Here is a 72089-nt window from a genome sequence, read left to right on the forward strand (position 1 = left end):
ACCACTTATAAAAGAATCAAACCCCAATAAGCATTTAACTCAACCATCAATATGTTTGTCATCATTAAATATTGTTATTATTTATTCAACTTAAGGGTAGAAAAAGACGAGGCAACCTACAACTTGGCCTGTTATAAAATAAGCACAGGTTCAAACTATTATAAAAGTTTTATTATATTAATAGGCCAGGTCCAAGTTCACTAATTAGTCTTATTAGCTTGTCAGATCTACCTGTGTCTTTTAATACATAATTACATATATAAATAATTTTTTTATTATTGACAAAATTATGAAATATTTTAAATTTATTATATTTAATTATAAATAATTTTATATATTTTAAATACTTTAAAGTTTAAAAATTTTTATAAATATTAAATATGACATTTTACATATAAATATATTTATTAAAAAAATTTTTTTTAAATAATATTTTTATTTTTGTAAAAAAAAATTAGCAGGCCTTTTAACAGGCTTCAGGCCCAGGCCAGATTAAATAACATATCAGACTTAGTACTTTAAAAAAAAATTTATAGCAGACAATCAAGTTCAAGCCAATCAATTACATGACAAGCCAGATCTGTTAAGAGCAAAGCCTAACTTAACTTGACCTGTTTTCACCACTAAATTTAAACTCAACAAAATAGAAAGTGATCTTAATTTTTCTCAAAAATTTTCTAGTTGCAAGCTATGAACATAAATTGCAAAATATTAGCGCTATGAATTAAATCCTTGCAAAACTAGAGAATATTTATTTGTCTCTGATGATATCATTATTATTATAATATTAATCTCCAAAAGAGTAAGTCTCGAAATTTAGCCGTTTAGTAACAAAACTAGGGAATCTCGTACTTCCGTTTATGCCAAGTGTTATTTTTTGGATGAATAAATTATTCTAGGTGGGAAATGGGGCTACGAATAGAGCTCTTGATTAATGACCAGTGAGCTCTTCAATTCTTTGTCATTGAAGAATGAAGGATACATATATAGTTTTGAAAGAACAAAGAAATGTGATAGGAGGAGCTGAAAGCTGATGGAGATTTTGGTAGGATTTTATTGTATTTGTAATCTTATTTGTAATATAGATATTAGTCTGAGTAATATTGTAATTATTAAAAAATTTTATCAATTAATTATATTGGCAGTTGATTAATTTTTTAAAATATGGCTATTCACAAAATATAATTTAGATTTTTAATTCTAATAACCAATAACAGACACTCGTTTCATCCTAATTTAATGGTTTAAGAATTAGAAGTCTCAAATTTAAATTAAATATATATGACAATGGCTAAATGTATGTAAATTACTGATTTTATAAAATAACTAATATGTGGTATCAGAAAAATAATTGCTTCTGCCTAGCAATTAACGGAAGAAGTCTGAATAGTATTTAAATCCAAAAAAATTTTTAAGATTGTTATTAAATTTTAAAATTACTTAATATCATTCAAAAAATGTTCATACTTATTTTAGAATTATGAATATTTAATATTTCTAATACAAGAATAATTTTGAAATCTAATTAAGAGACTCAAATAAAAAGAAGAGAGAATAATGATAAATATCTCGAAAAGACTTTTTCAAACTACCATGACTTGAATGTCGCCTATTTGTTTCGGTGGTAATAGAATAAGAACTTGTGGTAGTTCTTGGCATGTTTATTTTTTCTTTTAGTTTTTCATTTCCTTTTTAGCATTTAAAAAAAGAAAATGAAGAAGAGAGAAACTTACGATCTACAAAGCGTACGAACATGCAAGAAGAAGAACGACGCAAGTGGTTTTGCGTTAGATTTTATTCAATTCATTTATTAGTAAATATTGTTATATATTCTAGACTATTATTTATTGTTTTTTTGACTAGATTTTATTCTTGGCTTTTGCGTTAGGTTTTATTAAATTCTTTCATCAGTAAATATTATTATATATTCTTGACAGACTTAATCCATCCCCAATAGTCCCGTCCCCTAACCTGTTTCCACTCCTGCTGCCATCTTCCAACGCTAGCAATGACAGAAAACTCCATGAATGCTGAGAAGATGAAGTTCTTCCTGGACTCGCCACTGCTGCGGAAGACTCTTCGAGTCTTGTCTCGTTGCCACCACTGGACCTTCTAAGTGTTGCTGAAATACTTATCTACTGGACTATTTTTAAATTTGTTACTTTGTAAGTCACTAGATTTATTTATTTGATGGTCATGATTATGTTTGTATACAATATAATTTTTTTCGCTGCATATCATATTGTGATTAATATATAATTTATTGAGGAGTAGCCAAAACATTCTTGATAATGATTGTATTTAAAAAAAATCACATAATGATTAATATGATATATTTGTAATTGTTATGAATAATATAATGAACTTACCCACATGGATTTACTATGTTATTCGCATAGAATTAGGTTGAAATAGAAAATATTTTACTTCCTAACTAGTCCATAGATATTAAGAAGTAGTATTTTATATATTTATAGTTTTAACATTTTTGTCAATATAGTGAATATTATGTGGTGTTAAAATCTTTGTCAACGGGTAGATTTTAATAACACTACGATTTATATTTATTTTGATATGACTTGCATTTGCATGTATTAACATATGCTATGAATTTTGATGTGCCTATTTAAAGTTAAGTAATGTTAGTATGATTTATTATTTGCAGCAGTAATGATATTTAAAATTGTATCTGAAGTTCATTTATTAAGTTGTGACAACTATAAAGAGTGGAAAGATAAGATTCTCTTTCACTTAGGGTGTGCAGACCTTAACTATACTCTTCGTAAGAAAGAGCCTTCATCACCTACTGATGCTAGTACTCGGATCGAGGTAGCATTATACAAACGGTGAGAGAAATCCAACCGTTTAAGTATGATGTTCATTAAGTCTCGTATCTTAACTAGTATCCATAGTTCAATTCCTGATTGCAATAATGCCAAGGATTACATGAAGACTATTGATGAACAGTTTAAGTCTTCTAGTAAGGCACTTGCAAGCTCCCTAATGGCATAATAGTCATCCATGAGGCTTACTGGCGTAAGAGGTATGCATGAGCACATTATGAGGTTAAGAGACATAGCATCACAACTGAAGGCTTTAAAGGTTGAGATATCTGACTTATTTCTAGTGCATCTTATTTTGAATTCTCTTCTTGCTCAATACGGATCATTTAAGATTTCTTATAATACACATAAGAAAAAAATGGTCTATTAATGAATTACTGGTGATTTGTGTTCAAGAAGAAGGAAGGCTAGTTCAGGAACTTGGTGAAAGTGCACTGTTGGTAGCAAATGAAGGTGGTAAGAAGCAAGCTCATAAGAAGAAAGAAAAGGATAGTGTATCCCACCCTATAAAGAAAGAAAGTGCACGATATTTCTTTTGGAAAAAGAAATGACACATGAAGAATGAATGTCCAAACTTTAAGGCTTGGCTTGAGAAGAAAGGTACTGAAATTTGTGATCTTATTCCTTGAGCGTGTTTTGAATATAATTTTATTCAAATATGTCACGACACTTGGTGGATTGATTCTGGTGCTGAAATTCATATTTCAAATACCATATAGGGCTTCATAAGGAAAAGAAAATCGATACAAAGTGAATTGAGCATCTATATGGGGAATCAAATGTGTTCATGTGTGGAAGTTATTGGAACATTTAGACTTGTATTAAGTACTAGTTGTATTTTAGATTTAGAAAGAATTTTTTATATTCCAGATTTTTCTAAGAATTTGATTTTTATATCTAAACTTGTAAAACAAGAATTATGTATAAATTTTTATGACGATACTATTGACATTATTAAAAATTCTAATATTATTGGACATTATTAAAAATTTTATGATTTATTTAAAGTTTATCTAATTAACAATGTTTCATTTGGTTTAATAGTTGTTCATGGCAATGTTATGAATGAAAAATTCTTCGTGTTATAGCATTGTAGGTTGGGACACATCTCCATTGGGAGAATGAAAAAATTAGTAAGTAATGGAGTTCTTGAACCTCTAGACTTTATTGATTTTGATACTTGTATGGACTACATTAAGGACAAGCAAACTAAAAGGTCTAAAAAAGGTACAAAGAGTAGTTCTAACATATTAGAAATAATTCACACTGATATATGTTGTCCTGATATGTCCTCAAGTGGTTAGAAATACTTTATTTCTTTTATTGATGATTATTCACAATATATGTATCTCTATATGCTTCATAATAAATATGAGAAATTAAACACTTTTAAAGTTCATAAAGGTGAAGTAGAAAAATAATACGGAAAGCAAATTAAGATTGTGAGATCAGATAGAAGTGGAGAATTCTATGAGAGATATACTAAAAATGGACAATCACTTGGTCTATTTGTAAAGTATCTTCAAGAGCATGGTATTGTGGAACAATACACCATGCCTGACACACCAGATTAAAATGGTGTAGCTGAAAGAAGAAATAAGATTTTGCTGAATATGGTGAGGAGTATGCTTAGCAACTCCAATATTCCTTTATCCTTCTGGAGTGAAGTCCTTAAGACAGCCACATATATATTAAATAGAGTTCCAACCAAAGCAGATGCTAAAACACCATTTGAACTATGAAAAGGTAGGAAACCTAGTTTGAATCATATACACATTTGGGGTTGTCATACTAAAGTTCGGGTTTATAATCCACAAAAAAGAAAGTTGGATCCAAAGATGATAAGTGCCTATTTTATAGGTTATGCATAAAAGTCTAAGGGTTACATACATGTTTTATTGTCTCTTTCACTCAAGTAAAATAGTTAAATCTAGAAATGCAAGATTTTTAGAGCATGATGTAAAAAATGGGAGAAATCGTTCTCTTAAGGTTATTGAGAATGATAGTATTTGTAAAACTTTTCCATGTACAAGAGTTCTTTTGTTCAATACAATGTCCATACAGATAGGGTCAATGTAAAAAAATCTATTAATGATGTTCCATATTATGAAGATAATATTCTAGTAGATCATATGATAGAAGATCAAACTCTTTATAATAAAAATATTATTCAAGAACACATTGTTCAAGAGCAATCTCAAGAAGAGGGAGAACCTGTTATAGTGTTATGCTATTACATTTACAAGAGGTCAATGACACAATATTAAGATCAACTAGAATAAGAAAAACTGCAATGTCTAGTGACTATGTAGTGTATCTTGCTTAATCTGACTATGATGTTTGTGACAAAAAAGATACAACGACCTTTTCACAAGCAATGAAAATAAAGTTGTAATTCCAATTTATGGCTAGATGCTATGAAAGATGAAATGAAACTTATGGCGGATAACCAAGTTTGGGATGTTGTAGAATTGTCTGATGAAAAAAAAGTCATTGGTTATAAATGGGTCTTTGAGACCAAGAAGGATTCATCAGATAATATTGAGCGCTACAAGGTTTGACTTGTTGCCAAAAGGTTTACTCAAAGGGAAGGAGTTGACTACATGAAAATCTTTTCTTTTGTTTCAAAGAAAGACTATTTCCATATCATTATAGCATTGGTAGTGCACTTTGACATGAAATTACATTAAATGGATATGAAAACAGTCATCCTTAATGGAGATTTAGAAGAAGAGGTCTATATGGGACAATTCGAAGGGTTCATCTCAATTGCTGGTAAGGAGTTAGTTTGCAAGCTTAAGAGAGTAATGTATGGTCTTAAACAGACTTTTTGACAATGGTATTTAAAGTTTCACAATATGATTTTTTCATTTGGATTCATTGAGAATATTTCTTATCAATGTATATACCACAAGGTTAGTGGGAGTAAGATCATATTTCTCATCTTATACGTAGATGACGTTTTGCTGCAACAAATGACTTGGGATTGTTACATGAGGTGAAACAATTTCTCTTTAAACATTTTGATATAAAAGATATGGCGACGCATCTTATATCATTGGCATAAAGATTCATAGAGATAAACATAAAAGAATTTTAGATTTATCTTAGAAAACCTATATTAATAAATTTTTTGAGAGGTTTAAAATGCAAAATTGTTCACTAAGTGTTGCACCTATTGTGAAAGGTGACAAATTCTGCTTATTAGATCAATGTCCTAAAATTGAACTTGAAAAAGAACAGATGCAAAATATTTCTTATGTTTCAACCGTTGAAAGCCTAATGTATGCTCAAGTCTATACAAGACCTGACATTATTATTTTTTTTTGCATGTTAGGAAGATATCAAAGTAATCTAGTAATTATCCATTGGAGGGTTGCAAAAAAGATTTTAAGATATCTTCAAGGGACCAATGACTTCATACTTACATATAGAAGAACCGACAATTTAAAAATTATTGGATACTCAGATTCAAACTTAGTGGAATTTATTGATTCTAGAAAATCAACTTCAGGATACATCTTTATGCTTGCGATGGAGCAGTATATTGGAAGAGTGCAAAACAATCACTAGTAGTCACTTCTACCATAGAAGCCGAGTTTATTGCTTGTTTTGAGGCTACATCACATGGTGTTTGGTAAAGAATTTCATCTTTGGGCTTAAGATTATAGATTGTATCTTTAGGCCATTGAGAATATATTGTGACAATTCAGTTGCTGTATTTATGGCTAAGAATAATAAAAAGAGGAGTGCTAGGGGGCCAGCAAGTTTTGTATTTTATAACCATCAATTGGCCATCAATAGTGTTTTTAATGGTGTGAGATTACATCCAATGATGAGAGATCACTCACTTTTCTTTTGATGGTTAAGTGCTGGCCCCCTAGACTTTTCCTAATAGAAATAGTAGTCGAAGTAAGCACATCGACATTAAGTACTTAGCCATTAAAGGCCGAGTCAGGTCTAATGAGGTGCATATAGAGCATATTAGTACTAATAAATAGATGATAGTTGATCCTTTGACAAAAAACATGCCACTAGAATTGTTTAAAGATCATGTTAGTGGTATGGATTTATATTTTGTAACGTCACTTATATGATTTATGCTGTACTATATGACATATTTGGATATGAAATTCTTATTATTATTTGCTTCTCATTTCTTTAGTATATATGCGTATACATGATTGAGAATGACAAATAAAATTTAGTGAAGGACGTAGAATAAGCATTGACCTTATTTATACAGAAATACCACATAAAGAATTTATTCAATTGGGAGATGTTACATTATAATACATGGAAAGTAATACTCAATTAATGAGGATCTACTATTATGATTCGTGTAATATGTCTTAATTGTTTGAGTATAGTATATAACTATAGACTAGACGTAACAAATGTTGGACCAAGTGGGAGAATGTTAGAATTTTATTCTATGTATGGTCCAATTTATTAATATAAATATTAGTTTAAATGGTATTGTAATTATTAAAAAAATTTATCAGTTAATTGTATTGGTAATTGATTTGCTCTCTGATGGAAAGAACATGACTGTTCATAAAATATAATTTGGGTCCGGTTCCATCCCAATTTAATGGTTCGAGAATTAGAAGTCTCAAGTTTGGATTAAAAATATATGACAATAGCTGAAGGTACGTAAATTACTAGTTTTATGAAGTAAGTAATAGATTTATCATAAACAAATTAAGGTTATGTGACATGCATTAAAACTTATTATCTTAAACTTTGGCCATTCGGATAATGTGGATTCATTAACTATCATTTTTGTTCCCTCAGAACAACAAAATGCTTCATTGTCTTTGTTTAACACTTTGTCAACTCCAAGTTACTATCTTCTTATAGTAACACACACAAAGCACTCCACTCATTCCCAAAATGAGTAGTGATTGAGCCACACAATGAAGAAGAAGAACGTTGTGGTTGTGATGGTGTGTTTTATCGTCGCCATCCTCAGCATCTTATCTGTTGCTTTAGCTTTAGCTGCTAAGGTTACCAGGTTCAAGGTCTCTGCTTAATCATTCCCTGAGATTCTTCTGCTATATATATGCCATGGATTTCATTATTAACAAATGTATCCTATTTGTGTTGTAAAAATGCATACATAAAAATGCATCAATATAATTATAGTCATGTCAATTACCCCGAATGTGTTTTGAATAGGTTCACATTGGTTGCTGCAATACTCCTTTTGGTGATTGGTGCTATCTTTAATGTACGACATAAGAAGAGCATATACATGTGCAGTGTTGTTAAACTTGGAGTATTTGCGACGGGTGGAATCTTAACTCTGGCAACTGTTTCAAATGGAATCGCCTAGCTATTATTTTATCTTGGCACAACAAAAAAGAGTGCCGGCAGCCCTTCGGGTGGCATAGCGACGGTACAACCACAGTTCACATGATTGATCCAATACCTTTCATTTTTTGCCAAGATAATAAACTTGGCATGCTGACTTAGTCCTTATGTTCTAGATAGTACTGGTTTTTAGTTGTCACAACGGTTTTTAAATTAAAATTATTTGTTAAGAAAGGTAAAACAAAAGAGAAAGTATAGGAAAACAATGCTTAGGTTTATTCATGTTTAGTGGGCCTGGAATATAGCTCATTGTTCACAATTTTTATTGTCTACCTAGCGGAATGGAAAACAAAAATTTTGTATTGGAGTAATGTTAACACTGTTGTTTACAAATTTTTTGTGCAAACAAACCTGTTACCCGATAAGTTTTGTAAATTGATCACGTTCACATGTTTTAGCAGTATCTCTGTTACTTGGTCAAATTAATTTGCAACATTTTAACTTTTTTAGATAACTAACTAGGATACCAACCAACTTGAGCTAGCTTTCTAAATTTCAAAAAATGCGCACCACCGCGTCTTCCCCCGAAAAGAAACAGCCCAAAATCTAGGAAAGAAACATTCAGTAACCAACATAAAAAATTCATTCATTTACTCAGAAAAAAAATCTGAAACATTATAAAAGAAACATCCATTTAACAGAAAATAAACATCTAAAAAATAGTTAAAGAAAAAATAAAAAAAAGAACGCACCTTGACAAGAAACATCTCGAAACCTTAGAAAGAAATATCCAGTAACCTACATAAAAAACCATGGAAAGAAACATCCGAAATCTTGTAAAAGAAACATCCATTTAGAGAAACATCTATTTACTAGGAAAAAACATCCACAAAACAATGAAAGAAAAATTCAAAAAAAAAAAAAAACAGGAACGCACTACAAGAGGGCACTATGATGCTGCATTCGCAAGGGGTGGGCGCTACGGCAGTTGGCGGCACTACGAATCACAAGGGAGGGTGCTGTGATGGTCTTGGGCGTGATGAATCACGAGGGGAAGGGCGCTGCGGCAATCGGCGTCACTGCAAAGAGCAAGGGCAGGCACTACAGCAAAGGAGGGCATTGAGGTGGTCCTGGGTTTAGCGAATCGTGCATGGGGCAAGGCGCTGTGGTGATCTTGGGGTGGCGAATTGCGAGGGAGGACGTTGCAGTGGTCGATGGCGCTATGAATCGCAATGGAGGGGGTTATGGTGGGAGAGGAAGTCAACAGGGTGAACAACTTGAACGAGAGTGGGAGAGGAAGGAGGGAGTGTGCAGTTGTTTTTTCCAATTTTAGGGTTAGGTTTAGGGGTATTTTTTTGTATTATTAGGCCTTTTTGTTGCACTCCGCACTGTAGTTGGCTAGAGTTGGCTAGTACCCTAACTAGTTCCCTAAACTATGTGTTAAATTTGTAATCTGTATGTTAATCTCTAGAATTAGTGTAACTATGCAAGTGCTACTACAAAAGCAGTTCTATTTAGTGCAAAAAGTTAGCTTAGAGTATAAACACAAAAAACTTAAGAATATAAACAGAAATTAAGCAAACTTATCATGAAAATCACTCATCCCAAGAGTTTAAACTAATAGGAGAAGGTAACATTAATGGTTATATCTCTAACACCCCCCACTCCCCGAGCAAGAGCCTCTTTTGAGTTTACTTGATTTTTGCATAGGCTTTCTTTTCTTGTTTTATTTTGTCTTATGCTATTTTTTCACTTTTGGGATTCATCAAGGATCGAACTTTAGATCTTTCAGACATAAAACTCTGATACCATATCAAAAAATTACTCATCTCAAAAGTTTAAACTGATAGGAGAAGATAGCATTAATGGTTATATCTCTAACAAATTTTAATATTTCTCCCATAGAAGTTGCAAGGCATGAATATAAATTGCAAAAATAATAGCGGTGTAAATTAAATCTTTGCAAAATTAGAATATTTCTTTGTCTCTCATGATGTCACACTATTGTTATCCTAAATAGCAAGTCCTGAATTCTTGAGATTATTTTTACTAAGAGTGAAATATAAAATCTTATAATTTACATTGTGTACAGTATGTGTATGCATAAATCTATATATCATCAAAACACAGTTGAACTGTATATATGAAGTAGAGTAAATACTTTAAGAGTAACATTCTTTTTTGGTCTCTAACCATTTACTCGATGGACATTGCGTATCCTAACAATTATTAAAAACATAAATCGGTCTCCATCCACCTTCGTATATATTCAATCTAGTCTCTAACACCAGTTGGCAGCAGGTCACACGCTGACGTATTAGGTAACGTGTTTACATGGTTGTCTCTTTCGTAATAGGGACAAATCGCCTCCTGAACCCCTTAATTTCTCAACCGTTCAGTGTGATCTCTCTACTGCTTCTCCCGCTTCCTCTTTGCGGCCGCCTCTTCCCTCTCCTTCAAAAGATGATTTTGAGGATGATTCTGGGCAGGATGTGAGGTGGATTGAGGGTATTGGGGTTAGGATTTTGGAGCTGAGAAAGGCGGTGGCAAATAGGGAGGAGAGGAGGAGGGAGAGAGAGTTTTAGAGGGAGAGAGAGGAGGCAGCGGCGACAAAAAGGGAGCAAGAGAAGCGGAGGAGGGATCACTATGGACGATTGAAGGACTCAGGAGGAGATTTGTCCCTATTACGAAGAAGACAAAGTCATGTAGACGTGTGATGCGTGAGCATCTTTCCTATCTTTTCTTAGTGAATTTGCATCTAATTTGTTGAGTTTAATAAAGAAATAATTATCTTTTAGCCAATATGGATGCTACTTTGAGTCTTTTACAATTTTGTTTACTTTAGGTGGCATTCGGCTGGATTTGATGGAGTTTTTGCAGCACAAGAATCAAAGGAGATGGCAGCGAGGAGCGACGCATACATGTGACGGACGCGTGCCCGTGATTTGGAGCTTTCCATGGCGACGCGTGCACGTGACTGACGCGTACGCGTGATTTGAAGAATTTCACAGCGACGCGTGCACATGACCGACGCGTCCGCGTGACTTGCGAAGAAGACCAGCGACACGTACGCGTGACATGCGCCACGTGCAGAAAACGCAGAAAAACGCTGGGGGCAATTTCTGGGCTATTTTGACCCAGTTTTTAGCCTAGAAAACACATATTAGAAGCTATAGAATAGACAAAAACATGTGGTTCCCACCCATCAACTGAAGACCTACTGATTATTCTGATTTAAATTCAAATCTTATTTTTTAGGAAAAGATATTATTTTTAATTTTAGATAATTAGATTTTAAATTAATTAGGATTAGTTATAAAAAGGGGATTCTATTAGGGAATTGGAGAGGAATTTTACATGCCATCAGATTGGAACTCTGTACATTTTATCACAATCCTAGTTTTTCTCTGAACCATGAGCAACTAATCCTCCATTGTTAAGGTTAGGAGCTCTGTCTATTTGTATGGATTGATTTTATTAATTTTTCTATTTTAATTCATGTATGAATTTATAATTTAAGAATTGTTTTCGCTCTCTATCTTATGAATTAGGGTGGAACGGAAGTATGATCCTCTTTCTATTTGAGTTCTTGTAAAACTTGGAAAAGCTCTTTACTTGAACAACAGCTTGAAAAGAATTTCTCCTAAATTTTAATTATTTGGATTTAACAGGATACGTGACATATAATCCTCTTATTTTTGGGTAGTTAGAATTTTTGTGGCATATAAACTGGAATTTGAACTTCACCCTCTAATTAGAATTAATTGACCAAGGCATTGACAGTCGATAAATTTTAGAGGAGACTAGAAAGGTCTAAGGAATTAGGGTCTAGTCACATATAGTTTGCCGTAAATTAAATCCTACATGATTAAAATATTTAGTAAGAAAAGTTAATCCGAAAAAATAGATAACTCTGAAGCCTTACCTGTTTCTCCAATATTTTATTTTCAACTGATTTACCTGCGTGCCTGCCTTCTGATATTTTCAATCTAAACCTTTTGAATATCTCAAAACCCTTTTCTGCTTGCCTAACTAAGTAAATCATTTAACCATTGTTGCTTGATCCATCAATCCTCGTGGGATCGACCCTCATTCACCTGAGGTATTACTTGGTACGACTCGGTGTACTTGGCGGTTAGTTTGTGGTTGTTAAAATACCGCACCAAGTTTTTGGCGATGTTGCCAGGGATTGATTATGATTAACAATTATTAGTTGTTTGATTGCTTAGATTAGGCATTTTAGTTTATCTTAGAATTGTTAATTTGTATTTTTTTATTATTTTATTTTTATTTTTTCTTTTATTTTTATTTATTTTTTTTCCTTTATTTTTTTTCCTGCTTTTCGCTTACGCAGCTTTTCTTTTTTTTTTCCTTTTACGTTTCTTTCGTTTTTTTCTTTAGTACCCCTCCCCTGATTCGTTCTCTTTTTCTTTTCTTTTATTATTTAGTTTTTAAAATAAATAAATAAATAAATATTAAAAAAACTTATTTAATAGCACTAATATTTTTGGTAATTGCTGAAATTAAGTTTTGGTGTTTCCTAGTTCAGGTTACCTTACTGGGAATTCTCTGCACTCTGACGTAGAGAGTTCTAATTTTTTCTTATTTTCTGTTTGTTTATACGCAGGAACAGAGACAAAGAACATCTCTTAGACTTTGATCCTAAATCTGAAAGGACTTTCAGGCAATGTTTACAACATGCAAGACTTTACAAGGCTGTGGAATCCGCTATGGATCCTAATGATGCTGATAATGTCAATGTGGCTAATCCGAATGAGAATGAGCAACAAAGGAGAGTACTTGGCTCTTACTCTGCTTCTACTGCAAATCTTTTTGGAAAAAGCATTGTGGTGCCTCCATCCTATAGCTGCGAACAACTTTGAGTTGAAGCCACAACTGGTCACCCTGGTGCAACAGAATTGCCAGTATCATGGTCTTCCCCACGAAGACCCAAATCAGTTAATCTCTAGTTTTATGCAGATTTGTGATATTGTGAAGACAAATAGAGTGAACCCAGAAGTATACAAACTCATGCTCTTCCTATTTGCTCTGAGGGATGGAGCAAAGCTATGGCTAGATTCCCAACCCAAGGAGAGTTTGGATACGTGAAACAAGGTGGTTACCGAGTTTCTCACTAAATTTTTTCCACCAAAGAAGATGACTAAGCTTAGGGTGGAGGTTGAGACCTTCAGACAGAAGGATGGTGAAACTCTGTATGAAGCTTGGGAGAGATATAAGTTACTGACTAGGCAATGTCCTCCGGACATGTTCTCCAAGTGGACCCAACTAGATATCTTTTATGAAGGTTTGGGTGAAATATCCAAGATGTGCTTAGATAATTCTGCAGGTGGTTCATTGCACAAGAAGAAGACACCGGAGGAGACTATTGAGCTTATTGAATTGGTTGCTAGCAACAAATATTTATACTCATCTAACAAGAATCTTGTGAACTCTGAGGCTCCTCAGAAGAAGGGTGTCATAGAAGTAGACGCTCTTAATGCTATTCTTGCTCAAAACAAGCTTATGTCTCAGCAAATAAGTCTACTTATTCAACAGATGGATGGCATGCAAGTCTCAGCTATCAACACCCAAAATCCACCTCAAGAGGTCTCCTATGACATGGTAGGAAATTTAGTACAAAATGATAATTATGATTATGCTCAATCCTTTTCTGAACAGGTCAATTACATGAGGAGTGGTTCTAGAAATCCCAATAATGACCCCTATTCTCAGACATACAATCAAGGATGGAGAAATCACCCAAATTTTGGGTGGAGAGACCAACCTTAGAGACATCAAAATTTCAACAATAATTCTCAGGGCGGCTTCCAACAGAACAATTACAATAACTGCCAATCTCAGTCTCAGCAGCAACAACAGCCTCAGCAGGCTAACTCTAAATCCAAGAAAGATTCTAATTGGAAGATGATGAGGAGTTTTATGCAGGAAACCAGAGCCTCCATTAGAAACTTGGAAGTGTAAATGGGCCAGTTGAGCAAGCAAATACCTGAGAGATCTGCAAGTACATTTCCAGGTGATACAGTGGTGAACCCAAGAGAAGACTACAAGATTATTCAATTGAGAAGTGGTAAGATAGCTGGCTCTGAGACAAGGGCCAATGAAGAGCTAGTTGAAAAGAAAGCTCCAGAGGAGAAAAAGGAAGAAGTGGAGCACGCCCCTCCAAAGCGTGCAGACAACCCATTCTCTGACTCTCTAGACACGTATCCTACATTGCCAAAGGCTCCTAAATACAAGCCAAAAATGCCATATCCTCAGAGACTTCAAAAGGCTTCCAAAGAAAAGCAATTCTCTAAATTTTTAGATGTCTTCAAGAAGCTACAGATCAACATTCCCTTTGCAGAGACTCTTGAGCAAATGCCTCTCTATGCTAAATTTATTAAAGAACTGTTGACCCACAAGAGGAATTGGAAGGAACAAGAAACAGTGGTGTTAACCAAGGAATGCAGTGCCATTATTCAACACAACCTTTCTGAGAAGATGCCAGACCCAGGGAGCTTTGTAATTCCTTGCACCATTGGAGATGTCAACATTTAGAGAGCTTTATGTGACCTTGGAGCTAGCATCAATCTAATGCCACTTTCAGTAATGAAAAAGCTTCAAATTGAGGAGGTAAAACATACTCGTATTTCTCTTCAACTTGCTGATCTTTCTATTAAAGTACCTGTGGGTGTTGTTTAGGATTTACTTGTTAAAATAGGACCATCCATCTTTCCTGTTGATTTTTGTTATATTAGATATGGAAGAGGAGGAAAAATCCTCTATTATACTTGGTAGACCCTTTTTAGCTACAGGTAGAGCTCTGATTGATGTACAAAATGGTGAATTGACCCTGAGGGTCAATGAAAAATAGGTGGTCCTTCATGTTTTTGAAGCTCTCAAGCACCCTAATGATTCTAAAGGGTGTATGAAAATAGATGTTATTGAACCACTTGTTCAAGAGGTACTGAAAGCTGAGGTGCTTGATGACATTCTGGATCCTATCTCTGAGTGTGAATTAGTTGAAGTTGATAATTCACCACCCCAGAAGGCTATGGTTCACACGCCTAAAGCAGAGGAGGAAGCCCCTAAGCTTGAGCTCAAATCCTTACCTCCTTCTTTGAAATATGTGTTCTTGGGTGAGAATGACTCATATCCAGTGATTATTAGCTCTTTTTTGAAGCGTGAAGAGGAAGAGGCGCTTATTTCAGTGCTCAAGAACCATAAAACAGTTCTTGGGTGGACCATTAGTGACTTGAAGAGGATTAGTCCAACCAAGTGTATGCACAAGATCCTCCTTGAAGATGATGCTAAACCAGTTGTGCAACCACAAAGGAGACTCAATCCAACCATGAAAGAGGTAATGAAACTATGGGAAGCAGAAATTATTTATCCTATTTCTGACAGTCCTTGGGTAAGTCCTGTGCAGGTAGTTCCCAAGAAAGGAGGAATGATAGTGATAAAAAATAAAAAGAATGAGCTTATTCCCTCAAGAACAGTCACAGGATGGAGAATGTATATATACTACAGGAGGCTCAACACTGCTACAAGGAAGGATAATTTTTCCCTGCCTTTCATTGATCAAATGCTTGAGAGGTTAGCTGGTCATGCATTTTATTGCTTTCTAGATGGATACTCTGGATATAACCAAATTGTAGTGGACCATCAAGATTAAGAGAAGACAACATTCACATGCCCCTTTGGAGTATTTGCCTACAGAAGAATGACTTTTGGACTTTGCAATGCTTTAGCAACTTTTCAGAGGTGTATGTTTTCAATTTTTTCTGATATGGTTGAAAAGTTTATTGAGGTATTTTATGGATGACTTTTCTGTTTTTGGTAATTCTTTTGAATCCTGCCTTAAGCATTTATCTCTTGTCTTGAAATGGTGTCAAGAATCAAACTTTATTTTAAATTGGAAAAAATGTCATTTTATGGTTACAGAAGGTATTGTTCTTGGACACCGGATTTCAAGTAAGGGAATTGAGGTTGATAGAGCAAAGGTGGAGGTAATTGAAAAATTACCACCACCAACTAATGTTAAAGCAATTAGGAGTTTCTTGGGTCATGCAGGATTTTATAGAAGATTTATAAAGGATTTTTCTAAAATTGCTAAACCTCTAAGCAACATGTTGGTTGCTGATGTTCCTTTTGTCTTTGATTCTGGTTGTTTGCATGCTTTTGAAACTCTGAAAGCAAACCTTACCTCTGCTCCCATTATTGTTCCCCCTGACTGAAATCTATCATTTGAATTAATGTGTAATGCTAGTGACTTTGCTATAGGAGCTATTTTAGGACAGAGGCATGGTAAGCTTGTACATGTCATTTACTATGCCAGTCGTGTGTTAAATGATGCCCAAAAGAATTACACAACTATAGAAAAGGAATTATTAGTTGTTGTGTATGCTATTGATAAGTTTAGGTGCTATTTACTTGGTTCTAAGGTTATTATTTATACTGATCATGATGCTTTGAAGTACCTTCTAACCAAACAGGATTCTAAACCAAGATTAATCAGATGGGTGTTGCTCCTTTAGGAGTTTGATATTGAGATAAAAGACAGGAAATGGTCAGAGAATCAAGTAGCTGACCATCTTTTTAGAATTGAGCCTGAAGCAGGAGTACAACCACCCACAGCTGTGATTGAGACATTTCCGGATGAGCAATTATTCCTCATTCAGCAGGCTCAATGGTTTGCATACATTGCAAATTATAAGGCCATGAATTTTATCCCAAGGGAGTACAATATGCAACAAGTGAAGAAGCTATTGACTGATGCAAAGTACTACATTTGGGAGGAACCATACCTTTTTAAAAGGTGTTCAGATGGAATCATCCGGAGGTGTGTCCCAGATGAAGAAAAATAATAGATTCTTTGGCACTGTCATGGTTCTGAGTATGGAGGCCACTTTGGTGGTGAAAGGACAGCTACAAAGGTCCTTCAGAACGGGTTTTACTGGTCGACTCTCTTCAGGAACTCAAGTGCATTTGTAAAGCACTGTGACAGATGTGAAAAAGCCACGAATCTCCCTTCCAACCATGAAATGCCACAGCAGGAGATTCTTGAGGTTGAGTTGTTTGATGTGTGGGGTATTGATTTCATGGGACCTTTCCAACCCTCACATTCAAACAACTATATTCTAGTGGCAGTTGACTATATGTCTAAGTGGGTGAAAGCTGTGGCTTTGCCCACCAATAATGCCAAAGTGGTAATGAGCTTTCTTCAGAGATATATCTTTAGCCGGTTTGGTGTTCCAAGGACACTCATTAGTGATGGAGGAAGCCATTTCTGCAACAGACAGCTGGACTCTCTTCTGTAGAGATATGGAGTCTGTATAAAGTGGCAACCCCCTATCACCCTCAGACAAGTGGATAGGTTGAAGTTTCTAATAGGGAACTTAAGAGGATTCTAGAGAAGACCGTCAGTGTTTCAAGAAAGGACTGGTCTAGGAAGCTTGATTATGCTCTCTGGGCATACCGGACAGCGTACAAGACTTCCATTGGCATGTCCCCTTATCAGTTGGTCTATGGCAAAGCCTGTCACTTGCCAATTGAGCTAGAGCATAAAGCTTACTAGGTAATCCGATATCTGAACCTTGATTTAGAAGCTGCAGGAATTAAGCGAATGCTTCAGTTGAATGAGCTTGATGAATTCAGATATTCAGCCTATGAGAATGCCAAGCTCTATAAGGAGAGAACAAAGCTACTGCATGACAAGAAGATTGCCATCAGAGTCTTTGAGCCAGGACAAAGAGTGCTTCTGTATAATTCAAGGCTCAAATTCTTTCCCGGGAAGCTGAAATCCCGGTGGTCAGGACCATTTGTGGTTACCAGAGCTTCACCATATGATCATGTGGAAATACAGAAAGAGAATTCTGACAAAAAATTTACAGTGAATGGCCAGAGGTTGAAGCACTATCTTGGAGGCGAGATTGATCTCCAGAAGTCCACTCATCTGCTGAACTAGTAGAACTGACCGTCAAGCTAGTGACGTTAAAGAAGCACTTGTCGGGAGGCAACCCAATAATTTCATATCCTTAGTTATTTTTTGTAGTAGTAGTTTTCTTACTTATATTTTTTATTGAGTTCTTACTAATTTTCTGATCATGCAGCTATTTTAGAACAGGAACCGGGAAAAAAGAAGAAGAGAGAGAAGAGCACCCAACGCGCAAGCGTCGCTGACGCGTACGCGTCAGATGGGTGTGCATGAAAAATAAAAATGCACAGAGTGTTGCGCGGGAGTGGCGCAAGAATGATGCCTTTCGCACAAACAAGCCCACGCGTACGCATACCCCACGCGTGCGTGTCATTCGTGATTTTGGCATTCCACGCGTATGCGTCATCGACGCATATGCATGACCTTAAAAATCGACGTAAATAAGTGTTTTGGCTGAGAGTTGTGCTGGTTTGGGGCTGGAAGTGTGCTAGAGGCACAAATTTGATCACGCGTACGCGTCACTGAGGCGTGCGCGTCATTTGCACAAATGGCCATCCACGCGTGCGCGTGCATGACGCGCACGCGTCGTATGAAAATATTGGTTCCCAAGCCATGCGAACAGAGAGTTGTGCGTGCACACGGCTGGTTTCGCGCGAATCGCACAAAACCCAGGGCACACGTACGCGTGCCTGACGCTTACGCGTCATTAAGAAAATTTCGCGACCCACGTGTACGCGTGCTGCACGCGTACGCGTCACCTGCTCCGCACAACTACACTAGTTCGCTGCCCAGTTTTAATTTTCTTTCCCCCTCTCATAATCCTAATTCTCTCTTGTTCTTTTATCCTTTTCTTTTTCTTTCATCATAATATTTATCTCTTTCTATTTTAAGTTCTTCTTTACTTGAGGACAAGCAACCCTTTAAGTTTGGTGTTGACGCTTCGCTTAAGGGTTTTCTGTTTATTCTTATGGTACCAAAAGGGAGGCGAATCATCTTCACTGAGGAGCACAACCTGAAGAATAAAGTGACCACTAGGATAACTAAGGTGGTTGAGTTCCTTTCATATTTTTTTTATTCCTCCCCTCTTTTTCTATGTTATGTTTCGGTTTTCTGCTATTTTGCTTTATCTGTTGCATGATCCTTTATTAGTGAGAATCCTAGGTCTAGTTTAGTTTTTCCTTAAATGCTTTAAATTTGAAAAGATGTCTCATGTATTATCCACTGAGCTTGAATTCAAATAAAAAATACAAAAGTGATGTATTGCATGAGAAATTAAGTTAATTTTAAGAGTAGTCTTATTTACTTAAATGTGGTGGTATTTTCTGCGATTCTGAATGCATGACATAAACAAACAGTGCATATTTAAAATTGAACCAAAGAATGTCGATGTAGAAGGAACAGGAATTTAGAGAATTATTATGATTTCTCTGAAATTAATAAAAGTTTAATCCTTGAAGCAAAAGAAACAGCAAAAGAAAAATAAAAGCAAGGTCCAAGGCTCTGAATATCAATGACTAGGGAGGTCAGACATGATTAAAAGCTCAAAGAGTTGTTTTCCTAAGTCACATGCTTGTGGTATTCGTGTGTCAAGTAATCCTTGAGACAAAATATTTAGAGTCGAGATCAATTGCAGAGTACGCCAAAGGCTTTGAGCACCACTGTCTGGGAGTAACTAAAAAAATAAAAGAAAAAAATTTATAATAATGAAAATATTTAGAACTTAAAGAGAGTTCCCCAGTTAAGTGCTTGTGGTGCTTCTGTATCAAGTAAAGCTTGAGACAAAATATTTAAAGTCACGGCTAGGCTCAAAGTGCAAAGCACCAAAGAAAAATTGCTATGTTCAAAGATTAAATTGTGTTACAAAAGATCAGAGAATTTATAATATTATCCGGATTCTAATTCCAGATGACAGTAACATTCTTCTGATTCAAAGGAGAGTGAGATGCCAAAACTATTCAGGATTGCAGTTGTAAACCCCACTATAAGAAGAGACATGAGCTTAATCGAACTCTCATTCTCATGCAAATTCACATCCTAAGCTTATATTAGTTCTGGTTGTTTGAGGACAAGCAACAATTCAAGTTTGGTGTTGTGATGCGTGAGCATCTTTCCTATCTTTTCCTAGTGAATTTGCATCTAATTAGTTGAGTTTAATAAAGAATTAATTATCTTTTAGCCAATATGGATACTACTTTGAGTCTTTTGCAATTTTGTTTATTTTAGGTAGCATTCGGTTGGATTTGATGGAGTTTCTGCAGCACAAGAATCAAAGGAGATGGCAGTGAGGAGCGATGCGTACGCGTGACTGATGCTTGCGCGTAATTTGGAGCTTTTCATGGCGACGCGTGCACGTGACTGACGCGTACGCGTGATTTGAAGAATTTCACAGCGACGCGTGCGCGTGCGACGCGTCCGCGTGACTTGCGAAGAAGACCAACGACGCGTACGCGTGACATGCGCCACGTGCAGAAAACGCAAAAAAATGCTGGGGGCAATTTCTGGGCTGTTTTGACCCAATTTTTAGCCTAGAAAACACAGATTAGAAGCTGCAGAATGGACAAAACATGTGGTCCCCACCCATTAACTGAAGACCTGCTGATTATTCTGATTTAAATTCAAATCTTATTTTTTTAGGAAAATATATTATTTTTAATTTTAGATAATTAGATTTTAAATTAATTAGGATTCATTATAAAAAGGAGATTCCATTAGGGAATTGGAGAGGAATTTTATATGCCATCAGATTGAAACTCTGTATATTTTATCACAATCCTAGTTTTTCTCTGAACCATAAACAACTAATCCTCCATTGTTAAGGTTTGGAGCTCTGTCTATTTGTATGGATTGATTTTATTGCTTTTTCTATTTTAATTCATGTGTGGATTTATAATTTAAGAATTGTTTTCGCTCTTTATCTTATGAATTTGGGTGAAACAGAAGTATGACCCTCTTTCTATTTGAGTTCTTGTAAAACTTAGAAAAGCTCTTTACTTGAACAATAGCTTGAAAACATATTCTCCTAAATTTTAATTATTTGGATTTAACGGGATACGTGATATATAATCCTCTTATTTTTGGGTAGTTAGAATTTTTGTGGCATATAAACTGGAATTTGAACTTCACCCTCTAATTGGAATTAATTGACCAAGGCATTGGCAGTCGATGAATTTTAGAGGAGACTAGAAAGGTCTAAGGAATTAGGGTCTAGTCACATATAGTTTGTCATAAATTAAATCCTACATGATTAAAATAGTTTGTAAGAAAAGTTAATTCGGAAAAATAGATAACTCTGAAGTCTTAACTGTTTCTCCAATATTTTATTTTCAACTTATTTACCTGCGTGCCTGCCTTATGATATTTTCAATTTAAACATTTTAAATATCTCAAAACCATTTTCTGCTTGCCTAATTAAGTAAATCATTTAACTATTGTTGCTTGATCCATCAATCCTCGTAGGATCGACCCTCACTCACCTGAGATATTACTTGGTACGACCCGGTATACTTATCGGTTAATTTGTAGTTGTTAAAATACTGCACCAACATGTTACCTAATATGTCAGCATGTGTTACCTGCTGCTTATCGATTGTAGGGACTGGATTAAATAAATATGAAGATGAATGGAAACCGATTTATATTTTTATAATTTTTAGGGGGTACAATGTCTATCGAATAAATAGTTAAGGATAAAAAATGGCTTTTACTCATACTTTAAAAGCAATAAAAAGTGACAAGTGCAAAAGTTTCAGTAAAATTTGACTTACTTTTTTAGCTTAATAAATAAAAATAATTTTGATCAAATACTAAAATCAAATAGCATTTTTGTTCTACCACATTAGAAAATTTACTTTAAAATACACATACTCTAAATCTCTGACCATGTACCCAAAAAAAAAGATACTTCATTGAATGAGAGTTAAAATGGAAAATTGTTGAGGTTCTGTTTTGGGGTAGCTTTTGAGACTGCTAGAGCTATGTATTAAATACATCAAGTGTCTTATTTTTTAAATTTATTGAGAGAAATTTATTTTAATATGTACAGTAAGTGTAAAAAGATTATATATGTTTAATTACGTGAGGTTACGTTCTTAAAAAAACTTTTTTAATGTGAGTTTTGTCTTAATGAAAATATTCACAGCACAATATGATAATAACTATGAACAAGTAAAAAATATTAAGTAAAACAATAACAAAAATACATCAAAATATTAACATGAAAAATTTTTTCAATGTGAGAAGTAAAAATCACGAGTCGTCTAAATCAATAAAATAGTTTTACTATAATCAAATAAAGTACAAGAGGATCTCAAATAAAACATAAATCTTGCATATAACCCGCCAAAACTTACAAATGAAAAGCTAAAAGATGAAAAATACCCAAAAATTAGAGCTATTGTGCGAAGCTAATTTCTTCCACTATAGACCTCCAATCAACATCTTTATTGTCCAGAATAAAAAATAAGATGAGATAAATTTGCAGTCTGAATTTCAAACTGATTCAACAGGTAACAATTATTACTATAGACCTCCAATCAACATCTCTATTGTCCAGAACAAATGAAAAACTATTATCTAAAAATTATTACTCTGCATAAAGATAAAAATTCTGTTTTTTCCTCTTCTTTATTATTTTTGTAACCATTCTGTCTTCCTCAATTATCCTAAAATTCTTATTAGGTTAATAACACAAGAGTGTAAAGAGACACTTCTAAAAATTGAGTTTAAACTTTACATAGAAAAAAAATAAGTCCAACAATTAATCAATAAAAAAATAGATATATTATTGATCGATTTTATAAGTATATTAAAATTAAACTCTATTAAAATTTAATAATATTTTTATATAATAAAAATATTTTAATAATTAAATTCAACTAATTTGATCTAATAATTTATTAAATATAAAAAAATTAGTTAAAAAAAATACGTAACAAAAAAATATTTAATTAAATTTAATTATAAAAATAGCTTGTTTACCTTACATTTTTCAAGAACAAATACATTTAGATCTAGAGTGAAAAATTATCTAAAATCTGAGTGCATCGCGTCACCAACCACTGATGCTATGATGCACCATAAGCCATGAATAGAAGTCCCGATGTATGATGAGTGAGCGCATTTTTTTTGGGTTAAAAATCGGAGTCTAAACCCAAAAGAAAACTATAAAATAAAAACAAGTCGGATAAGGTTGTTTTTCTATAGTCATTATCTAGGATTAACCTAAGATTACAAAGAGGACTATCAATAAACTGACAACCTGATGATGATTTTAATTTTGAGGAGTGAGCTCTGATATGCCATGTTTGCCATGGAAGGGTACACAACTACATATATAATTTTGAGGAACGAAAAAATGCATGACGTGCATTAAAATATATATTTATCTATTTTTATTATATAAAATTTGATATCAATTTTTATATTAAATTTAAGAAATGTTTTTTTTATAATAGTGCCATGTCATCGGTAACTTAATTATTTGACAAAATTTAAAAATTAACATATATTTTTTAATAAAATATTTTTAAAAAATTTAAAAAAAGTTGTTCATTATTATTCAATTAAAATATAAATTACTAATTAAATACAATAAATACACTTTAAATGTATCATAATAATAATAATTATAAAAATTTTCAATTACAAATGTTACAATTTTATGACATATATATATTAAAATTTTGATTACTGTATCTTTAATTTACTTATACATGTTACATAAGATTTTTATTATTCTTTATTTCTTAATCCTTTATATTAATTGACTAAAATTTCTCTAAATAAATTTAAATTTAACATATTTTTTTACTAAATATATTTCAATATTTTTAATATTTTTTATTTTTATTTTTTTTAACCCAAGTAAATTTAAACTATATTTTAATTTGTATTACATTTTAATTGAATAATATATAAAATTATATATAAATTATCAAATAAATACTCTGTAATATATTTTTAATATAAAATCATTTAAATTTAACATTAATTCATATATTATCTAATTAATCTCTAAATAATATAATACTTATTAATTTAATTTTGATGCACTGTACTGTCAATATAAAATAGTTTTACATGTGCATTCAATTACGTAACGTCACATTAGCAAAAATAACTGTCTTTAACATTGATCGCATAAAAGATCATCCAAAAAACAAATATAATTAGTCTAGTAATACATCAAAATTAAATTCAATACTTATTAGAATACATTATATAGTATAATTAAACCCTTATTTTAAACATTGGCCGTCTGGTGCACGCGGATTTATTAACTCGCATTCTTGTTCCCTCAAAACAACAAAAAGCTTCTCTCGCATTGTTTAACATTTTGTCAAAATATAAGTCACTATCCTCTTTCGGTCCTTCTTCTTCTTCTTCTTCTCTTTATATACCTAACTTAACCTCAAACAATGGCATACACACAAAGCACTCAACTCATCCCAAGAAAAGTAGTGACTGATTCATAAAATGGAGAAGAAGAATGTTGTGGTTGTGGCGGTGTCCTCTGTCGTTGCCATCTTCGGCATCTTATCTGCTGCTTTAGCTTTCGGTGCTGAGGTTACCAGGGTCAAGGTCTCCACTTAATCATTCCGCAACATCTCTCTTTCTCTTTCTTCTTTGTGATTTCTGCTATGTCTTCATTAATAACAGTTACTGTGGAATTTTCGCTTTGCAGGCTTCTGAAGTTGTGATGATTAGTGCTGAATACTGCATATATCTCGGGGATCGAAGTAGTCCGGCTTCGGGTCTTGCTGTAGGTGCAGTGGTGGCTCTTGTGATAGCACAGATAATATTGAATGCTGCAAACGGGTGTTGGTGTTGTTGTTCCAGAAAACCTCCTCATGCCAAGCGGAGCTGTGTAGTTCTCTGCAGTATTTTGTCATGGTATGTTAATTTCATCACTTCATAGTTGTTTATTTGGCTCTGCTTCTGCCGTTTACTTCTTCTGTGGTCAATTATGCCTTATTTTTCGTATTCTCATTCTGGTTTTGATTTTCTAAAACATGTGATGGATTGCATGTGTAATGTGAAAGCATTCATACATTAAATTCCACTCTTAGCAAGTTAATCGAATGCATCAATCCAAATTTAACACCTGATTTATGTATAACTAACTACGCAGTTGGATCATATTCTAGATGTAATTGTTCTTTTCTTAAATATATTATGTTTCGGATACATACTACTCGATTTATGTATTTAATATTTTTTGGTCAACGTATTTAAGATGTTTAATAAATAGTTAAAATTATAATTTATTTACACATTACACATTTTAATAAATATTATATTTTATTGATTTAAATAAAAATAATCTAGGGTTTGACAAATGATATGTATTTGTTAATAAATTTATGAAAAAGATTAGATAATTAATTTTTTAGTCAAATATTAATTATTTTTTTAAAAATTATTTTTTTATCTTAAATTTAAAATTTAAATTCTAAATGATAAATTTTTAATTGTAAATTTTAAAATTATCTAATATTAATTAATTAAAAGTCAGTTTTTTACATTTTTTAATTTATTTGTGAAAGTATTATTCGATTTGAGTTTGTAATTTTTTTTTTTTTGAAAATATTAGAGACTAATATTTTTTGTACGAAAACCGAGTGACTCGACTATTGTTAGTTGAAATATAAGGCAAAAAGTAGAGACTAATAATCTTTTGCACAAAAAAAAAAGGAGAGTTGACTAATGTTAATTCAAATGTAAAACAAAAATTAAAAAAATAATAATGGTAAGAAGATAATAATTTAAAATTATTTTATTTAATTTAATAGATATAATTTTATATTTTTATATATATAATATCTAAAATTACATATTTGTTATATCTAATTACATTTTTTTTGTCTTTCAAATATTTTTAAAAAAAAAAAATATGGTGACCTGACATTTTTGGGTTGGTTGATTATACTCATGTTGGTCAGTTATTTAATGCGGTTAAAATGTGTTTGAACTTTGAACAGGGTTACATTTGTTGTTGCAATCCTCCTTTTGGTGATGGGTGCTGTCTTTAATAATGTACATAAGAAGAGCGGATACAGCGATAATTACTCGTGCCGTGTTGTTAAACCAGGAGTATTTGCGGCGGGTGCAATCTTATCCGTCGCAAGCATTGCAACTGGGATCACCTATTACCTTCTCTTAGCTACAGGAAAGAGTGCCGGCAGCCCTTCCGATAACTCGTCGTATCCTAACCAGGGAGCCATAGCCACCGCACAACCACAGTTCAAATGAACGGTCCAGTATAGTACTTGCTTTTAGTTGTCTGAAGAAGAGTTTTAAAATTAACAAACGTTTGTGTTGGAGTAATAATGTTACCACTGTTGTGTACAATTTTTCGTGCATCTTCTACTTTTTGGTATTAGAACTTAGAAGTGATCCATAGAAAGATGAACAAGAAAAAGTACACACAGTATTTGTGTGTTTTTCATTTCCTTTTTGTCTTTTACCGCACCTTTTCTACTTCAAAATTAAGCATCTTATTTTTAATTGTGTCATCTTTTAATATTTTTGAAAGAATCTTAACCGTATAAACTACTTAAAATTGATGGTGTTCATGATAATTGGTCAAGTTACTTAAAAATAAAAGTAAATTTGATCAAATGCTAAAATCAAATAGTACTTTTGTTCTACCACATTAGAGAAACTACTTCAAAATATACATACTCTAAGTCTCCAACCATGTGCCCCCCAAAAAAAAGGACACTTCATCGAATGCGAGTCACAATGGAAAATGATGAGGTCTGGCCTTTGGGTAGCTTTTGAGACTGATGGAGCCATGTATTAAATAAAATACTTCAAGCGTCTTATTTTTTAGATTTATTAAAAGAATTTTATTTTGGTATGCATTATAAGTGTAAAAGAATATATATATATATATATATATATATATATATATATATATATATATATAGGTGTTTGCTACGGTACGGGATAAATTTATACGTATCGGTATGATAAAAATGTGGACAAATAAAAACTTGACGCGTAATTTATATTATCCACATCAACATTTTAAATTTCTTTTTTTAAAATATATATCATATCATTAATTTTACTAAAATATCCTTATAATTTATATAAAATTGACAAAAACAACCTTTTATTTATTTCTAATAAAAAACTGAAACATCCTTATTTTTATTTCAGAAAAATACTATCCTTATAAACCTAACAAATATAAAAATTCAATAAACTTTAATTTTTAAATTTCAAAATTCAAATAATTTAAAACAAAAGGATCGAGAGAAACAAGATCTGAAAAATACAAAATTGCTCTTCAATCTTCATCTTCTTCCCCTTTCCAACCGTGAGACGCAATCCCGACGGCTGCAGCGGTGAGTGGCGGTGAGAAGACAACAAATGAAAGAGGACCACCACTTTTCAGATTTGCAGTTCATCACTTTTTTTTCTCTTTGGTTCAACATATGCATTTTGTTATCGTCAATTTATGCTTTAATGGTGTTTCGTACCGTTTTACAGCAAGGTTTTGATCATGTCAATTTTTTGTTGTTGTTCTCCTATTATTGAGTTGTTATGGAAAACAATCCTAATATCTAGGTATTGAACTTATTAATCCACCGAAAAACAAAATATCAATTTTTTTCCTTTGTTCTTGTTAGGTTTGCAATTCATCACTTTTTTTACTCTTTGATTCAACCTCTGTATTTTGTTCCTTTGTTCTTGTAAATTTGATTCCTCAATGCCTCTGTTATACTATTAAGAATAGCAATTAGCAAAATATTTGATGATGATCGAAAATCTTGTCAAAGTGCATGTTTCTTATTATTTATCCTAGCATATCTGCAACATCTTGTTTGTTACTAATTGTAACATCCTTTCTTTTTAGTCTTACACTAGTAATTGTTATTTACTTCAAAGTTAATGGGATAGATCAAATGATCCATATCTCAATTGGCCTCACTAGAAGCTTAGAAATTGAATCCTTCCAAGTATAGCCTTGACTAGCTATAAGGTTCAAGAACTCTATCTCTCTCTCTTTATATATACCAGTGAGCTAAGTTACTCTTTTCTTCTCTTTATTTCTCAAATCACTTATGTTTACCACCACTTCTTTTGTAGATATCTATTACATGTCATGAATGTGACAACTCCAAGCAAGGACTTCCTGGAGCTTGTGAGAGAGTTGCTTGAACTCTTAATAAAGGCCAGAAGTCATAGGAGTTTGACCAGGCAAGAAGTAAATGTTTATGCAAACTATGAAAGAAAAAAAATGTTTTACCTATCATTCTATACCAAACCATGAATTCCATTCTTCATCTATCAGTGTCTATCAATTTGTGCCTTCATGTTAACTTTGGGTTTTGATTTATGTAGATATGCTGAAAACAGCACCACCATCATTACTACTGTTTGTTGCAAAAAGCCTAGATGATGACGAATGGTATGTAAGAAAGATTGGAGAATAACGCAAAAAAAGTTATGTGAAGTTGAAGAATGTGAGAGTGAAAAGAGGTTGGAAGAGGTTGTAGTGTGTTATTATTTTGCTAAAGTTAAAGAAGAATGACCATTGTTTTATTGAATTCTTTTGATTTCTTGGTTTAATAGTTGTAGTGTTATTATTTGAATGTCACATCTGTTTTTTATTTTGTGAAGTGTTAACCACATGTTAAGTGATTATTTAAATTAAACATTACTCTTCTTTATAGTTATGTAGATATCATGAATGTTATTTGGTATTTGTATGAAAAACGGATCCATCTTTATTCATTTATATATTTTGTTGAATTATTATTATAATGAGAAAATTAGGATCAGTGATCGATTTAGTCACCACAACTTGATTCTAAAGTCCTACATTTTGATGCTATACAATGTTATTGGCTCAGCTATCAGAAATTACAATAAGTATAAACAAAAATATTCAAATACAAATTAAAAATTCGTAATTATCATATAATCATGTTTGATTTATGTTTAGAGTTGGTTAGTTTCATTTCTTTTACTTAAAAATTTCTTATGCATTATATTTTATATGGATCCTTTTGTTGACATTATATGAATGACTTTACAGAATTAAAGATTCGGAATTCTTATTTATATAGGCTACAATAGATATCCTTAAAAGTTCGGATCTTTATTTTACTAATTTTTTGTTTGGTCTTTCTATTATTTAAAAGTTTTTTTCTTAAAAAAAATTATAAACTTAAGACAATTGGTTGTAAAATTAAAGAACTTACCATCTTTGATTAATTTAATAATTTTAAGTTAATTATTATTTCACATTAATTGGTCTTTTCATTATATTTTAAATTTTTTAATTGGTTTTTCTATTATATTTTAAATTTTTTACAATTTTTTATAGCTTAGATCTTAAATCATGGACTTTTTTGTTTTAATTATGATGTTTTATCTTATCAAATACTTTATTTTTCTTTAATGATTTATCTTGTGAACAGCATACTATACTATTATATATATATATTTTACCATGCTTCAATACTTGAGTTTCTGAATTAGATTTAAAACAGTAAAACACTAATTCAGAGGACAAATACAAAGAAACTTTGATAGCTTATCTGATAAAAATATTCTAGATAGTTGATCTATCATAAGAGCAAGTCAAAGAAACTGATTCACATATACATTCACATCTTTTTTAGGCTTTATTACAACATTGACAAAACTAATTAACAGTACCTACTGTACATTCACATATATACACATTCACATGAAATATTGATATGTTCAGAGTCCCCAGCAGCAGATAACTGTGCTGCTTCTTCACCTTTGTACGAAAATTTTTTTGTTCTTTCCTTGCATCCTTGCAAATACCAGTTAGGCAACCTTTTTGTTATTAAACTTCTCCCACTTCTTCCCGTCAAATGCCTACATAAACTTTTATATTAGTTAGAATATTTGCAATTTACAAGAGTGCCAGTTTAAAAATCTTTAATATTATTATCAAAGACATTATTCATATACAAGAGAGTCATATATATGACACTTTCTTCTTTAATTTCTTCTTTTATATGCAATCGACCTATCTCTATTATATACTCTTCACAAAAAACTATAGTCCTATCAGACAGTGTTAAACCTCACAATATATGCATGAGTAAAAAGAAAGAAAGCACATGCACAAACAGAAAATGAGACTTCATTAATTAAATTTAAGTCGGTTAACATCAAATGAAAAGTTTCCAAACACAGGGACCCCTATTTGTTCAAAGGAATTAGATTAATATATTAAGCATTTTTTTTGTCTGCTCTATATAGCCAGAAATTATTTTTATTATTTTAAAAGCAAATTAATGTCAAACTCAGGCGCATTTACAATTTGTTTCCTGAATATCTTTTATACCTCTTCTCGAACAATCTACTATTTAGGTTTTCTTTATTTAGGTCTTTTCTTCTAATGTTGCTTCACTTGGAGTGGTCTCTTTAATCTAAAATAAAATCAGAATTTTTAAGACAAGTTAGGGTGGTCAAATAAGGCCCTAATTTTCTTTTCTGAACTGCACCTACTAAGCACCCCACTTAAGTACACTTAGCATTATTGATTCATTTAATTACTATAGTGCCTGGTTTAGGATGCAACCATGAAAAGAATAATTCAAACTAGTAAAACAAGCATTATTGAATGTGGCACATTTTTTACATAGTGAGTGACCAATCAACAATAGAAGTTAACTTGGTCATAAAGAATTTTTGTCTAGAGGATATGTAATTCTTCCCTAACTTACTTGCACATTTTCTCTCTGTGCAATTACAATAATTATTTTATATAATAGTTTGCATAAAAGTATATCTCAACTACGTATGCAATTTCAAGCAGTTCTAATGAATTACAGTAAATTGGATCAACTTAAATCATCTAAGTGCTTGTTCATTGTTGAAACTTGAGAGAATTTTTACGTAATATTTTGCATAAACATTTACCTCCTGCCAGGTCAAACTCCTCTGACTTCTAGCCTTTATTAAGGGATTCAAGCAACTCTTTCACAAGCTCCAGGTAGTCCTTGCTTGGAATTGCCACATTCATGACATATAATAGATATCCACAAAAGGATTGATGGTAAACACAAGTAATTGAGAAATAAAGAGAAGAAAAGAGTAACTTAGCTCACTAGTATATATAGAGAGAGAGATAGAGTTCTTGGACCTTATAGCTAGTCAAGGCTATACTTGGAAGGATTCAATTTCTAAACTCCTTGTGAGGCTAATTGAGATATGGATCATCTGATCTATCCCATTAACTTTGAAGTAAATAACAATTACTAGTGTAAGACTAAAAAGAAAGGACGTTACAACTAGTAACAAACAAGATGTTGCAGATATGCTAGGATAGATAATAAGAAACATGCACTTTGACAAGATTTTCGATCATTATCAAATATTTTGCTAATTGCTATTCTTAATAGTATAACAGAGGCATTGAGGAAATATAAGAACAAAGGAACAAAATGCAGACGTTGAACCAAAGAGTAAAAAAAGTGATGAATTGCAAACTTGACAAGAACAAAGGAACAAAATTGATATTCTGTTTTTCGGTGGATTAATAAGTTCAATACCTAGATATTAGGATTGTTTTTCATAACAACTCAATAATAGGAGAACAACAAAAAAAATTGACATGATCAAAACCTTGCTGTAGAACGGTACGAAACACCATTAAAGCATAAATTGACGATAACAAAATGCAGATGTTGAACCAAAGAGGAAAAAAAGTGATGAACTTCAAATCTAAAAAGTGGTGGTCCTCTTTCATTTGTTGTCTTCTCACCGCCGCTCACCGCCTTTAGCCGCCGCAGCCGTCGTGATTGCGTCTCACGGTTGGAAAGGGAAAGAAGATGAAGATTGAAGAGTAATTTTATATTTTCTAGATCTTGTTTCTCTCGATCCTTTTGTTTTAAATTATTTGAATTTTGAAATTTAAAAATTAAAGTTTATTGAATTTTTATATTTGTTAGGTTTAGAAGGCTAGTGTTTTTTGAAATAAAAATAAGGATATTTCAGTTTTTTATTAAAAATAAATAAAAGGTTGTTTTTGTCAATTTCATATAAATTATAAGGATATTTTAGTAAAATTAGTGATATGATATATATTTTAAAAAAAGAAATTTAAATACTGACGTGAATAATATAAGTTACGTGTTACGTGTCAAATTTTTATTTGTCCACATTTTTATTGTACCGATACGTATAAATTTATCATCGTACCATAGCAAACACCATATATATATATATATATATATATATATATATATACATAAAGTTATGTTATTAAAAAAAATTATATTAGTTGTGTCATTAATCATTTAAAAAAATAAATATAATTAGACGTTTATGTAAAGGTATTAAAATTAGACTCTTATCTCAATATTAACCATAATTTTATATAATAAATAATTTCTTTTAATAATTAAGTTTAACTATGTTGATTTAATTGGATACTAAAATAAATTAATTAAAGGAGAAGAAAAAGAAAGAAACACATAAAAAAAAGAAATATTTAGTTGAACTTAATTATAAAAAAAGAATAATGTTACGTTTACACTAAAATCAGTTATAAAAGTCAGTCACCGGTATAAAATACGTATTAGAATATAAATACACATTAAAAATAAACTAAATCATACATGTATTTATATATAAATACATTGATTATAGCTAATTTTAGTAGCTAATTTTGGTATACAAATAACATTTTTATAAAAATAATTTGTTGGCCTTGTATTTCTAAAAGAGAAAGTCTACGAGTCAATACTTTTATTAAAATCTAACAAAAAATAAAAAACAATTTCATATTATTAGATATAATCTTATACCATTAAAAATATTAATAATAACTAATTAATAATTATAAATCACAAAACTTGTTGTCTCTAACACTCATCTTTGTGAAAAACCAATAGATTAGAGAGAAGAATTATCCAAAATAAGAGTGTGTCGCCGGCAGCGGCTGATGCTAATGTGCACCACAAGCCATGAATAGAAGTTTTGATGTATGACGAGTGAGCTCTGATATGCCATGTTTGCTATAGAATGGTCCACAACTACATATATAGTTTTGAGGAACGAAGAATGCATGAGGTGCATTAAAACAAACATATTATATTAAACATTGGCCGTTTGGTGTATGCGGATTTATTAACTCGCATTCTTGTTCCCTCAAAACCACAGAAAGCTTCTCTCTCATTGTCTAACATTTTGTAAAAATATAAGTCACTATCCTCTTTCGGTCCTTCTTCTTCTTCTTCTTCTTGTTCTATATATAGCTAACTTAACCTCAAACAATGACATACACACAAAGCACTCAACTCATCCCAAGAAACGTAGTGACTGATTCATAAAATGGAGAAGAAGAACGTTGTGGTTGTGGCGGTCTCCTCTGTCGTCGTCATCTTCGGCATCTTATCTGCTGCTTTAGCTTTCGGTGCTGAGGTTACCAGGGTCAAGGTCTCCACTTAATCATTCCGCGACATCTCTCTCTCTCTTTCTTCTTTGTGATCTCTGCTATGTCTTCACTGAGCAAGACATGATAATGTGGGAAAAGGTTTGGTTAGTGTAATACTAATAACAGTTACTGTGGAATTTTGGCTTTGCAGGCTTCTGAAGTTCTGGTGATTAGTGCTGAATACTGCATATATCTCCGGGATCGAAGTAGTCCGGCTTCGGATCTTGCTTTAGATGCAGTGGTGGCGCTTGTGATAGCACAGATAATATTGAATGCTGCAAACGGGTGTTGTTGGTGTTGTTGTTGCAGAAAACCTCCTCAAGCCAAGCGGAGCTGTATTTTGTCATGGTATGCTAATTTCATCACTTCATAGTTGTTTATTTGACTCTGCTTCTGCCGTTTACCTCTTCTGTTGTCGATTATGCCTTATTTTTCGTATTGTCATTATGGTTTTGATTTTCTAAAACATGTGATGGATTGCTTGATGAGAAGGAATTCAAGACCTGCGGCTATGTATGTGAATTGAATTAGATGCCAATCCTAACTTGAGACAAATGCATCTTGTTTGCTCGTGTACTGTAAAAGCATGCATACATTAAATTCCACTCTTAGCAAGTTAATGGAATGCATCAATCCAGAATATAACATTTATCGAAATGCATATATTAGATGAATTACGATTATAAATATTATTATATATTCTGGGTACACAGATCAAAAAATTATTAATTACACAAATAGGATAGTGTGTATCCGAAATTATATGGCCATATTTCAGGTAGTTAACACCTGATTTATGTACAACTATGCAATTATATTATATTTTAGGTTTTTTTTTAAATATATTATGTTTCAGATACAATGAAAATACTAAATAACGTGAACAATGGTCATAAATATATCGAATGTTCAATTCACTAGATATGCGGATGATTATTCTAAGAGTCCTGTTAGGGAGACAATGGCTTATTTGTATAATGTGTACAATAGGCTATATAAGTTACAAAATTAACATCACCCATAATATTCAGAATAACCATCCACGTACTAGGGATAATAAACATCTCATGTCATAAAACCATTGTTCTGAAAATTGAACCAAATCGACCGGTTCAACCGGATGAACCGAGAACCGGTCATCTAATCAGTTCGGTTGTACTGTAAAATTGTTCAGCAAAAACGAGCTAAGAATCGGCCGAACCGGTAGTTAATCAGTGAACCGTCAGAACCGACTAGGTTTTTTTAGGGTTACCGGATTTTTTATAATATATATATATATAAACCCAACCCAACAGATACCCAACTGACCCCACCCCCACCCTTCCCCTTTCTCTCCCTCTCTGTCTCTGAGAAACTCTAAACCTAGCCGCCATCACTCTTCCACCGTCGCACTCTTCTCACCCCACCCCCACCCCTCCCCTCCCCTTTCTCTCCGTCTCTGAGAAACCCTAAACCCAGCCACCATCACTATCCCACCGTTGCACTCTTCTCATTGTTCTTCTCCTCGTTGTCGTCTCTTCGGATCGTTACTCTTCTTGTCACCGTCGACCGGTCGTCGTCTCTTCGGCGATCTCTCTCTGTCGCTCTCTTCAAGGTCAACAACACCTATTATCGTCACCTCCCCTCGACGTCGAGTCTGAGCTGTTGGCATCGCCACCGCGAAGGACTGCTCCGTCGTCGTCGCTGCTCGATTTGTTAGTGTCCGTCTCTCTCTTCGAGTTTTCTCTCTGTCTGAGGGTCGGAGCTCAACGTCTTTTCTCTCTGTCTCTCTCACGGCGACATCTCTCTCTGCCCGGCTGCGGAGTATTAGCCGTTTTGTCACCTTGCATCGGTTATTTTGTTAATTTTGTTTATTTTGATTTATGGGTTGCTGGTTGCTGATTTTTTCTGATTCAGTTGGGCAATGCTTCACTACATTATTTGTTGTTTATGCTGGAATTTTTCTGATTCTGAGTTATGCTGTGATTTTGATTTGTGATTCAGTTGTGGATGGTGTTATGGGCAGTGATGATTGGATTTTTGACGGTATAGAATTTCACAAATGAATTCTCGTTGCAAGTATAGTTTCCAAACCAATCAAAAATCCTTTCATACAAAAGATTGTTTGTCACAAGTAACAAACCCCTAATTTTATAAACCGAAGTATTCAAACCTCGGGTCGTTCTCCCTAGGAATTACAATAAAGTGTCTTGTTATTGGTTTGAGTTGTTTTGGGGTTTTGATAAGAGGCATAAAAGTAAATGGCAATGAAAATAAACTAACAACTATAAAAGGCTCTTGGCAAGGTATGAAAATTAGAAGTCCTATCCTAGTTATCCTTCTCAATTGTGATGAGAATTGTTCATTGCTACCACTTACTTAACCCTTACTAAATAAAGGAAAGTCAAGTGGATGAATCAATTTGATTCCTCAAGTCCTAATCAACTCCTAAAGGAAAGACTAGCTTTAGAGGCATTCAAATCAATTAGCAACTTCTAATTATCAATCAACAAAGGAATTAGATAACTCAAGAGTCACTAATTACTCTACCTAGGCCAAGAGGAACAAAACCTACACTAAAATCCAACCAAGCATTTCATCAAACACTTGGAAGGCATAAAAGGAAAACATAGTAAATCAACAACAAGAACAAAATCTAACAACAATTATTGAAAGGAATTAACAACACAAATCAAAAGGAACACAATTATTATGATTTACCTTGAATTGAATTGAAAGAGAAAGGAAGGAACAAAAGCGGATCTACAATCAAAGTATAAGAACAACATAAAGGAAGTTACAATAAAAGAATAGAGGAAGATGAATGTAACAACAAAGAATTGAAAGGTAGAAGTAGAAGAAAGCAAAGATTAAAACCTAGATCTAAGAACTAATCCTAATTCTAATCCTAATTCTAGAGAGAAGTGAGAGCTCCTCTCTCTAGAAACTACTTCTAAAACTAATCCTAATGAGTGTGTAATGAATGGAATCCCCTTTGCTCTTCAATCCTTGGCTTTAAATAGCATCTTTGGCGCCAAAGTTGGTTAGGATTGGGCCCCACAACCCTTCAGAATTCGTTGGCCACGTTTTCATTAAAAAATCATAAACCAACACCGACGCGTACGCGCACATCACGCGTACGCGTCCATGGGGTATTTCGCAGGTGCGCGCAAGCGCCAGGTGCGTGCTCGCGTCCATGGGCGAGTTCAACTTCTTTGACTTTTCATGATTTCTCCACTTTGCATGCTTTCCCTCTTCACTCCTTTGATCCATTCCTAGCCCTTTTCAATCTGAAATCACTAACAAACATATCAAGGCATCTAGTGGAATCAAAGGGAGATTAAAACCATCAAATTAAGGGTCTAAAAGTATGTTTTCACATCTAAGCACAAATAAGGAGACAATCACAAAACCATGCTATTTCATTGAATAAATGTGGGTAAAAGGTGATAAAATCTCTAAAAATCAATACAAGATAAACCGTCAAACCATGCTTTACTATATTGGTTATTGTTTATGCTAGAATTTTTTTTATTCTAAGTTATGCTATGATTTTTATTTTTCTTATTCAGTTGTTGATGGTGGAATTGTTGATTATGGGTTGCTGGATTTGAGAGAAAATATTGTTTATATTAGAATTGTATATATAATTAAACCGGTTGAACCTCTGAACCATTGAACCAATTACTTTATCGGTTCATTGACCAGTTCGGTTCTCGCAACCTTGCATAAAACCACTCATCCCAAAAAGCTTAAACTGATTTTGGAATTCACCAAGGATCAAACTCTTGACCTTTCAGATCTAAAACTCTAATATCATGTCATGATACCACTCATCCCAAAGGCTTACGCTGATGGAAAAGGGTAACACTAATGGTTATATCTCTAATACTCCCTAAACCTTCATTGTACCCATTGTACATATATTCCATTGGCTCCCCATACTTTCCCTTATCATAATATTAAGATTTAGGTGGGTAATCAACTTGGGTTGGTCGAGTGGTCAGCTCACTCGTCCGCTTAAGCAAGTGTCGGGGGTTTGAATCCCACCTTATACATGCAGCAACCCATTGGCCAACGGCAGACCCTTAAATGGAGTTCAGATCCGCGACGGATTCAAATCCCGCCTTGTGCATGCAGTAACCCATTGGCCAGCGGCAGACCTTTAAATGGAGCTCAGATCCGCGACGGATTAGTTCTTGACCTGTCAGATTGGGGGATACCATGGGCATAGTTGTCAGAACCGAACCGGTGATCGAACCGGTCAGACTACTGGGTCACTGAATTATTGGTTCAATCGGTGGATCACTGGTTGAACCGGTTAACCCGGTCCCACATAAGTAACAATATTCCCACACTAAGTAACAATATTCCCAATACCCTTCCTCCTATTCTCTAACTAATAATATTTCTACACTAATATTCTTCTGTCTCCACAGTATCAAATCTGCAACTACAATAAACAAAGCAATGACATTGATTCCATAACATAGATTCAAAGTCAATGATGTCAATTCACTTTCTTTTCTTTTGGCTTTCTCACTTGAAAAGCAAATGATATCACCACACCGCCATAGTCCCACTATCAAAGAGTACTCAATGAACATAAACAACACCAAATTGTGATATTGAATTAGTATTTACCACATTCAAAGTTCACAAGATCTGTCCACGAAATTCAAATTTCAACTCTCAATGACCAATCTCCTTTAGATAATTTCTGTCACAAAGATTTGCGTCACAAGCAAAATTAAAAGTTCAACAAAGGAAAGATCTAAACAAAACTAACCAATCTTAGATATAATGGGCTCAAAAACAAGCTTAGCTTTAGTAAGATACTCCACAAGCACATCAGTTTCTTTCTTCTCCTTGTTACCATCATCAAGCAGAGTTCTAGCCTTATCAATTGTAGAATTTACCAGCTCCTTATCCGCAGGATAAAGCTTAGAAGTTAGAACCGATTAAGGCTTTCTCCATATTATAAACATAATCTTCCAAAGCAAGTATTGAAAAAAATAAATCCACTAACTACTAAGAATAATGCACTAACTACTAAGAATAATATACAATAGCAACCAACATATATAACACTATAATAGATAATCAACAATTAACAATCTGACAACAATGGATAATCAACAAACTGAACAGAAATAAAAAATAAATAACAAACAAGAGAGATTAAACAGAAAAACATATGTGGAAGTATTCATGTTTTCATCTGCCACCATACAGAAATCAAACATAGGTGATTATGTGAACAATCAATAATCTCAAACATAAACCAATATACATAATCGATCTACAATAATCAATTAATTCTGACTATCAGTACTAAATTATTGAAAACTTAATATCCTGAATAACTTCAAAAAATTAAAAAAATTAAAATTACATACCTGGACCCTGGAGGGATGGAGGGACGAGCAGAGAAGAGGGAGACCGGAGGTGGCGACTGACGACTCACGACCAGGAGGCAGTAGGCAACGGGGAGGCGACTTGAATGTTGAATCTTCACTGGACCGTGGATGTGCTTCTTGGTGGTGGTGAGTGGCGCACTGCTGTGGTTGCGGTGGTGAGTGCCGCGCTATCTCTGCACTGCTGTGGCTGAAGCTGAACGGGTCTCCGCTGGCGATGAGGTGGCAGATTCTCAGCTCTCAGCTCTCATGGTGGTCTCTCATGGCCTTTGGGAAGGAAACAGGGGTTGGACGATGTCACAATGGAGTGAATGAACGGTTGGAGGCTAGGGTTCCTTTCATGTTTCAGGCTTTCAGCAACTTTTATTTTATTTTTTTATTTTTAATAAGAAACGACGTCGTTTCCAAAAAAAGAAAAAAAATTAGTTCGAACCGGTCCAGATTAAATGAAACTCGCTGGTTTGCCGGTTCTTATCAAACCCGGCCGGTTCAATCCGGGTCATTTCGATTCGACTCCTTGTTCGGTTAGAAACCTCACCCGGACCGATTATGGCACCGGTTCGCCGGTTTTTCGATCTGACCGGCCGGGTCGGTCCGATTCTGACAACACTGACCATGGGAAACCAAAAAAAGATTTAGGTGGGTAATTTGATGGTGTAGTGCGTTTTTACTTTATTGGGCCAATTTTAGAGCCCATTGTTCACATTATTCACAAAAGCCATTTTTTACTTAATAAAATCTCTACTAGATAACCAAGTTGGGTTGGTCTAGTGGTTAGCTCACTAGTCCGCTTAAGCAAGTGTCGGGGGTTCGAATCCCGCCTTGTGCATGCAACAACCCATTGGCCAACGGCAAACCCTTAAATGGAGCTCAGTACCGTGATGGATTAATCCTTGGCGTGTCGGGTTAGGACATACCGTGGAAACTAAAAAAAAGTCCCTACTGAATTTGTGTACTTAATATTTTTTGGTCAATGTATTTAAGATGTTTAATAAGTAGTTAAAATCGTAATTTATTTACACATTATATATTTCAATAAATATTATTTTATTAATTTAAATAAAAATAATCTAGAGTTTGACAAATGATATGTATTTGTTAATAAATTTATGAAAAATGTTAGATAACTAATTTTTTAGTCAAATATTAATTAATTTTTAAAAATTATTTTGTTTATATTAAATTTAAATTTTAAATTCTAAATGATAAAATTTTAATTGTAAATTTTAAAATTAATTAATTTTAAAAGTTAGTTTTTGACATCTTTTTAATTTATTTGTGAAAGTATTATTCGATTTGAGTTTGTAATTTTTTTTTCTTTTAAAAATATTAGAGACTAATATTTTTTTTTACCAAAAAAAGGAGAGATCGACTCGACTAGAAATATAAGGTAAAAAGTAGGGACTACTATCTTTTGCACAAAAAAAAGAGAGTTGACTAATGTTAATTCAAATGTAAGATAAAAAATAAAAATAAATAATAATTTAAAATTATTTTATTTAATTTAATAGATATAATTTTATGTGTATAATATCTAAAATGATATATTTATTATATCTAATTTTATGTATTTATTATATCTAATTACATATTTTTGTTTCTCAAATATTTTCAAAAAAAAAATATGGTGACCTGACATTTTTGGGTTGGTTAATTATACTCATGTTGGTCAGTTATTTAATGCAGTTAAAATGTGTTTGAACTTTGAACAGGGTCACATTCATTGTTGCAATCCTCCTTCTGGTGATGGGTGCTAGCTATAATCTAAATAAGAAGAGCGGATACAGCGATAATTACTCATGCCGTGTTGTTAAACCAGGAGTATTTGCGGCGGGTGCAATCTTATCCGTCGCAAGCATTGCAACTGGGATCACCTATTACCTTCTCTTAGCTGCAGAAAAGAGTGCCGGCAGCTCTTCCGATAACTCGTCGTATCCTAACCAGGTAGCCATTGCCATTTGCCACCGCACAATCACAGTTCACGGTCCAGTATAGTACTTGCTTTTAGTTGTCTGAAGAAGAGTTTTAAAATTAAAATGCTTTGTTAAGAAATTAGCAAACGTTTGTGTTGGAGTAATGTGACCACTGTTGTGTACAATTTTTCGTGCATCTTCTACTTTTTGGTATTAGAACTTAGAAGTGATCCATAGAAAGATGAACAAGAAAAAGTACACAGAGTATTTGTGTGGTTTTCATTTCCTTTTTGTCTTTTACCGCACCTTTTCTACTTCAAAATTAAGCATCTTATTTTTAATTGTGTCATCTTTTAATATTTTTGAAAGAATCTTAACCATATAAACTAAAAATTTATCGTGTTCATTATAATTGGTCAAGTTACTTAAAAATAAAAGTAAATTTGATCAAATGCTAAAATCAAATAGTATTTTTGTTCTACCACATTAGAGAAACTACTTCAAAATATACATACTCTGAGTCTCCAACCATGTGCCCCCCCAAAAAAAGGACACTTCATCGAATGCGAGTCACAATGGAAAATGACTGAGGTCTAGCCTTTGGGTAGCTTTTGAGACTGATGGAGCCATGTATTAAATACTTCAAGCGTCTTATTTTTTAGATTTATTAAAAGAATTTTATTTTGATATGCATTATAAGTGTAAGAGAATTATATATATATATATATATATATATATATATATATATATATATATATATATATATATATATAAGGAAAAACCACGACATCCATGTAAAAATTACATGGATGGTATCCAAGCAACTTTCACTCCACGCGCCACTCCCCTATTTGTTTTACACGCGCCTCTTATAACCTATATAACGAATCCTTATTTTGCGATATCAACATTTCTCAACGTAAACCTTTTCACAGAATGTAAACCTAATTAAATTTGTTGTTATCCTTTTTCGCGTTTTTTTTTCTGCATTATGGATTTGGATTGATTCAACGCAATTAGCTTCGTCGTTCATCTTCTTCTTCGTTTTCTTCTTCGATCTGCACTTTTGAATTGAAACAATGAATGAATCAACTTCAAATCAGTTGAATGAGTGCGATTTTTTATGATTCTTCTAAAATGCATCAATTTGATGATGTTTAGATTATTGAATTCTGAATCGAATTTAATGGAATGAAATTGCTAATTTTATTTGAAGTGAATTGAATGGATTGAGGTGATCCACATCTGAATTGAATTGAATTGAATTGATAATATGTAACTGTGAGTAACTGTGAGTATCAGTAACTATGAGTAACTCTCAATATATGTGAGTAACTTTTCGGTTTGGTAAGTACTAAATAGGTGGTTCATCACGTTCATGTTTTCGGTTCGGTCACAGAAAGGAGTCTAACAAAAATTAGACCAATATGTTCTGTTTTCTTCCCTAAGCACTATATAATTGATTCCACCGTAATTAAGATTTCGGTTCACCATAAAATTGTTTCACCATAATTAATATTTAATTTAAAAATATAAAATAAATAATTTTTAAATATTTAAAATTTATTATAAAAAATAAATTAGATTAAATTCAAATAGCAAGTAATAAGCATGTAAATTTTATCTAAGAATAAATAGTATTATGTCTATTCGGTTCACCATAATTAAGATTTCGGTGCACTCTAACTAAGATTTCGGTTCACCCTAACTAAGATTTCGGTTCACCATGAGTACTATGTTCGGTTCATCATGAGGGTTTATCATTCAGGGTTTAGAGTTCAGTGTTCAGGGTTCGGATTCAGGGTTCAGGGTTTAGGGTTTAGGGTTTAGCGTTCAGGGTTCAGAGTTCAGGGTTCGGGTTCAGGGTTTAGGGTTTAGGATTTAGGTTTTAGGGTGTAGAGTTTAGGATTTAGGTTTTAGGGATTTAGGGATTTAGAGTTTATGGGTTCAGGGTTCAGTGTTCAGGGTTCTGATTTTAGTGTTTAGAGTTTAGTATTTAGGGGTTCATTGCGTTTCTATATTTAAAATTTATTATAAAAAATAAATTAAATTAAATTCAAATAGCAAGTAATAAGCATTTAAATTTTATCTAAGAATAAATATTATTATGTCTATTCGGTTCACCATAATTAAGATTTTGGTTCACCATAACTAAGATTTCGGTTCACCATGAATACTATGTTCTGTTCACCATGAGGGTTTAGCATTCAGGGTTCAGAGTTCAGTGTTTAGGGTTCGGGTTCAGAGTTTAGGGTTTAGCGTTCAAGGTTCAGAGTTCAGAGTTCAGGGTTCGGGTTCGGGTTCAGGGTTTAGGGTTTAGGGTTTAAGTTTTAGGGTGTAGGGTTTATGGTTTAGGTTTTAGGGATTTAGGGTTTATGGGTTCAGTGTTCAGGGTTCTGGTTTTAGTGTTTAGGGTTTAGGGTTTAGGGATTCAATGTGTTTCTACCTTTCAGTTTGTCTAGTGTATTAATTTCGGTTTACTATGTTCTTTTGGAATTCGAATGTATTGGTAAATACAGTAATTGCAATCACTGAAAACCTGGAATAAAACAGCAGCCAAACAGTTCCAACATATATATAAATTAACATCTCATATGAGTAATCCATCTTGAATCAAATATAACTATTAACAATTTATACATACGTTGATATTAAGAATAGATATATACATTAACATTGACATATATACATTTGAAAGAAGTATTGTTTGGTTCACCATGAGTACTATACAATTGTATTTGAAAAAAGCATTGTTTGGTTCACCATCTTGATTTTATATAATGGATTATGTTTCGTTTACTCAATACTATACAATTGTATTGTGTTCGGTTCACCATGAGTACTGTATTCGATTCATCACGAGTACTGTGTTTGGTTCATTCTGCAGAAAGCTGTTTGAATTTGATTTTATATAATGGATTATGTTTCGTTCACTCAGTACTATACAATTGTATTGTGTTCGATTCACCATGAGTACTATGTTCGGTTCATCATGAGTACTGTGTTTGGTTCACCACGAGTACTGTGTTCGATTCATTCTATACTATTCAAAACTCTTCTTCCTTACCTTCTACTGCTTCTTCACCAGAGAGAGAAGGAGGAAAAGACAAAAAAATACAGCAGCAACAACAATAAAAGAATGACGATAAAGAGAAAATACGCGAAGAAGAAGGAACGCAAAAAATGAGGAAAAAGAGGAGAAGGAGGAACGCGAAGAAGAAGGCGAAGAAAAAGACACTCCGTGCGTAAACGAGCGTGAGAAGAAGAAGAAGAAGAAGAAGAAGAAGAAGAAGAAGCGTGATAGAGAAGAGAAGAAGCGTTTCGTGTGTGTTGGGCACGTGCATTTCACGTTTCATTTAATGGTATTGGATTTTTTCGGTGTTAGACCAACTTAATTACATGGTTACATGGATGTGTAACATCCCTGTTTACGTAAGGTTATGTTATTAAAATAAAAAAAATTATATTAGTTGTGTCATTAATCATTTAAAAAAATAAATATAATTATATATTTATGTAAATATATTAAAATTAGACTCTTATCTTAATATTAACGATAATTTTATATAATAAATAATTTATTTTAATAATAAGTTCAACTATGTTGATTTAATAGTTTATTGGATACTAAAAAAAATTCGTTGAAGAAGAAGGAAAAAAAACACATGAAAAGGAAAAAAAAAGAGTTGAATTTAGTTATAAAAGTAATTTAGTTATAGAAATATTTTATTAACTCGCATTCTTGTTCCCTCAAAACAACAAAAAGCTTCTCTCTCATTGTTTAACATTTTGTAAAGAATTTTGTTAGGGAATTAATAGAGTATTTATACAATATATACAATGAGCTATTTATTTGATCTAATATAAATTAAAAAATAAATATTTAAAGTAAAATATTATTAATTTTTCAAACATAATATACTCATATTATCAAAAATAACCATCCGGATAACAGGAATAATAAACATTAATATCCTACTAAATTGAACATATCTAAACCCCATTATACATATTGTACAGATACATATTGTACAGATACTCCATTGACTCCCTTTACTTCGTCTTTTGTAAAAATATAAGTCACTATCCTCTTTCGATCCTTCTTCTTTATATACCTAACTAGTAACTAAACCTCGCACAATAACACACACAAAGCACTCCACTCATCCCCAGAAATGGAGAAGAAAGACGTTGTGGTTGTGGTAGTTTGCTCCTTCGGATTACTGCATTTATTGGGATAGCACAGATAATATTGAATGCTGCAAACGGGTGTTGGTCTTGTTGTTACAGAAAATCTCCTCATGCCTAGCGGAGCTGTGTAGTTCTCTGCAGTATTTTGTCATGGTATTTCATCACTTCATAGTTGTTTATTTGGCTCTGCTTCTGCCATTTACTTCTTCTGTTGTCGATTATGCCTTATTTTTCATATTGTCATTATGGTTTTGATTTTCTAAAACATGTGATGGATTACATCATGAGAAGGAATTCAAGAGCTGTGCCATGTGTGTGAATGTAAATTAGAAGCCAGTCCTAACTTTATTATTAGAGGAGTGCTAGGGGCAGTAATTTTTGTGTTTTGTAACCATTAATTGGCTATCAATCATGTTTTTAATAGTGTGAGATTATATCAATTGGCCATCCAATGGTGAGAGATCACTCACCTTTCTTTTAATAGTTAAATGCTGGCCACAAAATACAAAAGTTGCTGACTCTCTAGACTTTCTCTTATTATTATTAACAAGTGCATCTTGTTTGCTTGTGTATTTGTAAAAGCATGCATACATAAAATTCCACTCTTAGCAACAATGAAGGTATTATTTGATTTTAGTTCGTAGTTTTTTTTTTCTTTCTGAAAAATACTAAGGACCGATATTTTTACTATGAAATATGGGAGACTCGATTAATGTTGGTTCAAATATAATGCAAAAAGTAAGAAAACAGTATTATCATCTAACATTTTTAGTTTCGTTAAATACTCATGTTAGTCAGTTATTTAATGTGGTTAAAATATGTGTTTGAACAGGGTGACACTCGTTGTTGCAATCCTCCTTTTGGTGATTGGTGCTATCTTAAATAATGTACATAAGAAGAGCACACACAATGATTATTACTCGTGCAATTTCTTCTGTTAGAGAAAGTCTAGGGAGCCAGCAGATTTTGTGGTTTTTAGTCATTAATTAGCCATCAATGATGTTTTTAATGGTGTGAGATTACATTTAATGATATAGAATCATTCAATTTTTTTTTGATAGTTAAGTGCGGGCCATAATTTAACAAAAGTGCTGGCCCTAGCACTCCTCGTACGTTCTCTTGTGGTACACTAACCAGGGTGCCATAGCCACGGCACAACCACACAGTTCAGTACCTTGGCATGCTGAATTAATGTCTGAAGAAGAGTTTTAAAATTAAATGCTTTTTGTTAAGAAATTAACAAACGTTTTCGCTTTTAGTTGTCTGAAGAAGAGTAGACCTTGGCATGCTGAATTAATTCTCCCTTTCATTTTTTGTGTTTTTTTCATTTTTGTTTTACCGAACCTTTTCTAATTCATGTTCATTATTGGCCAAATTACTTAATTTGCAACATTGTTAAAGTAGAACTTCGGAAGAAGGAAAAAAAAAAGAGAGAAAAATTTTGTGGCTAAAGGTCAAAATTTACCTACAGAATCACAATTTCCTTCTTTGCTAAGTTTTATTTATTGATATGGTTGTTGATATATTCGAGATATGAATGGGGGCTAGCTTCTCGTTTGGAATGAACATTCAAAAAAGAAAATGGACAAGAAAGGCGATATACGTGGTTCGTCACTAGTGTGCGTGACTACATCCACGGGCATAAAGTTGCGTTTTTATTTCACTGCCACTGAAATACAATATGTTACAAATTACAAATTTACATACATTGTATGTATGTATACATGGATGTATATATAATCCAAGTTGCTCATCGAATGCGAGTCACATTGGAAAATGGCTCAGGTCTGGTTTTAGGTGCAGGTTTTGTGACTTCTGGAGCTCCAAATACATTCCAAAATCTCAATGTCTCATCGGCTGCTGCTGATGCAACTGTGCAACCATCAGGGCTCTGAGCCATGAACAGAACTCTTGATGTATGTCCAGTCAGCTCTGCCATCTTTGCCATTGAAGGGTACTTCCAAAGTGTTAGCTGATTCTGTGAAAAACCATGACCACTTAGTAACTCCCTCTCATTCTTGCTCCACAAAAGGGAGCATACCTGAGACCCAGTGTCAACTGAGTTCAAGCATGCACCAGTGTGTGTATTCCAAAACTTAATGCTTCTGTCACCACTGCCTCCACCAGAAGCTAGCAAGTTCCCTTGGAAAGGGCACCAAGCAAGGGCTTTAACCGCCGATGTGTGATCGTTGAGCCGGTGAACCCACTGTGTCGCCGAATTCGAAGATGCCATGGCTCTGTCCCATATGTAAAGTAGATTATCATTGCCTCCACTTGCTAATTGTTGACCTGAAGCTGACCATTTTAACCCACAAACCTCTTGCTCATGCCCTCTGTAGGTTTCAACAATGTGTGATCTGACCCTAACATCATTGTTGATGATTCTTCCATCCATTCCTCCAGTTGTGAGTATGTGATTGTTCCATGCCAATGATCCAACTCTCTGCCTATGTCCACCTCTCAGAGTCCTCAACTGCAGAATCAAAACAGAACCAACTTCAGCAAACTAAGGATTAAGTGATAAACCAAATTCAATTCATTTCTTGGTTATAGATAAACCAAACCAACCTGCTTATTTGAAGCCGAATCCCATAGCTGTACTTCAGAGTTGTTCAAGCCAACTGCGATGTGTCGTCCATCCGGTGCCCAGCTAACAGATGTGATAGGTCCATTTTCATCATCAACTGTAACAAGCTCTGAAGTAGAACCGTTTGTTGCATCCCACAAGTACACTGTGGTTCCAAGTGCTATTGCAAGAACATTGGCGCTTCCCCAATCCAGCAAATTGAGGTAGTAATCATCCACAAGATCCGGAGCATCCAATGTCCTCTCTGAAGTCTGACATATCCAGCAAATCAAATCAAATCAAATCAGCACATACAATCAGACAACAAATAATCAAAGGAAGATCATAGTAGTGAACCTGTGGAATGTATCTTCGGGTCTTTGCCGGTTTATCTTGGTGAAGAGTAGAGCAACTCTCATGAGGAATCAAGTCAACTGGTGCAGGTGGCTTGTTCTTGAAAGCGAGAATTCGGGTCCGGTTCATGTTCAAGGATTCTGCAAGCTGCTTCCTGTAGGCGTCTCTAGAGGGGGAACTTACAACTGGATTTTCCTTACCTTTTGCCCCCTCTGTTAACATGTAGTGAGCATAATCGAAATCCATGGCCGATCGATTCGGAATGAACCTGTCCAACTGCAGGCAAAACAAACAAAAATGAAAGGGGATCAAATACTTGCTCTACACAGATAAATTCTCATTTCTGAAAACAATGTATCACAAGTGAATTGCAAATGGAGTGATTTTTTGGAATCATTTTCTTACATTTTCTTTGGAATTCTTTCTCTGAATAAACTGCTCCCGGAGAGGGGAGCGACAATGTGTTTTCATGGTTGTTGTGTTAGAACTCAGAGACTGTGTCTTTGTGGTAGAAGAACTCAAGGATCCTGCATCCATTGTTAGTTAAAAAAGGGAAAAACAGAAAGCGGAAAATGGAATAGATGAAAGAATTCACAAAATCTAATAACAAATCACAAAATCACAGAATTTAATAACAACAATGAAGTGATGATTATTATTAGCGAAAAGATCAGAAATTAGCGGAAGTCAAAGCACAGCAGATTTAGAACGCCGGAGAGATTGGATAAAGAGGGAGAGATGATAATGATTATGGTGAGGAAAATTGAAGTGAAATCTTTAAATAGGGGAAGAAATGCGAATTAGGGTTTTTGCGGTGTTTGGGTTATGGTGGTGGCGGATTGGCGGCAACGGCTAGTTCTCTTTGTTTATGTTAATAGCCGTTGCAATATATATTGACCAGATTGTCCTTCATTGGCATGATGTCTTTTGAGACCACCAGGAGGTGTGAATTGTCAAAATACAAATCCTCAGATTGCCTACAAACTCGCTCCAAAATCCAAATAGCAAATATTTAAAATGTTGAATGAGTAAATTAATAAATTATAGGATTGGCGATTTATGTATGAATCTTAATTTTAGTAAAATCTCATTGACTCATTGTAAGCTTAAAAAATGGTAGAAAAAAAAATAAACTCAACTTGGTACCCTTTCAACTATTCCGTTAACCAGTTTTTTATTACATTAATTTTTAAAAAATAAAATAAATACATCTAAACAAATTTAATATTTTTAATTTAAAATATACAACAAAAACAACAAAGTCCTGTCCCACTAGGTGGGGTCGGCTACATGAATCAAACAATGTCATTGTGCTATATCATGTATATGTCTATAGATAGACCGTTTACATGTAGATCTCGTTTTGATCACCTCATGGATGGTCTTCTTAGGTCTTCCTCTGCCTTTCGCCCCTTGTCCATCTTCTATCTCATCCACCCTCCTGACTGAGTGTTCTATCGGTCTTCTTCTCACATGTCCAAACCACCTGAAATGAGATTCAACCACCTGAAATGAGATTCAACCATCTTTTCCACAATAGGTGCTACTCCAACTTTCTCCCTTATATCTTCGTTCCTTATTTTATCCAATCGCGTATGACCACTCATCCATCTCAACATTTTCATCTCTGCCACACTCAACTTGTGTTCGTGCTCCCCTTTGGCCGCCCAACACACCGTACCATAAAGCATAGCCAGTCTTATAGCGGTGCGATAGAATTTACCTTTTAAGTTTTAAAGGCACTTTTTTGTTGCATATAAAACCAGATGCACTCTGCCATTTTGACCAACCTACTTAGATCCTATGATTTACATCCTGTTCAATCTCTCCATTATCATGTATGATGCACCCAAGATATTTTTAATTTAAAATATAAATTTAAAAAATAATTTAGGTAAAACTAAAATCTAAAAATTTAATTTTAAATTTTTAAATCAATTTTAAACTTCCTAAACACTAATACATCCTAAAACAAACTCTTAAATATCCCAAAATAAATTTTAGTCCCGTAAGATCTTTGCAGCGTCTTTCCTCGTCATCCTCCTCTTCGCGCACACTCCTCCTTTGCAGCGCACACTCCTCCGTCGCGATTCTCATCTTCGCCGCATTAGTTTCTCATTAGCACGATTCTTCCTCTTTTCCACTTCCTGTTTCGCAAAGCGTCATTTCTTTCACATTTTCTGAATTAATTCCGCTAGAAAATCAACTAGGAGTGTAGTCAATTAGAGCCAATTAGTTAAAAAATAAATCTGTTATAAAAAAAATTCAATATCTTAATTTTTTAAATTTTAAAACTAGAAATAAAAGGGATTAGTTTGAATTAGCTTATGTTGTAGTTAGCTCTCTAAACTTTTTCTTTCTAAATTAGTAGAGTTTTTTTATTTTTCATTCCTTTATTTTTTTTGATTTTGTAAAAGATTCTATCATGCATAATTTTAAATGTGTTTGTATTGATAATTTTCTTTTGCATTACTCTATTTAATTTAAAATTTGTTACCTCATTTAAATTCTCTATGTTATTAGAATTCTTGATCTCCTATTTTTTTTCTATTTAATAAAAGGTTTCATCTTTTAATTTATAATTGTTTGCATTATTTTATTTTATTTGAGATTTGTTACCTCCTTTAAATTTCCTGTGTTATTAAAGTTCTTGGTCTCTCATCTCTTTTTTTTTCTGCTTAATATAAGGTTCCATCTTTTTAATCTATACATAATGTATGTTGGATGTCTTTGTAATTTTTTTTATGTATTTGTATTGATTTTCTTTTTTATTCTATTCTATTTGATCTGAAACCATAATATTAATGTAATTTAGATGTATCAATACTTAATTTAGATGTGTTTATGTTATTTATTTAATTGTAAAAGTGTTTATATTTTTAAACATTTTCATGTAAAATTTATGTGAATAACAAATGAAGAGGGATTGAATGGAGCGTAACATTCACGCGCTCCCATTCAAACGGTTACGTACGTTTCGAGTAATGGCAGACTCTTCCACTTCTTCCACTTCTCAAAGCAATTCGAAGAAAACGCAACCCTTCCATTTTCGAGCAAAATTCGAAAATCAAAATATACAACTCGTCGCTAACCTTCGAAACCTCCATCAACACACCATCAAACTCTCCATCAAGAATCTCCAGAAAAAACAAAGCAACAATACTCAAGGTACGTTACATTACGATTCCTGTATATTTTCCAGATTACGAACTAGGTTCTACTTTTCTTCTACGTTGTTGTTCTAGGGTTTACTGTTATTCTTGCTTCTTTGTTACACTGTTCTTCTACGTTGTTGTTCTAAGTTTTACTCTTATTCTTGTTGTTCTAGATCTTTTGGTAACTGATTTTTGGGGATATATTTCGTAGATTGGGGGGTGTATATTGCTTGACCTTGTAATGTTGCTTCACCTTGTATATTGAAGCATGTTTGAGTGATACCTGACTGATATATATGGATGTATCTGAATCATATCTATGGGTGTATCTCACTGTTATCAATGGGTGTATCTAACTCATATATATGGGTGTATCTGACTCATATATATGGGTGTATCTTACTGATATCTTTGGGTGTATCTGACTCATATATGGATGTATCTTACTGTTATTAATGGGTGTATCTGACTCATATATATGGGTGTATCTTACTGATATCTTTGGGTGTATTTTTCATTTCAGAGAAAATGGCAGCAAGAAACCAAACAAAAGACCTTAAGTGTTCCACACATCTCCTAAGTGATAAATTCAGAAACATGACTGAGGAGAAGAAAGCGATTGTGAGGGATCTCAGATTCGGTGGGTTGATGCACATCCCACCACTAAGGGTGCATCACCAACTGTTAAGGGAGCTGGCAAATAATTTCAAACTTGGGGAGAACAGACTGGAAACAGGATATGGTTCTTTCAAAATAACACCAAGAAAGATAGGTCATGCGCTTGGCATCAATGCAACAGGTAACTAGCTAAAAATTATAGGTGTATATTAAGTTGATGCTTGGGTGTATTTGAACCAACTTTGATACTTTGTTGTTTTCCTTTTTGTAGGAGATCTATTTCCTCAAAAAGTCGAGTATAAGAAACTTTTTGAGAATGACAAAATAATATTTAGAAGATTCCAGGGTAAGACCCTCAAAAGTCTTATCGATGAGATGATGGATATCGGCGTTGGTAACGAAGAGGAACGCCTAATGTTCAAGAGGATTTTCATCCTCTATATACAGATGGCGTTCCTTTTGCCAACGACGATAAACAAAATCTCGCCTGTGCACCTGGCCCCAATTTTTGAGATGGACGGCATCACGGAGCGAAACTGGGCGGGGCATGTTTTGACCTTCATCGTCAAGGGCATCACAGACTACAAGGAAAAAAAGAAGAAGGCAATTGATGGCCGCCTCTTTGCCCTGATGATAATTTACTTTCATCTTTCAAAAAACAAAGGTAAGAAGAGGGCTGAAAGACCACCAAAACCCTGGATTGCCAACTGGAGTAAGGAGCAGTTGGTGGAAAGAATGAGTGCAGAAACAGAGAAAATTTTGGTAAGTAAACATAATATGTTGGGTGTATTTTATTTACCTGAATGCTGCTAACTAAAATATCTAATGTTTCTAGGGATTGTAAAGATGGCGGAGACAACAGAAAAAATGAAAAAAATAGAAAAAAAGGAAAAAAACAAGAAATCAAAAAAACAAAAAAGGAAGGCGAGTTCAACATCGTCTTCGGAGACAGAAACAACTACTGACAGTGACAGTTCTACCTCTGAGTCTGAGACTCAAGAAGACTCAGAGGATTCACCAAGGAAACACCCCAGCAAAAAGGGGAAAAAGTAAGTACCATACTTGGGTATAATTTCTTTTTAGAGTTAGGTGTATTTGGTGGAACCATTTGGGTGTATTTTGTAGATCAAGTTGGGTCTATGTAGTTTATTAAGTTGGGTGTGTTTCTTTTGCTGCGTTGGGTGTATATTGTCCATTCAGTTGGGTGTATCTTGTGCATTCATTTGGGTGTATTTTATATCTTTAGTATGTTCTAAATAATGATTGTTTGCCTTCCAGATTAGACTCCAGAAAAAGAAAGAAGAGTCAAGAGGAGTCAAATTTTGATTCAGAATCTGAATCTGAATCAAGTGATGAGTAATGTTCTGAAATTATTACTCCTTTCTTTTGGCTTGATTATAAAGATTTCGTGTATTAACTGAAGTGTCTCTTATTAACTTATAGAAGCGAAGAATCAATACCGGTGGAGAAGGAAAAGAAAAAGAAAAAGACAAAAACAACACCAAAAAAGTAAGCACTTCTTTGGATAAATATTCTATGATAAAATTAATTTTTTATTTCTGATTCATACTTTTTTTTCCACCCAAAACACAATCAAAAAAGAAAAAAGTTGTTGTAGAGGATTCATCTCCTGAAGAAGATCAATACTTTGATGGGTACAGTACCTCGTAAGCTATATTACCGTCTATCATCATAATTATTTTTGTTAACATCTTCTTTTATGAATGTAGTGAAAGATATGAAATATCAAGTGAAGAACTAGATGAATTGCTAAGGGAAAATGTTGATAAATTTGCTGTAGAGGGGTATGTCTTGCTGGGCTGTCTATTTCAGATTTTGGTGTGTTTTCTTTGCTAATAATTGTTTCTTGTTTCGCAGGGAGAACGAAGCTGACCTGCGATCGACAGAAGGTCGCTATGTCTCCTCTGAAACGTAAGAAGCTTTATTTAATAAAATCTTGTTATCATGATTTAGGTGTATTTTGTGGAACCATTTGGGTGTATTTTGTTGATCAAGTTGGGTGTATGTTGTTTATTAAGTTGGGATATTTCGTTTGTTGTGTTGGGTGTATATTGTCCATTCAGTTGGTTATATCTTGTGCATTCATTTGGGTGTATTTTATACCTGTCTCTTATTTTGTCTGAATAACATGAAATCTGTTTAGAATACCGGCTGTGAACTTGGGAAGTGATGATCCTTCCTCTCAAGGACGCATAGAACAGAGTAGTGTAAACCAGCCGTCAGAGAGCATGTAATTTCTCTTTCAAATAACCGTTACTTTTGTTCTTTTATTACCTTCTACTTCTAATTCTGTATATATTTTTTTAGAAAAAAAAGCCCTTTATTATTTTATTCAAGAAAAAAAAGCAAAAACTGCAAGTATGTAAGTTCTCAAAAAACAAAGCCTGTCTTCTTTTTGAATTGTTCGGGTGTATTTTTTGACTTTCTTTGGGTGTATTTTAGGTTGAGTCCGGTTCAACAGTCAGCCAGTGAGCCGGCTGATTCGAATATGATGGTTGTGAGGGAACAGACACCGTCGGATGCGCTTGTAATATGAGTTTTTCAAGAATATTTCAACCTTATTACCTTATTATTTTCAAAGGCATTGTTAACCTTTCATTTTTCTTCTTGTTTAGAGTCCCGATTCAAGTTTTTGTGCCGGCGTCCCAAACAACCACTGTGCCGGAACTTCAAGAAATACCTGAGTCAGATTTTGAACCAACCCCTCTGCTATAGATTGAAAGAACTACAGAAACGTAAGAAATAGTATTGGGTGAATATTTGTTTAGAGTTTGGGTGTATATTGGGTTACAGTTTGGGTGTATATTTGGTAACAGTTTGGGTGTATATTGTTCCTGAGTAGTTTTTTTTACGTCATGATTAATTTTGTGTAACTGTGCAGCACTCCTGAACCCCCCCAACAACTTTAAGAAACCACACCCACGCTTTCCCTAGCTCCATCTAAAATGTAAGTTCATCAGACTAAAATCAATCTTTGCTTATGATCCGTATATTCTTACTCTTATAATACGTTATACATGATGACGCAGTCATCCAGCCGCAGAAGACGTTGCTGCCCTGATGATGATGGCATGGACAGCATCCTATGTTCCTAAAATAGATTCAGTGCCATCATTCAGCCTTAGCTTGACTGATTCAAGCCAGGAGGGAGCGTCAACACAAGAGACAGAAAGGGCAAAATCTCCAGAAACTACAAATTTGCTAGAATAATTAGACGATTTGGTATAAAAAATAGCAAGAAATGCAGCGAAAGAAGAAAGTAAAAGTCCACAAATTCAAACGGAGACTAGGGGAGAAAGTTCTGGGAGGTTTGAAAATCCTGCGGGGATAAATGAGAATACGGATGATATGAAACCGAAGTGCTACATGTGGGGGACGCGAGTGAAGACATACGCAGATGGCAGAACTAACGAGTACGAAAACATGTGCACTTTGATGGCCCAAGATAAATAAATTTTGACAAAAATGCACATTGCATCACTTCAGCCAGCAATTTGTATAGAAGCTGAGGTAATATTAGAATAACACTAATGTTTTTACACCAAAGTTTACTGCAATGTTTATTAATATAAATTGATTTCGGCATATCTTTCTAGATTGTATCTGCCATGTGCCTCATCCTCAACCAGACAAATGATAAAAGGTTTCAAGAACAAGTATACTGTCTCCCCCCCGATATTGTGGTAAGTGTTACTTCTACGCATTTTGGGTGTATTTTCTGTATTCATTTGGGTGTATTTTTTAAGTTCACTTGGTTGTAAATTGTGTATTCATTTGGGTGTATTTATAGTATTCACTTGGGTGTATTTTCAATATTATATTTGTTGTCTCACAATTATTGCAGAACATGGCCATTTCGAAGCACCCAAACAGGGAATTCATATCACCTAAAACCAATAAAGAATTCAGGGTGGAAGACTACCCAAGTTTTATTCCCTTCATAGATGCAAAAAAATTAACTTCGCATCCATATGTAAGTTTTCATTTGTAAAATTTGTTAGTACCGTTCTTTACTTATATGCCAAATAAAATAACACACTGTTGAAATATGGCAATCCTTCAGATTTTTGCACCTGTTTACCACGCGGACCATTGGTGGTTATGGGTGATTGATACAAGAAAGTGGAGATTTCATATACTTAACCCGCTACACAAGAAAGTTCCAAGCAATCAGAGAAAGCAGCTTAATAAATTCACTGTAAGTTGGCTCTGTGTTCTCCTTTGGGTGTATTTTGTGGAACCATTTGGGTGTATTTTGTTGATCAAGTTGGGTGTATGTTGTTTATTCAGTTGGTTGTATTTTGTGCATTCATTTGGGTGTATTTTATATCTTTAGTATGTTCTAAATAATCATTGTTTGCATTCATTTGGGTGTATTTCATTCGGGTGTATTACTGATTTATTTTGGTATTTAAGGGATATGTAATTTCAAGAATGAGCGCATATGTTGGCGGGGAACCTCTGAAGAAAGGCGAGAAGGAGAAGGAAATTAAAGCATCATACATCAAAATATCAGGCCAAAAATCAACGTATAAATTTGTGACTCTGAACATTAAACTTTCCTAAATGAGATTTGTAATTTATTTTCTTCATTTTTAGATATGACTGCGCTATCTACGTTATGAAGTGGCTTGAGTTAATTGAGCCGGAAAACATTAAAAAGGAGAAGTATGAATGGGATAATTGGAAACAGGTAACTGTCTTTAGAACTATATAACTCTGTATTACTTTAATGAATTAATATTGCTGTTTAAACAGAATATACTTTTTAATTGTAGGATGAGGTGGACCACTATAGAGTGGAGTATGCTTCGCGGATACTATTCAATGAAATGAGTAAAGAGAGAGATGAAGCAATTAGAGCGAGTAATGCAATAAGACTGTTGAAGCCATCCTCCGTATTATTGAGTCCGTTTTGTCAGATAAATTCTACTGATATAGAAAATGAGTAATCCAACTGCTAGCTAGTTTGTAAATTGAACAAATGCTGTAAAAAATTGCCATTTATAAACAACTTCTATTCAATGAAATTTTTTTCCATAGTTAAACTATATGTGCTGTTAAACTGTCTGTGCTGTATTCAAAAGCTGTATTACAGGTGGTTAAATATGAAGGAAAACATCAAGGCAGATCTAAAGACAGATTATAAATTTTACACCCAACGGGGGGTTTAATATACACCCAAGATTGCTTAAAATATACACCCAAACTGTATATGCTGTTAAACTGTTTGTACTGTATTCAAAATGTATGAATTATAGGTACCAAAATATGAAGAAAAATATCAAATTAAATATCCACCTATAACCTGCGATTTTTTAAACCCAAATAAAGTTGAATATACACCCTGAAATCTATCCCCCTATGATGCTTTGAGACTAAAACCCTGAACCCTAAACACTTAAAATGTAAAATGTGAATTCACAAAAATACACCCAAGAGAAACAGTGCTTTTACACCCATATTCTGTAAAACTATACACCCAAAGAGTTATCCACTACTGCTGGTACCGTAAACTGATAATTTATAACATGTCCTTGATATTGGCTGTTATTTGAATGCACCACTGATGCAGCATCAAATAGGTTTATCTGAATATAACACTCACATATTAGCTAAACTATTAACGAGAAAAATAAAATCAATCACCACAAATTTAAAGAACATTACTTTTACCTCGCTTAAAACTTTCATTTTCTTCTTCTTTGTGGCATTTGCAATCTGTTTGTCCAACTTTGAACCTAGCCTATTTTTTGGACGTCCTCTTGTTCAGATCCTTGGCGGGCTTTGAAGCTCGTTAACGGATTCCAAGTTGGCGTCTTTGTGGGATAAAGAAGATGTCACCTTCCTTTTGGCTTTTAATGATTCCATCTCAGCCATGACGTTATCGTACGCACGGTGCAGAAATGCAGTCAGCTCCTCCGATTCGGATGCAAATTCGCAAATATTTTGCGAACGAAAAACTAATTGGTCAAACCTCTTGCTTCTTGGCTCCATCAGTGGCTCGTCGTGGCTGCTCTTGATGTGTGTGTGTCGCCTCTTTACCTTTTTGCTCCATCGTTCCAGTATATATCTAGGTGACACTTGGCTTACTTGTTCAAAGCTTAACACGCTTAGTGCGTGACGACACAGTATCCCTCTAGACTCGAATAATAAGCATTGGCATTTTACCTCGGCTGCAACTGAGTCGTAAGTAACCACAAACTTGTTGAATATTAAGCTGGAAACTTGTTCTCCGACTTCGTATACTGAATAGCCTAGAGCAGAATTCGTTAATCTGGTGATGCAATTCGCCTTTCCTCTGAATTGCGCTTGGACTTTCCTAAAATTTTGATGAGTGTACACATCTTGAAACTGAGCTTCAATGGAGGATTTGGTTGCACACGGTATGATCGTATGAAAATCTGCAACATCTGATTCTCTCTCTGCTTGCTCCCTGCTTCCGAGGCAATTATCGTATTGTTTGATGAACTGAATAAGCGAGCTGTTCCGGGTGATAAACTTGTTAAAAAATGAATGCATGCTCTCGCTCCTTTGTGTGCTTCTCATCCCTGCCCAGAAGTGGTGATCCAGATAGATAGGAACACATATATGACAGTCTTCATACAGATCTGCATAATACACCCAAACACAGACTATAAATACACCCGAAAAAACATGCAATTTACACCTCTGCTGCAGATTTTAAACAAACATTACCTGAAAGCCACTTGTTGTCCAGAAGACCAAAATTCAGCAGAAAATCATTCCAATTCCTATCGAATGAGTCTTTGCTATAAGAGTTAAAAACAATTTGGCTCATTTCTCGTTCAATATCTGCATGTCCCTTGTACCCGTTTAATTTGCTTGGAATCTTCTTTATGATGTGCCAAATACACCAACGGTGAATTGTTGTTGGCATTCAGGCCTCTAAAACCCTTTTCATTGATGCGCATTGATCGGTGAGAAACCCTTTCGGAGCGTTTCCTCCCATGCAACGAAGCCAACATTGAAATAACCATTTGAATGATTCAATTTCTTCGTTTTTCATCAAAGAGCATCCGAGAAGTGTTGACTGACCGTGGTGATTCACCCCGACAAAAGAACCACAGACCAAATTATACCTGAAAACAAATTACCATAGTACAGAATGCAAAATCATTAGGTACACCCAAACACATGCTTCGTATACACCCAAAAAACAGCCAATATACACCTCTGCTGCGGATTCATAAAAATACATTAATTTAGCATCATAAACAGGGGCAGTTTGTTACCTGTTTGTATTGTAGGTGGTGTCAAATGAAATGACATCTCCGAAATACTCAAAGGCAGCTCTACTTCTTGCATCAGCCCAAAAGCCAACTTAATCGATTGATCCTCCTCGAGTTCAAGCTCAAAAAAGAAATTTTGATTCTTCTCTTTCATTCTTAACAAATATTTCCCGAATTCCTTTGCATCTTCTTGTTCGGAAACATTCCACACTTCCCTGCTAATGTAATTCCTCACATTTTTCCGATAAAATTTAACTCGTAGTGACCACCGGCAGCCGCAACAAATGATTGGTAGGTTTTGCTTGGTCTGATACCGGCCTCCTCGTTATTCTCTATTGTACGACGAATGGACATGCTTAGTTCCCTGTGCTGTTTGAGCATCTCTGTTTTACTTGGACAGCAGTGGTGTGAATGATCCAGCACAACCTTTGAAATGATCCAAGCACCGACATCCTTCAATGTGTGTATATAAATTCTTGCAGGACAGTTTAAACCGGCTGTCGGATTCGTCTTCTCGGTCGGAGATATTTCAGATTTCCATTTTCCCTCTCTGCTACATGTAATCAATTGATTCTTAATCTCGTTTCCCTTCCTATTTGTGCTCCGAACTCTTGTAGAAAAACCTGCAACCTTGGCGTAGTTCCTGTAAAATTTTCCAGCATCTTCAAGGGTGGTAAAGGTCATTCCAACCTTCGGAATAAACTGGTCATCAACAACAGAGAGAGCCTGCAGAATACACCATGTCAAAAACTATAAATACACCCAACTATTGCAAATATAATACACCCGAACGGCACCAACTCAACTAAAATGACAATAAAAGCCATAAGTTGTAAACACACATGCTGCAGAATACACCGTCACAAAAAACTAAAAACACACCCAATCATGCCTGATATAATACACCCGAACGACAACAACTCAGCTAAAATAACAGAAAAAGCCATAAATGTAAATATACCCACACTACCGAAACAAATACACCCAAAAAAAGCTCTGATCTACACCCGAGCGTCTGCTATAAATTCCAGATAATCAATCAAAACTAATACATTACATTCAATCCACAGATTTATGTTGACACGTTAGTCTCACAGTCAATGTTCACGAATTATTCAGCTACACAATGCTATACAAATTACTACAACAAAATTCAGCGTAAACGTATGTAAATCAAACCTCAAGAACTTCGTTAGATTCAAATTCATAATCCACTTCGCCTTGATTCAGCTGAGAATCTGACGTTGAATCAACCATTATCTTCAAAACAAATCCAAACTATGATTTCAGTAAACAAAAATTGATAGAAAACGAAGCTGGAGTTAAAAGAGAGAAAAACAAGAAGAAGAAGAACGAGAAGAAGAAGAAGAACGAGGAGAATAACGAAGAACGAAACAAATCTAGAAATAAGGAGAGAAGAACGAGAAGAAGAAGAACCAGAAGAAGAAGAACGAGAAGAAGAACGAAGAAAGGAAACAAATCTTTTAAATTTGGTAGTTATATAGCGCGTGTATTAGACGTAGGGTTGCAGCGCCTTTTAAGGGTTTATTTGGTTAATGAACTTGTAAAGCATACAAGCCTAGAACTTTTTTGTATATATATATATATATACAAAATAAATTATAAACACATCTAAAATAAAACTATGTTTTAAAATACGGTTTAAACAATTTTAGTGTCTCATTATTTTATTTTTGATGATAAAGTCGACAAAAGATAAGATAAGTTGAAAAACAAAAATGAATAAATAAAAAGAATAAAAGTAATCGCTTTTTGAATGAAAAGAGAGAATATATAACAATCTCAATTGATGGAAAAAAAGTTACATAATGTATTCTGTTCTTCTACAAACCTAAAATATGAATCTATTAAAAAATATTATAATTAATAAATTAAATTTAAAGGCTGGTTAATGAATAATTATTAAAGGAATAATAGCATTTCTCAAAAATAATGCCAGGTAAAGAAATTATTTTTATAATCAAATTAAATTAATATTATATACATACATATATATTTTAATGAATTTTTATTGAGTTAATAAGTTATTGACCTAAGACTTTGTTTGATAAAGTTTTTCGAAAAGATAGTACAAGTAACTTGTTTTGTATTTGATAAATTAAAAAATCCATGTGCTTGTACCTGTAGTTTTAAAAAAATTAAGGTGCTTTTGAAAGCACTTAAAAAGAAACTTTTTAAAGTTGGTTTGCATTTATCAAAATTAAAAAATCTAATATAATTTTATAGATTAATTAATATCTAAATTTTAAAAGTTATTATAGTATTTTTAAATTTAAAAACTATTTTAAAAGCATCTAATATCTATTATAATATTTTTAAATTTTAAAAGTTATTTTACTAAACGTATTTGTTGTTGTTTATACTTATTAAAAATCATTTTTAATTCAATTTATCAAACACAGATGCTACAACTTTTAAAAAATTAACTTTTAAAAGTTAACTTTCATAAACTATTTTTAAAAAATAGAAATTTTACTAAACTAAACCTAACTTAATTGAACTTAATTACTAAAATAATTTGGTTAGCTAGCATTGTTAAAAAACAAAAAACCCAAACATCTTATGTTGGGTTCTATGTTTATTGAATTGATTTACTTAAAGAGGAGTGCTACACATACAAGTCATTTGGTTTACAAGTCATACAAGTTGGGAGAAACTTAACAAAAATTACGCTGGCCCATATACGATTTCCATGGCATGCTTCGCGTTCCTCCTTCTTCTCCTCCTCTTCCTTCTTCTTCTCATACTCTTCTTCTTCTTCCTCCATGAAAATGAGTTTTTTGTCAAATTTGTTTGATCTCTTTCGTGTGTTCTCTCTTTACCTTTTCATTCGTTGTTTTATCTGCGTTTATCATTGGTATTCTTGCTTCGTTTTTTTTCGATTTTTATGATTTCTGAAATCAAGCTTTGAAATCGTTTTCAAGATAATGGAACTTCAGAAATACACCAAAACGATTACAGAAATACACCCAACCGATTACAGAAATACACCCAAACAGTTATAGAAATTCACCCAAACGATTATAGAAATACACCCAAAGGATTACAGAAATACACCAAAGGATTACAAAAATACACCCAAAGGATTTTAAAAATACACCCAAAATTCGTTGAAGTACACCTTATGCATAATTCAGAACTCTTCCTCTTTCTCATCCTCATCTTCTGTTGCTGCTGCTTCTTCATTTTCTTATTTCATATTCTCATAATTCTTTTTGAGAGGAAAAAATCAAACAAAGAAAAAAATACATAATGTTGCAAAATCAAAAGAAGAACGAGGAGAAATACGACGATGAAGATGAAACACTTCAAAAACGAAGAAGAAGAAAAAGAAGAAGAAGAGACACGGGAAAAGAAAAAGAAGGAGAAGAAAAAGAGGAGGCATGGAGAAAGAAAAAAAAAAGAAAAAATAAATAATTTGTATGACTTGTATGGGAAAACGCTTGTATGTGGAGAATTCCTCTTACTTAAAATTGTTTTCAAAATACAATCAATTATAGTTGATAATTCCTTTAAAAATGATTCTAAATTTTTTAACTTAGGTTTTTTTATTGTTAGTTTTATGGTCGAGTACTTTTATAATCTAGTTCTACAGTATAAAATTAAAAATTTTTTAGAATAAATTACCAATTATGCCCCTGAATTTATAAAACGCTGACAAAAATAACCCTAATATTTGATAACGACAATCATACCCTCAAAAAATTTAAAAACGCTACAAATCTGACCAACCGTGAGGAGAACCCTTCTCTGTTTAATGGAGCTTAGTGATGTGGCAAACAGAATTTCAACGTGGCCTCCGTATTAGGCTTCAATCCATTTTCTCCCTTATATAGAAATTTAGAGAGAACGTTTTTCCCAATTTGAGCAGAAAGCAAACCTTAACCATTGCCATGCATGGTGGAAGTTCAGTCATGTCCAGTTGTAATCGAAGGACACAGTCTATGGAAAATAGTAGATCTGAAGGGCTCGAAGAACATGTGAGCAAGCCATATGATGGCACATGCTTCTGCCGTCTTCAGGTGGTGGCGTTGAAGTCGAAGATGAGGAGAAACCCAAGAAGATGGTTCTTCAGGTGTCCTCTGTGAAAGGTATGTATGAATTTTCTGCTTCATTTGTTCCCCCTGTTGACAATTGAGCTTGATGAATGGTTTTTGTGTTGGGCAGATGAAGAACACTAGGTGTCATTATTTTCAATGGATGGACGAAACAAATGAGAAATCTGGTGGGGTGGAGGAATGCTCTAAGAATGGCACAGTAGTATGCAATGCATGTGTAGTATTGAAAGGGAGGTTTACCAGTGTTGAGAGTGAGACGACACAGAGAGATCGAAAGATGTTGATAGAGCAGATGAAGAGAGCTGAATTGCTTCTATGTTTCATACTGAGTGGACTTGTACTGAGTTTGAGTATGAGTTTGATTTGTTTGGTTAGATAGGACAACGGATGCATGCAGGACAGGGTTTATTGATGAATGTTATGTATTATTATTGCGTAGAATTTATGTTGACATTGCGGTGGCTATTTACTTACTTGTTAATGAATTGGATCTGTGTCTTGAATTCGATTACATCACTAAGAAAAGCATGAATGGAGTGAAGTGCAACTAACTAAAAGGGCAACTCAAATATGTTAAATAAGTTCAAATAGACCTAAGAAATCAAAATTAGTAAAAGCACAAGATTAAAACTGAAACAACTAGTTTGCATAACATTAAGCATTAACACTAACTGTTCCAACCAAAATACTGTATACATGCTAATCAGTCTTCATACTAGACATCAAAATACTCAAATTTTCCAACAAAGGACAATAACCAACCATACTAAATATCAACATACAACCCAAAAACTAGATAAAGTTATAACTAAATACCAACCATACTAAATATCAACATAGAACCCAAAATACTCAAATTGTCCAACAAAGGGCAACTAAATATCAAGTTATAACCCAAAAGATGAACTAATTATATAGCCAAGTCTCCTTCAAGCTGACTGATTTGGCATGAACTTTAAGAACCTAGAAGTGGTTGCCTTAGATGCTCCATTCATGGTTTCATTTGACACAAGTGGAGTCCTTGTGGAGGCTGAAACTCCTGAACCAGTAGCAGCATTTGTAGCAAGTGCAACGGGCCTTATTTGTGGGGGCTTAAATGGTGGGTTGGGCCTTGGAGTGGCTTGTGGGCCTGGAGCTGTGGGCCTAACATGGTGTTGGGCTGCTAGAGCTATAGCTGTGGGCCTCAGATGCGGTTGGGCTAAGAGGGGTCTCACAATAGGCATCTTTACCCTGATTCTTTCCCTGCTAGTAGATGCTGTAGCAGCCGCAGCAGTGTTGGAGGGAGTTTTAGGAGTTGTTGTAGCACTCTTGGTAGATCTTGGTGCTCTCCTTGCAAGGTTGGATCTAGCAGCTCTCCTTCCTTCACCATGACTAGTTGAACCGGATGTGTTCATGTTTGCCTACAATAAATTAACTCTAATTACTAACTACATCTGAAGTTAATGTAAACAGTAATTATTGAAAAATATGCTACCTCTTCATCAGCTTCAGAGTGTAGATGGCCTTGTGTGAGCTCCTCTTCGACTGCATCCATGGTTTTCTTCCAATACATCTCCTGCTCTGAGTCTGACATGTCTTGTAAGCCCTTAGGTGGCACAACTCCTTCTGTTGCTGGTTGACCTGCTTGAGTTGCTTCTTGTGCATCTGCATCTTTCCCAACTGTAACATGATTCTTAGCAGGACAGGTCCTGAAATTGTGTCCCACCTACAAATACAACATCATTCTAAGCATCAACAGAAGAGAACAGATAACAGCAAGAGTTGTGGAATAAGTGAGTTTTTATTTACTTTTCTGCAATATTTACAACTTGTTTTTCCATAGCTCCTCTTGAGTTTGTACTGGCTCCCACTTTGACTTTCTGATTCATGTCGTGCTCTCTTCTTTGTAAGCCTTCCTATTGGCTTCTTATAAGGTGGAGGGAGACACGGCAGGCCCTCTGCATCAGCCCAATATTCCTGGTTAGGGACAATGTTGATGTGAAATTGATATGTTCTGTTGTATGCCTCCATGGTCAGCCAATGGTGGATCCTCTGGTTGTTGATTTTTTCTTTGGATTGCAGCAACTCCATGACAGCAAAGCAGACCTGTCAGTTGCCGCTTTCTACAAGTGCAAGTCCTGTCAGTTGCTCCTCGTGTTGTGGGAGATCATCTTGATGATTTGCTTGATTTTCTGAAGGATCTCCCTCTACTTCTGTATTTTCAGATCCTTCATCCTCTTCATTTTGCATAACTTCCTGGTGATGATTTTTTTGATCTACTAAACGAGGAATCTCAACTTCTTCGTTACCAATAACCTCAGCCTCATCAACATACTCTGGATCCGCATCAACTGGATGCTCAAAATACAAGTGGACCCTGTTTTCATTCCTCAATGCAGCATCACACAACTTAACCACATTGGCATCCCTCCTGAGCACACGTAACCCGTTAGATAAATTTTTCCTTGGCTCCAACCAATAAACTTCATTATACCTAGTATAACCTAAATCTAGAAACAAGCCTTCCACAAGGAATAGATTACATGTATCAACGTGCACCCTCTCGATGATACTCACTGAACCACCATTATACTTCAACACACCATCCGCATCTTTCTCTAACCAACCCCGATGGTGATAAACAAATGTGATATGCGTAGCCATCTGACAAAAATCATCACAAAAGTCATAATCAGTTAACACAACACATCAAAACACCATCATCATACCTTCATATTGAAACCCCAAACGACTGATAATAAGAACAACGGAAACATAAAATGCTTACCAAAATCTTGGTTGTTCCACGACGATTTCTTCACTCCGTATCAACGCCAAACGTGACACTGCATGTGACGTTACCAAATCCAAGAGACGGATATAAAGCGACAACAGACGAAGACAAACGGAGACCACTACCAAGAAACTCTTCAGTTTCACCCGTCCAACATAGTCTTAGTTAAATATGGTCTTTCACTAAAGATTAATTTAGTCATTTCATTTGAATTGGGCGATTAGGGTTTCATAAATTAGGGATACAAGGAGAAAAGGGATTGAGATCCTAATACGAAGGCCACGTTGAAAATCCGTTTGCCACATCACCAAACTCCGTTAAATGGAGAAGGGTTCTCCTCACAGTTGGTCCGATTTGTAGCGTTTTAAAATTTTTCGAGGATATGATTGTCGTTATCAAATATTAGAGTTATTTTTGTCAGCGTTTTACAAATTCGGGGGCATAATTGATAGTTTATTTATTTTTTATTGTTTTGAACTGAAAGATAAAATTAATTTTAAGAAAATGAAATGCAAGTTTCTCAAAATACATAAATGAATTGGAAGAGATTCAAATGGACTCAATTAAATTTTTGTTTGAAATGGGTCTGACCCTAAATCCTAAATATGATCAGGTGTAATATTCAGTATCACAATGCAGTTAAAAATGCTTTAACTTTTTTCAAAAAACAAAATAAGACTATTATTTTCAATTGTTATATAATTTTATCTTGCGTTTTTATCCTTCTTAATGATTTGATAACAAACTATTAACAGAGAGCATAAAGTAAATGTTAAAAATTATTAAACACATCTTCTCTATTCAATAGTTTACAAGTTTAAATATGTGGTCACGAAGAGAAAAGAGAAAAAAAAAATATAACATAATCGTTACTTACAAAAAGAGGATTTAAAATATACTATAGTAATATGGGTATAGATAAATTTTGTGAGAATATAATAAATCGTAACTTAGAGCTAGTTTGAATAAGTTTATAAGTAAGTTTTTTAAACTTTTAATTTATAAAAAAATATTAATTTGTAACTCTTTTAAAAGTTATTTAAAATGCTTACAAAGAAGTTTTAAGAAAAAATGACTTCTATAAAATTATAATAAAAAAAGTTTATTATTCTCTTTTTAAAATAAACATTTTTTTAACTAAAATTAAATAAATTTATAAATTATTTTTAATATAAGCCTTTATCTTTTAGGCTTTTTCTTTTACAAAAAAATTTAATTAAGTGATTTATCCAAACTAACTTTTAACCATATTTTAGAAATACTAACAAAAACAAAAGATACATATTTTTCAAAAATTTAATTTTTGATACACTAACGATATAAAAATTTTATAGTGTCATTAAATTAAATTTATTTATTTAGATAATTTTTTAAATAATAAATTTAAAAATTAATTACTTTATTAATATAATAATGTATAATTAATTATTTACATCAAATTCTTTTCTACTGACAACACATAAAAGTTAAATTCATCTTCTAGCTAATAAGTTTAAAATATCAATGTGTATTGTATTCTTCATGTTAGATTTGCAATATATTTCTCATTAAAAATTTAAATAATTTTTAAAGCTAAAAATTTGCAATAAATATCTAATTATATATTATGATACTTATTGGAGTAATTTATTTTAATAAAATGATTGGAATATAAAATTACACAAATGTTTTGATTAGGTTTGGTTACACATCTATCCTATTTGAGTATATATAAATTGAATAAGTTAAGCTTAATTTGAACATTTTCACATAAATCAAATAAATAAAATTCGATTTAGTAATGTAAGAGAGAGTATTTCAATTTTGTACCACTCAAAAATAGAACAAATTATTCAAAAATATTTTGTACCACTATATAAATTGAGTCTCTTCACTTCGATTTATAAAGAGAATGACATAACATTTGATTAGAATTTTTTTTATTTAAATTAATTAAATATATTATTTTCTGAAATTCATAAAGCAGAGAGCATTTATTGATATACGCAATATGTAATATCTTGGGTGATGTGACCCAAAGTTCATTAAACATATATTCACTCACTAAAAATCTAAAATATGACACACAGAAAACTAAACGTATTCCAAATGTATTTAGAATATAGCATGAAGACAAAAATAGGTACTCAATATCTGAGATGTGTACATTAAAAAAACGGGATCACAGTACTTAAGATATGTGCATACAGAAAATGATATCACAGTACCTGAGATACGTGTTCTAATTATCTAGGTATCTTTGCATCCTAGATTTTTTCATATTAAAAAAAACTCTATATAAGGAATTTTTTGGTTTAAATATTAGTCACACTACATCCATATCTCTATTTTTAGTCTTTATACTTCTTCTTTACATACACATGGATAATAATCAGTTCTTTTTTGTAGTAATTTATCCCAATAGGACAATAAAAAGTGGTGAGAAAGGTGTGATATTTGAGTGTTGAAAAACTGTGATGTTGCGTAATTGTCTTGTTGATCTTCTAGATGTGCTAAAGAATATCATACTAAGCAACATGGGGGTAAAAGGTCCCAAAGAGGTTGGAAGAGTTGTATATAGATTTTTATCAATGCTGCCGAGTGAAGGGTTTACTAATAGGGTATTTTGACTTGAAGCTGATCAGCATGTGAGGGTAATGTTTAACATACATGCTAGGCTAATGCCGCAACATATGATGGAGTGGTATGCTACAATTCGTGACATTGGTGGTGGCTGTGGGCCGTCTTCTTCTATCTCGCAGGTAGTCTCGGTGGAGACAATATCGATTCACTTCGCCAAGCCTCGAGATAGTGTTGAAGAGGACGATAGTGACTCAGATTCGAAATTTATTTCCAATACCGAATCGTTTAACGAGAGTGATTTTTCTGCAGAATATGTATCAGAGACTCCAACTGGTGGGGATACATGGTTTTTTCTTCCTTACCTTTCATGTTTATTGTTAATATTTCATCATGTTGCATCTATGCAGTGGTTGTATTAATAAAGTTACAAAAATGATAAAGTCCAAAAATTAGTCCAAATTATAGAAAATTTGAAAAGTACTACAAATACAATAAAAGAGAAAAGTTTCACATATAGAATAAAACAGAATAAAACTATGAATGATACATCAATTAGAAAACTATGATTGTTGATCATTGTGATGATCCAAGTGGTGCCGCATTCTACAACCAGGTGTACGTATCTGTCACTGAAGTCTGCTCAACCGAGGACGAATGACACCAAAGAGCTATGGCGAAGGAGTTTGCTGGGGGTGACGGAGTTGGTACTGGCTGATGTGATAGGGGGTGATGAAGGCTGATAGACTTAGGGATGAGGAATAACAGACTGGGAATATAGTGATGGCATCTATTGATATACTGGTGGATGTGGTACTAGAGGATATACAAGCGGCATATTGGTAGACTCACATGTGGGGTGAGCTTGTGTGTAGTCCCACAACAAAGGAGTCTGCTGATGAAAAGTAGGAGTTATATATGGCCCAGGTTTGTATAGTACTTTCAGTGACGTGTACGTCAGGCCCAAGAAGTAGCTAGCTGACCTCTTTGTTTCTCATCGTGGTCTCTCCTACCACGATAGTAATCTGTCAAGTAATCCATGATGTCCCCTGGTGCAGTCATAAGTTGATACATCTCGTGAAACTGTATAAGTTGGGTGTGATGATGTCAAAATCAGCCTAATCCTAAGCAAATGTACCCTCCTCCTACTGTGCTGCTGATAATGAAGGGCTGGGCTACTGCTATTGTGCCCCTGATGAGGACCCTTGCATGAACTCCCTCGCAATGTCCGCCTCATGCCTAGCAAAGAAGCTGGGCGATGGAATATCACCATGTGTCGCTCCCGTGGCCTCCTCAGCCATATGCTCCTTGCGTGCATACTCAGCTGCCTCATCTGACAACTGCTCATTTGCATCTGCACATCTCACTCGCTGATCACGGGTCTCTGTGTTACTTTCGAACATTATCTCTGACATGCATCACCCATTGTCAATGATCTGAAGTATCTACTAGAATGTCTAAGACATCCCTCTGTATCGGGGCAGCCGGTGGGATATTTGCAAGCGGTGCTGCAACCCTTGGATCAACTTGCACGTCCTCCCTCAATAGAAACTTAACTCGACATGCTCCCTGCCACCATGTCCAGTACTCCTAAGTGGGTCGAGGAGTAGGGATCCCATCAATGATCACCATGTGCTGTGGCTGGCCACGTGCCCTCCACAAGTCATACCAGTCACGATGCACATCAAGCCACAACATATCATCGCCTTGAGTCGTCTTGAACAGAAACTCGTTGATATTGACCAGATCCGTTGACCGGTGCTGCTCTCCCCCAAGTTGTCTCTTAACTTTGTCCACATGATAAAATTCTACAAAGTAGAAGCAGACAATCAGACCACATCTCTCTATGTATGAATCTCTCCAACATTCCTAATCCGTTAGGAGCCATGTGCTGTAGCTGGAGATCCTCGTATGGTGTCCAACGAAACTAGATCATTGATATAAATTCTAATAATTAGACATGGAAGAGCACTAAACATAATATAGTAGGAACCAAAACAGATCATACCTCATCAACTGTGAGGACATCCAGCCTACGTCGTAATTGTAATATCCTATCATAATGGTGGTCTCTGGTTTGTTGCTCCAATCCCGCCAACTTATTCATGGTGAATAAAATATTCTTAGTAATTAATATTGCAAGTAGTAACGAATAATGAATATTAATTAATTAATTAATTACCTGGCTATAAGTAGGAACCATTGTACATTATACCCAGTCGGATAGAAGGACGGAAACTGTTGAGTTAAGAACATAATTAATTTAATGATGATGACAAATATTAATTTATTGGATTAAATACCCAATTGTATTTGATTGTTTTATTTAGTGATGTAGGCCTAAATTTGTTTAAGATGCACTCAAGTATGTTGAATGAAAATTGATCCACAAACCAAGCCCAATGTCAACCAAGCTTTAGTGAATCAAACCTAAGCTAAGTTTCTCTTGTGCACTTCGAATAAACATGAGAGAGAGAGAGAGAGAGAGAGAGAGAGAGAGAGAGAGAGAGAGAGAGAGAGAGAGAGAGAGAGAGAGAGAGAGAGAGAGAGAGAGAGAGAGAGAGAGAGAGAGAGAGAGTAAATAAAGAAAGCAATGTCCAATCACACTAATCAAAAGCATATTAAGCTAAGTCAGAGGTTAAAGGTGATTTATTTCTATTTGCATGCAAGTTAATTTTTTCACTTCTTCTCTAACTCTCTGGAATACCATTTTGAGATAAATGAAGAAACTGGTGTCTGATTATCTCTGTTGTAAATCAATGGCTTACATTGTTACTTGGAGCCAAAGCATAATTTCAAGAGTTTGGATTTTTGATTGTCACTGAGCAAACAAATCTCTGCTGCTCTGCACACCTCGATCAAACAAAGAACTATATTTAAAATCCCTAATTTTGGGATTGATTGAAGAAAATGAAGGGATGATTTCTGCTAGCCCAAGGTCCAAGAAGTTGACTTTGGAGAAACCCTAACCGTGTCTCTGACTAAGGTACAAAAAAAATTGAATCTAATAAGAGACCAAGGAGAGAAAACCTGAGAGAGAGAGATTGAGAGAGAGAGAGAGAGAGCAAAAAGTTAATCCTTACTAAAGGAAGCACTCCGCCAAGATGAAGAACAAGGTTTTAAGTTCAGAAGTTGGGTTCAACGCATAGAGTCAAGGCTGTGAATCGTCATCTCCTTCATGTTTTACTGTTTTGTATTTCAGTTTCAATGTATATCTTTCTTAGTTTTCTTTGAGAGGTAAAAGACAAGAAAGAGAGGCATTGAGAAAAAATCATAGAGTAAAAAAGACTGAGAGAAACACTTGAGAGAAAAACCAAGAGTGATTTCAGATTTCTTTTGATTGTATTTTCTGTCTTGAGTCATGTACCTGAGAAGTATTCCTTACTAAGTTGGGTAAGTACTTAGTGTGATAAGTCTAGGTATTAGCATAGCCAAGTCAAGTTTATGTTGAAGCTTGTGTGCCCAGATAGGATTACGTTGAGTCCTAGGGAATTGGTGTATGTAATACTTGGATTGATATTGGAAATTCCACCAAACTAGATGTTGGTTGCATTGCACAAGGCAACTGAACCAGGATATATGGCTGTGTCACCTTTTTCCTCTCTGCTTTAGTTATGTTTTTCTGGTTTTTATGAGACAAAACAAAATTGTCTCTTGCATAATCCGCTGCGCAGACCAACAG

General features: G+C 33.9%; 3 protein-coding genes across 3 annotated transcripts; 2 read left to right on the forward strand and 1 right to left on the reverse strand.

Annotated features, from left to right (window-relative positions):
- Positions 1-24501: 24501 nt before the first annotated feature.
- On the forward strand, positions 24502-26582 carry LOC130983025 (uncharacterized). The gene is made up of 3 exons (XM_057907191.1): positions 24502-24672; positions 24776-24984; positions 26073-26582. The coding sequence occupies exons 1-3, from the start codon at positions 24568-24570 to the stop codon at positions 26341-26343; spliced, it is 585 nt and encodes a 194-aa protein (XP_057763174.1). The 5' UTR covers positions 24502-24567; the 3' UTR covers positions 26344-26582.
- Positions 26583-33393: 6811 nt separating this feature from the next.
- On the forward strand, positions 33394-41025 carry LOC130978997 (uncharacterized). The gene is made up of 3 exons (XM_057902334.1): positions 33394-33531; positions 33681-33877; positions 40638-41025. The coding sequence occupies exons 1-3, from the start codon at positions 33427-33429 to the stop codon at positions 40918-40920; spliced, it is 585 nt and encodes a 194-aa protein (XP_057758317.1). The 5' UTR covers positions 33394-33426; the 3' UTR covers positions 40921-41025.
- Positions 41026-46600: 5575 nt separating this feature from the next.
- Positions 46601-48647, reverse strand: LOC130982293 (cell division cycle 20.2, cofactor of APC complex-like). The gene is made up of 4 exons (XM_057906245.1): positions 48355-48647; positions 47953-48225; positions 47598-47867; positions 46601-47502 (listed from the first exon to the last, which is right to left on the reverse strand). Exons 1-4 carry the CDS (start codon positions 48484-48486, stop codon positions 46780-46782), a joined length of 1398 nt encoding a protein of 465 aa, XP_057762228.1. The 5' UTR covers positions 48487-48647; the 3' UTR covers positions 46601-46779.
- Positions 48648-72089: the final 23442 nt, after the last annotated feature.

Source organism: Arachis stenosperma, chromosome 5 (assembly GCF_014773155.1).
Source record: "Arachis stenosperma cultivar V10309 chromosome 5, arast.V10309.gnm1.PFL2, whole genome shotgun sequence".
In the NCBI taxonomy this organism is placed as follows: Eukaryota; Viridiplantae; Streptophyta; class Magnoliopsida; order Fabales; family Fabaceae; genus Arachis; species Arachis stenosperma.

Excerpts from the sequence above, each read along its gene's own strand:
- LOC130978997 (XM_057902334.1), top strand. The coding sequence starts at position 33,427 with ATGGAGAAGAAGAACGTTGTGGTTGTGGCGGTCTCCTCTGTCGTCGTC. Across the intron at positions 33,532-33,680 it reads CTGAGGTTACCAGGGTCAAG|GCTTCTGAAGTTCTGGTGAT; the intron begins GTCTCCACTTAA and ends TTGGCTTTGCAG. Across the intron at positions 33,878-40,637 it reads CGGAGCTGTATTTTGTCATG|GGTCACATTCATTGTTGCAA; the intron begins GTATGCTAATTT and ends AACTTTGAACAG.
- LOC130983025 (XM_057907191.1), top strand. The coding sequence starts at position 24,568 with ATGGAGAAGAAGAATGTTGTGGTTGTGGCGGTGTCCTCTGTCGTTGCC. Across the intron at positions 24,673-24,775 it reads CTGAGGTTACCAGGGTCAAG|GCTTCTGAAGTTGTGATGAT; the intron begins GTCTCCACTTAA and ends TTCGCTTTGCAG. Across the intron at positions 24,985-26,072 it reads CTCTGCAGTATTTTGTCATG|GGTTACATTTGTTGTTGCAA; the intron begins GTATGTTAATTT and ends AACTTTGAACAG.
- LOC130982293 (XM_057906245.1), bottom strand. The coding sequence starts at position 48,486 with ATGGATGCAGGATCCTTGAGTTCTTCTACCACAAAGACACAGTCTCTG. Across the intron at positions 48,226-48,354 it reads GAAAGAATTCCAAAGAAAAT|TTGGACAGGTTCATTCCGAA; the intron begins GTAAGAAAATGA and ends TTTTGCCTGCAG. Across the intron at positions 47,868-47,952 it reads CCCGAAGATACATTCCACAG|ACTTCAGAGAGGACATTGGA; the intron begins GTTCACTACTAT and ends TGGATATGTCAG.